The sequence below is a fragment of the Pavona decussata genome, unplaced genomic scaffold (assembly GCF_977016875.1).
Source record: "Pavona decussata unplaced genomic scaffold, jaPavDecu1.1 SCAFFOLD_161, whole genome shotgun sequence".
Taxonomy (NCBI): domain Eukaryota; kingdom Metazoa; phylum Cnidaria; class Anthozoa; order Scleractinia; family Agariciidae; genus Pavona; species Pavona decussata.
The window spans coordinates 1,762,433-1,818,668 of NW_028145572.1; the positions used below are offsets into that span (position 1 = coordinate 1,762,433).

The 56,236-nt window shown below is 39.3% G+C and overlaps 2 protein-coding genes across 5 annotated transcripts; one reads left to right on the forward strand and one right to left on the reverse strand.

The window, feature by feature from the left end:
• Window positions 1-751: 751 nt before the first annotated feature.
• On the forward strand, window positions 752-10,614 carry LOC146464685 (uncharacterized). 2 transcript variants are annotated; one of them, XM_085129642.1, is made up of 8 exons: window positions 818-878; window positions 3,562-3,644; window positions 3,768-3,858; window positions 4,691-4,820; window positions 5,308-5,692; window positions 6,252-6,457; window positions 6,999-7,403; window positions 8,562-10,614. In XM_085129642.1, the coding sequence occupies exons 3-8, from the start codon at window positions 3,811-3,813 to the stop codon at window positions 8,840-8,842; spliced, it is 1,455 nt and encodes a 484-aa protein (XP_084985768.1). In that variant the 5' UTR covers window positions 818-878; window positions 3,562-3,644; window positions 3,768-3,810; the 3' UTR covers window positions 8,843-10,614. The 2 variants fall into 2 exon arrangements, with proteins under 2 accessions (XP_084985766.1, XP_084985768.1); XM_085129640.1 differs by lacking the exon at window positions 3,562-3,644 and having other exon boundaries at window positions 752-878.
• Window positions 9,228-55,387, reverse strand: LOC146464686 (uncharacterized). 3 transcript variants are annotated; one of them, XM_085129638.1, is made up of 22 exons: window positions 55,098-55,387; window positions 52,729-52,862; window positions 50,721-50,798; window positions 49,802-49,889; window positions 49,148-49,245; window positions 48,009-48,111; window positions 47,334-47,457; window positions 46,914-46,972; window positions 46,403-46,515; window positions 45,598-45,671; window positions 42,154-42,252; window positions 40,818-40,932; window positions 39,892-39,996; window positions 35,211-35,262; window positions 26,511-26,608; window positions 25,176-25,421; window positions 24,700-24,823; window positions 20,331-20,492; window positions 18,436-18,507; window positions 17,036-17,185; window positions 13,273-16,453; window positions 9,228-12,536 (listed from the first exon to the last, which is right to left on the reverse strand). In XM_085129638.1, the coding sequence occupies exons 1-22, from the start codon at window positions 55,126-55,128 to the stop codon at window positions 11,990-11,992; spliced, it is 5,853 nt and encodes a 1,950-aa protein (XP_084985764.1). In that variant the 5' UTR covers window positions 55,129-55,387; the 3' UTR covers window positions 9,228-11,989. The 3 variants fall into 3 exon arrangements, with proteins under 3 accessions (XP_084985764.1, XP_084985763.1, XP_084985765.1); XM_085129637.1 differs by having other exon boundaries at window positions 13,273-16,534; window positions 55,098-55,386; XM_085129639.1 differs by lacking the exons at window positions 35,211-35,262; window positions 39,892-39,996; window positions 40,818-40,932; ... (9 more) ...; window positions 52,729-52,862; window positions 55,098-55,387 and adding an exon at window positions 28,912-29,104 and having other exon boundaries at window positions 13,273-16,534.
• Window positions 55,388-56,236: the final 849 nt, after the last annotated feature.

Genomic DNA, 56,236 nt, shown 5'->3' on the forward strand with positions numbered 1-56,236 from the left:
TCAAATTTCTATTTTTGTGTCTTTTAAATGAAGATGATAGTTATAGGATAAAAATTCGCATTGTTTTTATTAATCATGGCATATTTTCTTCAAGATACGAAAATGACATTTAAACGATCGGTGAAGTCAATACGAAATAGGCTTGAATTTGTTGTCCTTTGTTTACGAGGGACAAATGTAGACTGAAACGGAAATGAGGAATTATTGACTTGGTAAATTTCCGCAGTGGTATTAAAATAACTTTCAATATGACACGCAACCAACAACAGTCCGGAAAATCAACTTTGAATTCCTATTATCATAGTTTTGGGATAACTTGCATGTGTTAACCAAACCTTTGGTTGACACTGAACCATTGATGTCAGTTTTTATTTTTTTTTTCAACTGCTTGCGAATTTCCTCTTTGTTTTCACGAGGAAATGTTTCAAAAAGTAAGATATTAAATCATTTGAATTGTTAATTAAACGAGAAAGTTTCGCAGAAAGAAAGAAATTGTTATCTCCCAGGTAGAATAGGAAGTTTAATATCTTTTTGTTATTGTACATTTGCCGCGTTCACCTGCAAAACTGTTTTGTTAAGTAAGGCTCCTCCTTTACGTTATCGATCCAGTTAAATAGCAAACTGTCATAACAAAACAAAGACTTAAAAATTGTTTTTATAAAACAGGATAAAAACCTTGCTATTCATCGTTTTTTCCATTTTCATTCTCACTTATCGATCATTGTTAATCAAATTAATTGGCGTGGATTGCAGAGATGTTTTTACCCGAATATATACGGTCTCTGGTGCTGTATTTTGACTACTTAGATTATCTGTCAACTGGATCGAGACTCAAGACAGCGCTGACATTTTCGGGCGGGTAAGCTGAACGAAGAGAGGTGGGTTTTAAACTGGACAGAAGGTTCATTTTGCCTCTAATTGCTATTTCATTAGAAAGAGAGAGGGTATCTTTTTCTATTTCTTAACTGGAAACATTTGGAAATTCAATTTCAGTACTGATGAGGAAAATTCGATCAGCGTAGTTCCATTATATATAAACAATATCATTACGAAGGGAAAAGGTATCTTTTTCTATCTTTTAGCTGAAAACATTTCGAAATTACTGTTTGAATACTGGCACAGGGAGAATTTGATCAGTGTAGTGTTAAGATCAAGATCGATTAACAATTGAAACAGGGACAAGATGCAACAAGAAAACATCGCAATATACTCGCACTGAAACAAGAAAGACGATTTTTTGCGTTACTAACTTGAAACTAGTGTACGGACAATATTTCAAACATGAAAGGAAACTAAACTGAACATTCAGTAAAAATCAATTATGCTTTTTTAAATTCTGAGAAATATACGTGCAAGGGAAGCCACAAAAGTTTATCTCGTAATTTCTAAAAACAGTCGCAGAAACTGCAGACTTAATGTTGGGAACTAATATATTTGTATCGTAATTGCATGAGGTGGATCATGAGTAGAATTAAGGATTAATTTTCATGCGTGTTTTCTAAGTTTTGACAAACTACGTGACGACTTTGGGCTATTTGTGAGAACTCAAATGAAAAATACCTGTGACAATTAATCCTTAATTCTACGGCGACTCATCGCAGTTAGATGTTTATAACACAAAGGGCAAAATTTTCTTAACCCAACCACGGGGTGAGAATACTCACCTAACGAAACACGAAAACACGTTTCTCATGTACATTTAGTTACCGTGGTCAGAGTAAGATACAACTTAAATTCATGAACAAAACTAAATCTAATGATTTAAAGTTCAGGCGTGAATCGATTTGATTCCTACGTGGAATGGCGTAGCGGTACAAGTTTACCGACGTGCGTGTATTTTTAAGAAGAAGAGTTTTAAACCAATTTGAATTGCTTACTCAGTCTGTGAATCACATATCGATAAAATTAGCAAACGAAGAGTACATAGCGAAACTTGCAGAGTAATTTCTTCAACTAAATTTGACCTGTGTTTATCCTTCCATTAATAGTATGATGAGTGCGGTTGTGCCTTTGGGCAAACTTTGTTTTCTATACTTTATAGAAGCTGTAGTGGAGTGAAAGAGATTGCGGAAACTACCAGGCGCCTACTCCTGAAGAATTTTTTTGCTGTTTTATTAAGCATTCGATTGCCTTGCATTTTTTTGAACAAACAACTTACATTAAAGGTCAATCTCTCTGAAGCAGTCGCTGCGTTTGTTGTTGTGAATAAAATGAGGAAACCAACTAAAATGTGGACACGTGTGCTCGGCCAATCAGGAGCGATAGAAAGAAAATAAAAGCCTGGTTTACTCGTGCGACGCAGACGCAAACAGTAGCGAAGGCGTAACTGCAAGTGAAGTACGTGAAAACATTGAAGACAAGTGAAAAGAAAAGAAAAGCGACCTTTTCTTGCGCTTACATTTTCATATGCCTCACTTGTAAACATCGCTCACGTAGGCGCACGTGCAAGCTGGTGTAACCTATTCGCCACCTTGGAGAACCACTACAAATGCGCATGCGTGCACGGAATTCCTAGCAGGGGAACGAGCCTGAAACAGGCTACAGTTGCATTTGCGTTCGCGTTTGTGTCCAAAGTGTGAGACACATATTTTGGAACTATTCGGTTTATTTTTTATTCCGGTATAACCGAAATATGCGGAAATAGAACTTTCAAAAAGGATGGATATTCTTAGAACAGAATGTTGTTGACCGAGGTGACCTGGCAAACACTAACATATCTACGAACAAGCGATTGTCGAATCAACTTTACACTAGCCTCTAACTGCAAGTCTGCGAACCATTTCCCCAATATTTCGACCGGTTTTATGTACAAAAAATGCAAGGGTGGATTATTACAAACAATAATTTACGTTCTGGTTTCTCAAGGCTTTGTAAAACACAAGATGACCGAAAGCGTGAACGGAAGGCGGTGCACCGACGATTTTTCTGCCAAAAAACCTTCCTAAAGGAACGAACGTTCTACGTATTCCATTCCGAAAAAATCTGAGTAGAATTAACCCACGAAAAAATGCCCTCTATCTCAAGTAATGAGCAATCAGTAATTTTTTTCCTGTATTTTACAAAAGAGAAACTAGTTCCAGGCCGACAAAATAATCCAAATCAATGTACATCACAACTTTGAGGAAACAAAGGAATTTTGCATTTCAGTCTTAATTAGAGTTAAACCAATTTATCGGTGTAATGACAATTTCAGTGAATATAATTAAGTTTTTTTAGTAGTTTGATTCACAGGTGATTTGACAGTTTTCTGCTTTTCGAGCCAATTTATTTGACTTAATGAAAGAACCGGCGCAACAAACACAAATACATTTTAGCAGCGGAAATGTTTTCCGAACTCCATGAATAAAATAATAAAAGGACCCTTTTAAAATGTTTACAATATAACTACACCTTGTATGAATGTAATCATTAACTTTCTGGGTTTTCCTCCCATTAATTGACACTAGTTTTAACTTGCTGTCAATAGCGGCTGTAATATACTGTCAGTGCGTGAAGATTTGTATTTATTTATCAGTTCGGACGTCTGTGAACTGCCCGGCAGCAATTCGCAAACACTTTTAGTTTCACAGATCAAGCTCTTGGACTTCACAGAAGCATGAGTGACAAGGAATCAGGACACGTATGAATTACCGTGTTCAGTGGGCGTAAGTATACTAACACTCCCCGTGCCTTGGAAACAACTGTTCAATGAAAACGTCGCTGTCGGCTAAAGTATTGTGAATTTTCAGACAAACACGACTCAAACGTAACATTTTCTTTCCTTCCAGGAAATAATAATTGCTTTCATTTTAGCAAAACTCTGCGCCGTAAATGGACAACGCGAAGAGGAATCTGCCTTGGAAGTTCATCATTTTTGAGGTTCGTATATACAGAAAATTGTTATATTGTCCACCTTTTTTTGAAACGCAAACATCCTGAGACGTGTGAAATTGGTAACAGGACAATTGTATTAATAACTCGAATGATTGGAGACCGAATTGGTCTCCACTCAGTCCTATTACCATTTTTATTCCCATTATTAATCATAACAATAACAAAATTGTCGAATCTTATTGGCTATCAGGAGACATGATGCATTCATAGGGCAGCATGCGCGTCATGCTTTAGTAATTGGACAAAAATAAAACTAGTTAGAAAGTCAACGTCATTTGTTCTTGGATTGAAATTGCAGTGGTCTTGATAATTAGTAACAGGAAGTTGTGTCGTCCAATTCAGTCTGTAGTCAAACTCGTCATAAAATATATCGAACTCCTGCTGCTAGGTCGTCCAATTTTGTTATTGCAATCACTCGTATTCCCATTATTTGTAAAACTAATTTAATTATCAAATCACCGAGGTCAGTTATTCTTAAGCCATCTAAGACAATTAATCTATATTACATGAAGTGGGATGGGAGAGGAATACAAAGCACGTGACCGGATAAGTGTTGTGTTGTCTTTAAACCCACGTTTAATCCACTCGTTTTATCCTCTAGTTTATGTACTAAGAGAACACAACAGTAATTATCCCTTATGAAATTATATGATAATGTAAAATTATTCACATCAATTAAATGTGTAAATTCTTATTTTACCCATTGTCTTGCTATGACAATTCAATATAATTAATTAACCGAACGTATGGAGTCCCAAAAGTTTTAAAACATGCTGTGAAACGTCAGTAGTCAGGTTTTGACATAAGTTCTTCGCAGGTTCTGTTTTTGGGGCCATGGACGCACGCATGGTATTCTGGGGCTGATCACTATTGGCCTTTGAATGAGATCGGAAATTCGCGTGTGTATGATTACATGGGGAGCAAGATGTGGACAGGGAAAATAAAAGGTAATGGAATGTTTTGTACAGAAATCATTCGTGTCGACCTCTCCATTACGATGTATCCTACTTGTTACCGCTAAAAAATGTCTGCAATGTGATATAGTCAGGCAAACGTAAGGATCGAGTGATAACTTGAAGTAATTTTTACTAATAGAGAAATTTAGGATCGCGTTGAGATTCACGTTTCTGAATTCTTGATAAAAATTAGTACACAAATGAGAATATTGTAAAAAAAATTCTGAACTTTGATGCTAACAAAAAATTACTCGAGTTTGCGGCAAATATAGGACAACATGATCACGTGGTAATTTCTGCCGTTTGCGTGCCGTAAACGTAATTCTAAATGTCCTAAATCTCTTTAATTCTATTTTTACTGTCATTCTCTACTTGACAATTGGGTTAGCAACATCGAGAACTTTGTATCGCTTTCATTTTGTGATTCAATCTCACAGTAAACACTTTCAACGCTTACTGAAGAAAATTTTATTCACAGGAGACGCTGAGATCACGTGGTATCCACCTCAACTCGCCCTAGATCTCCACGGTGAAGTTGCGTGGGTAAATCTGGGTTTGAGATACAACTCTTGTTATATTGATGTAGAATACTGCAAAAAGACTGGGCTCACTATTGCATTTTGGGTAGCCTTTCATGAAGCTAACACAATGCAAGGATTGATAGAATTTGGAAGCGGTGATTGCGGGCTCAGCATCATTCGCACAAATGACAATGAAATAAATGCCACCTTAAGAAGCGTGGGACTGGGGAGCATTTGGAGCTTGGAAAGTGTAAATGCGAGTCTTGGTGAGGGCACGTGGCATCACGTGACGCTGACTTGGAATTCCACCGGAGAAGTTCATCTCTTCATTAATGGTACAAGGTACTACACTTATATCTAGCTTTCCCATGGTTACTGTTAGTGAGCCTTAGTCAATAGGGAATTTTCGTGCGTCTTTGGTCCGTGATACATTCTTAAACTGAGTACCTGATGCCTCCGGCGCTAGGTCATGAATTCATGGTTTGAAGTCAGTGCAATCGTGAATGTTTTTTTCAAGTTTTTTATCGCAACTGCTTAACTTGCTAACTTCATTGCGATGGACCGTGATCCAGAATAATTGTCACCGCAGGTCGCAGAACATAAAATTCTAAATATAAGCCTCTACAAAAGCTTATATGAGACCTTCAAACGAATATAAGTCCTGGGCTGATATTAGGACTTTTGCGTTATACGATAAACGTTCCAAAGGCAATGTTCATACACATATTGTTCAGTAGACTTTTATTTACATGATAAAAAAACAGAAATAGTTCTGTAATTCAAACCTGAAAACAAACTTTAAAAAGCAAAAACTCGTACGAGGCCACCAAGGATAATACGTCAAACCCTAATCAGAACATCATTTATCAATTCTGATCTGTCGTTGGATTGTTGTTCATAGGTTGGAAGATGCACACCAAGAAGTCACTTCTAACGTTTCTTGTTCTGATGCAAACTGCACTTGCAATTGGTCAATGAAAGTAGGGACCATGACGCAGTTGAACTCCATTGTCCAATCATATTCGTCCGTTAAGCTTGCAAGATTGGTCCTGTGGCGTTATGCTCTCACTAATGACACAATTCTTCGTGTATCAAATGACGTGAATGGTAAGGGTTGTACAGCGGTCTCTTGTAATTTCTTTCCCGTAATGCGATGGTTCGACAGCAAAATCTAAGCACTAGTTAATTTTGTCTGTACCTGTACAGTATAAGAAAAACGACAATAGTTTTGATTTTAAAAGGGTTTCGACAGCTCTTCTGTCATCTTCAGAATTAAATCGTAAGTACAACGTTGACTTTATAATAAATACATACAGATGCTAATGAAAAAAAAACTGTAACAGTGTACTTATTATAAATTCAGCTTTGTACTTTACGATTTAAATCTGAAGATGACAGAAGAGCTGTCGAAACATGTCTTTTAAAATCAAAACTGTTGTCTTTTTTCTAAACTTTTAACTTGCTTGTTGCTATATATCCAGACCTTTTATCAGTACAGTAACTTTCAGTGCTCCATCATTTATTTCCCTCCAAATAGCTGCGAAATGTTCGTTGGAGAAAATATTAAGGTTAAGTGTCAAAAATTAAAAAATTGAGTTGTTCCCAATATAATTTTCCCATATACATAAAATTATAGTTTTTTTTGCAGGATTATATTTCTTAAGAAAGGGTTGCTATGGCAGTTCTAAGATAGCCAATTTGCAATTCTGTTACAACATCCACCCTGAATGGAAAAAAACATGGTACGAGGCCAAAAAGACCTGCAATAAATATTTCGAAAGTCTCGTCAGTATTGGAAGCCAAGAAGAGTACGATTTCCTGGAAGAGGCGTTTAGAAAGAAAGACGTCTCCTCGTGCTTGCATATTGGATTGCGAAACAACACTGGGAACTTCCAGCCATCTTGGGTGGACGGAAATGTGTGGAGGTTTTCAAAGCTGAACTCAAGCTACAAACCGGAAGATACAGAGGAGTGTGTATATCGTGGTGTGGATGGACTGTGGTATTTCAGCAACTGCAGTGAAAAATGTGGTTTTGTCTGTAAGAAATACCGAGGTAAGGAATGTATTTTACTTAGTTTAATTTTTGTTTTATTGTTTGAGACCGGCTTTGTCAGTTAATAAGCAACACATGTTGGGCAATTTAAAAACAAAACGAAACAACATACGAACGTCTCTCCCCGTCCAACGAAAGGCAAAAGAAATTTTATTGGCTGTTCATTGTTCATGAATCTCGCTTGTGACTGGCTGCTTCCGATAAGGTCTAAAACGCGCTGTACAATGCCATGCGCTGTGACCGGCAAGAGCCTCGCCGATTTCAGTACAGATGTAGAAGGAAAGACTGTTTGATACAGTGTAAAACCAAACTTAATGTAACACCAAAATACAGTTGAACCAGAGTGAGGGATATACTGTGCTGAGTGATAGCAATGTTCACATATTTACCGCCTTGTTAAGTTTTAACGTCACTACCTCCTTTACAGGCTCTGAAGAGCGGGGGCTTGAGAACGAGAATGAAGCACTAGCAAGGACTTATAGGAAGGAAGAAAATCAGCTCTCCGGTTTTCAATCCCATCCTTCCTTGCACTATCCCTATATTTTCTAGACAGTAAGGACTGGGGAGGAGGCAACTAATGTGACGTTGAGTAACATTCAAACATAAGCTTTGTCTCGCATCAGGTTTTAGGACCTAACGTTTGGAAAGCAGGGATGGTACAGTGGTAAGATCACACGCCTCCCACCAATGTGGCCAGGGTTCGATTCCCCATTTGGCGCCCTATCATAGTTTCATGTTCTCGTTTCACGTCCATGCTCCAAAAATTTTAACCGGTATTTCCGTTTCCCCCCTCTTCAAAAACCAACATTTCCAATCAACAAATCATTCCGGAATCCGAGCGAGTTTATCATCCGTTAGGCCGTCAAATCTAGCCGGCGAATGCAGACAGGTTTATCCTTATATTACGTCGGATATTCCCTAACCTCCCTTGCAGACGCTCTGTTGGCTCGTCACACAATCTTTTCTCCCAACGTTGGGGAGGAACGATCGCGTGACGAGCCAAAAGAGCGTCTGCGAAGGAGGCTAGATATTTCCCTGTGGCGTGAACAACGATCTGACATTCGTCTGCCTTCGCAGGCTTACTAATGATCAAGTTTTTTTCTAATAAATTATGACAAGACAAAGGCAACGTCTTGAAAGTTTGCTTTTGTTTCTTAGCTGGGCTGTTTAGAAACGCCGAATTCCACTGTCGGATTAGAAGACACGATCACCAACTGGTCAATCATCGTTTAGCAATCGGATGGGTACAGAACGAGCTGGCCTGTGCAATTGATTGCCTAATTTATGGCTCTGGCTGCAAATCTTACAACTATAAACAGAATCACGAACTGCCTTCAAATGGACAGAACATATGTGAGTTGAGCGGCTCAAATCAACACAAGCACCCGGCGAGTCTGATCCATAGCATTGGCTATCAGTACTGCGAGAGAGTTTCTTAAAGAGTTCTCAATTTTCGGGATTTCTCGTAGTTCGTCTGAAAGTCGTCGACATCGATCGAGAGTTCGCACACAAATTTACCATTCAGTGAACAAGAACGATGACAGACAGGTACACCACACCCAAAAACTTGGCTGTAAGGGAAAGGTAATGAGTATTAAGCTAATCCAGGATCAACCTTCACTTTGAATTTGAAAGTTTGACTTTTCTGCAAACTCCTTTTGTCTCACACTTTGACTTGGTACATTTTCAAACTGTGACAACACAGTAGGGGAGACTGAAGACCTTTAATAAATCCTGGAGTATGTATCTACTGGTATTTGGCTTCCGAACAACCTCGCCTGATGGTGAGGATATTACAGTTGTCAAGGGAGCTTCTCAAACACGTTCTTGGAAAAAAACAATTTACTTTAATTTTAGAAATTGTTCATTAATTTGATATTTGATATAAATAGTTAACATTTGTTAGATAAGTTGTTAATAGGCCATTTGAACCACGTTCCTCTGAATTTCAATGTTTCGTTTTCATTCAAAAATTAACAAACTTTTTAAAAAGGCTACATTGCTGGACAAAAGCCTTGGGACACACTCTACTCTTTCGAAAATCCCCGAGATACATACGTACGTACGTATGTTATTGAAACACACTCGTTCCCTTCTCTCCTTTGCAATGCCGAGCCAATGTACGGAGTTGGTTGCACTTCTTGATTTTTTCGCCGTAGGGGTGGGTGGTTTTAAAGACTTCACTCACTTTCCTCCCTCAAGCAATTAATTCCAATCGAGGACAAATAGAATCACCTTACAGGCGTCGTAAACTTTAAGTATTGTCCCAGAAGTTTGTCCAGGAAACCTTAAAATGGAAACTTCTGAGAGTCGTAATATTCTGACGTAAATGAAAGTCAAAGAGCCTATTAACAGCTAATCTATCAGGACACATATTATTTTAATTATTTTACTGACTCTTTCCTCTTTTAAATTAAGACGGAAATGTCACAGAGAAAACAATATATCCTTTACTAATGGAACCTTAGTTTCCCGTTACCAATCTGGACGAATGATTATCGATGATCCATGATGATGTGGGTATATGTACTGTCGAGGGACTATCGCCTGATAGCTAACTGTGAAAATATGAAGTTAATGAAGAAACATTCCTCGAGGCTTATAAATCATGTTTTAAGACAGTACCACTATTCAAGGAATGAATACATTGTACATGTTCTACTCTGCATTTTCCTTTGCACTCTCCTTGGACGCTGCCCTCGGAAAAGTCCTTTTCACGGACGAAAACTAAAACTTACACCATAATTTCGCCCAATCAGTCTCTGGAAAAGTCAAGGTTCCAGGTGTAGACATGTACATACATTATACATACAGTTGTGTTGTTTATCTTAACCTAACAACTTGCATAAGTATAAATCTGTCATAAAATAACCGAAATAACAAAATACAATACAAAATAACCGAAATTTCTTTTTGTGATAACAATAAAGGAACCTTGCCCTTAAGCAAGTCTGTTATCAAAAGATATATTTCTCCTTTAAATACACTTTAGACTTCGTTTATAAATTACATAACTCTGTACTTATTTCTAAGGAATTTATCTTCATAACTGTTCTCATAAAAAAGAACGAACAACATTGTGAGTAACTTACTCTTTGGTATGGAAACTTTTAACTAGTTTCTAATGAAACAGTTATAAAATATCGACAAGTGATCAGAATCATCCTGTTTTAGTCGACAGTATATGAAATAAATGCTTCATCAACACTCATCGCTAATTAAAACACAATAAATATAATGTATATCTATTATTAATACAACCACGGTCAGTGCCTCGTATCTGGGATTGTCGGGTGCGCACGCACAACAGTGGACAAAAATACCGCTGGATACCCATGCTCCAACCTCGTCCCCATGGTATTCGCCATATTGAAAATGGCGGTACGGAGAAGACGCTGCAGTATGACATGAAACATTTGATTTCGTCTTCGGTACACTTTTTCCGGGATCAAACATGGTAAACAGCCATATTCGATTCTGGAAAAATGTACTGAAGACGAAAATCAAGTGTTTCATGTCACAAAAGACTCCATGCCTCGTGGAGTAGTCCGCAGCGTTTACCAGGGTCTTCTTGAATACCGCGAAGACCTGGGGACGAGGTTTCCCAGGCACAGCCTCGAGCAAGCGGGCTTTTCGTTTGCACGTGCGCGCTTTGCTTATCCGGCCCAACTGCTAGTAAACCCAAAACGTGATTCATAAGATGGTCGTTGATTAGATTTTAGTCGTGGTGAAATAATAAGCTTAATTCGTTTCCCTTACTGTTGGTAATGGAGAAAACACTAAGATTCACGAATTCAGACTCTGTAGAGAAAAGTAACATGAGAACATCATTCTCCTCTTAAATAATCGTTTTGTTATACACGAAATAGCCGCGACTTTAGTGTTTACTCTCAACAACGCCTTATTAAAAGTGTAAGGCCACTGCTCCACTACGTAAGTTTGACCTCTGCCACAATACTCAAGAGTATCCTCAAAATTCTCAAAACTAAAACAAAGGGAAGACATAAATAACCTTACAACAACTGCACACATACTAACATACTAAACCGGTTGAACTGGTTTGCCCTGTCAAACACCCTCCCCTAATCATTGTTCCATGCGCAGGTCATTTAACAATTATCCTGCGAAATCGTGCGGAATATCGCCTGATACTTAGCCGACGAGGCGGCATGCCGAGTTGGCAAAAATCAGGAGATATTCCGCAAGTTTGAGTAGGATAACTATAGCTATATAGCTATGACAATCTACGTATAGTCACCTCTGCTTATCACTGACGCCTTCAGAACTGGAGAAAGTAATAGAAAGATGCACCAAGAAAGTTATATGGCCGATTTTTAAATCGGCAAAGGAAGTGCCTTTCCCAGGTAAACGCATCTAAGTTTGCGTGAAGACACTTAAGGTTTCAGAGATAAGCAGAGAGTCGATACGCGATATCAGCTTCAATTCAACTTGAGGCTTGCGCTGAAAATCCCTCGACCTTGATGTTTTGAATACTACGAAACTACAGTCCAATACTAAATTGGTTCAGGATATTTCGACTTGGGTATTACAAATTACCTATGGTTCTCAAGTTACGCTGTACTGCTTCAGCTTCGCTTCTTAAACAAGCCGCACATTTGGCACGTGACCTGTCCATCATCATCGTAGTCAACACCCACCTCGCCACGAGATGTTTTGATAGAGTCAGATAGAGCCCCTTTACCGTCAGTGGTCATATCAGGGTCTTGCTCACTCTTCCTTGTAAGTGTTGCATATTGTAGTTTATCATCAAACGACATGTTATCGTAACCTGAGAGCCTGTTTGCCATCTCAGTGATTTCTAGCTCTTCTGGAGTTGGTGGCTTCTTCGGGATATCCCGCGGGATTGAAGCTAAGAGTTCACAAAGGTCAATGTCACTCGAGTTCATGTCATCTTCCAGCCAACCGTCAGGACTTACCCGCGGCTCTTCGTCTTCTGAACCGTTCATCGTGTCAGATTTCTGCCGTCGACGTTTATTGGTCAATTTGTCGTCTGGTTCGCTGCTATCAACGTTTTCAAAAGTCACGTGTTTCTGTGACTTTCTTTTCTTTCCAGGCAGACTCGGTCTAAAGTCATCTGTTTCGTCTTTGGATGAGTCGCTGTTTGTTACATCCCTGTTAATGAAAAATTGAAAGGAGGTATGCGCATGATATATCAAGGGAGATCTACAGCAAGGATTGTACGAGACCGTTCATTTTTTATGAGGTGGGGGAGGCTACCAAAAAAAAAAAAAGATCTCAAAAGGAAAGGAGTGTGATGGTGCGATGGTTTTAGTTGTAAAAAATAAAATAAACAAAAGCAGGAGATGTGATTAAAAAACCATAAAGGGGCCACCAGAATGTCCTTTTGTAAATAATAATAATAATAATAATAATAATAATAATAATAATAATAATAATAATAATAATAATAATAATAATAATAATAATAATAATAATAATAATAATTCTATTTCATTTATTTATTTACTCATATGAGCTTGGAACCAGAGACTTCAAAAATGAAAGAAAAGAAAAAGACGTTAAATATTGCTAACAACTTAGGTCGTTAAGTAGGATACGTGCGCTGAAAATTTTGGCTTTAAAATATATCACTTGTTGTATTGTCTTCAAGAGCACGAGCAAGATGGAATTTGTTTTAAAAAATGTCTTCTACCCCCTATACAATAACGAGATCGGAACCTCGACTAAGGCACTGGAAAAAAAACCTGTTATTTTATATTATGCATAGTAGCTGTTCGATTAATCCTTTTGGGCCGTGATTTTCGATATTCTGTTGAGTGCCCAAACGACGACTTTTAACCACAGATTAGAATAATCCCATAGTGAATAACTTGTTGATTGCACTCACCTTTCATCCACCTCTGGTCTCGAGCTGATGCATCTCTCCATCAATATTTTCCTCACATCCAACTCATCCTTCACATCAGTTATTCTACCTTTTATCTGATCCAACTCGCCTTCCAGTCGCTGCCTGTACTCCATGAACTGGCATATTTCGCTTTCAAGGCGAGTGGTGTCCTGGAAGTGAGAAAGGAGGTTTCCTTTAAGCTGTCTTCTCTTTTCCTCCAGCTCATCTGGGCCTTTGGAGTTGCAGTGGCAGCAGAGAGTAAGCCCTTTCTCACACTCCTCCAGCTCATTTTGAAACTGTTCCTTCTCAGTCAAAAGTTTCGCTATCTCGTCCTCTTTAATTGCGAGTTCACACGAAAGCCTCGAAAGCTTGTTCTCTAAGTTGTCGTACAAGAGGCAAAGATCGGTGCCTCCGCTTCGACCATCGTTATTTGTCTCCCTTTCTCGTATTAATTCTTCCTTTAAACGAGAAAGCAAACTCGATAGCTTCACGCGTTCCGCTTTGCTAAGTCGAGGTAACACAGCACTGCTCTTGGAGGTGTCCATAAAAACATCGGCACCGAACTCACTTTTAAGCTCCATTGTACGTTCCACGCCAAATTGTTCGCCATTTACTTTGCCAGAATGCTGTGCGCCATAAGGTACTCGACTTAATAAGTCCTTAATCGCAAGCACTTTAGCTTTCAAGTCTTCGTGTAGACGTAGAATCTCAGTTTTGTTCTCTCTCATAATGCTTACATCTGAAGGATTCAAAAAGCCTTCTTTATCGGGAAGAAGGCGGAAAGGAAATGGAGATTTCCACGAAAAGATTTCGCTGATTTCACTGCTCACTTCGCTGCTTGACTCCTCGGTCTGCGTGGAGGTGCCATTTGAGTCAATAGAAGATGGCCCTACTCGAAAGCGCTGTACACTCGTATCGTCCAAACCGAGACAAACCAATATCTTATCAACGTGTAAGTTCAAATCTCTCTGCAGTGTCAACACGCCATTGACAAGACCAAGAATTTCCTGTTTTAAATGATCAACAACTCGACTTGCCTCCACAATCTTCTTTTCCAGTGATTCCTTTTTTTCTTTTAGCTCAGAAAATTCTGCCATTTCATTCCCTATCTCATATCGTATGTAAGCAGACTCCATTTCCAGGTCAGCTAGCCTCTTCTCCAAGCTGGCCTCGCTTTCTCTGTGAACCGCTATTTCTGATCGAAGATCATTTGCTTTCTCGCTGCAAAACGAGGCGTACGTCCTCACAGTGGTGGTTTCAGCCGACTTGAGGTTTATTTCTTGGAGCATACTCTCGTTTTGTGAACGACACGCCTGAAATGCTCTCTCCACAATTGACAAATTGGCTTCAAGAGTCTTCATATCTTGGATGAGCATCTCGTTCTTTTCAGTCATCCTAGAGTTTTCAAGTTGAAGCTCTTCAATAACAATCCGCAATTTCTTGTGCTCACTAATAAGTTTTTGTGTGTCCACTTCTGACTCTTCAGCCATTTCGTCGTTTTCTGCTTCTTCAGTAAAGGTACTGGCGTTAACAGGTTGAGCTGGAAGTTCGAAATTCACTTCACCAATCAACAAGGTTGATGCCGATGACTCGCTCCAGTCTCCTGACGCGAGTGGTTTATTTTCCTGAGTTTTGCTTGTCCGCAGTTTCTCAAGTTCCTCTTGCAACGAAGCAAGTTTCGCAACAACTTTTCCTTCTACCGCTGCAGTTCTTGCGAAATTTCTCTCCAGATCGGTTTTCTGTCTTATGGTTTCATCCAGCTCGCTTCTCAACTTACAAACTTCGCTGGATAGATCGACCGATTCGTTTCTCAGGTCCAAAATTTCCTGATCCTTTCTAAGCAAATCTCTTTCCAGTTTCAAAATGTTTTCTCTGAAAGATTTCAGTTCCAAAGAAAGGTTCGAGTTTTCCTTTCTCAATTTTTCTAGTCTATCAGCCGTCCTCCCGGAGGAAGAACGGGTCGATTTTTCCTCTTTACGGCCGCTCAATTTCTCTTTAATTCTGCAGTTTTCCAACTCCAACAACTGAGTTTTTTCTCGTAAATCAATTTCGGACTGTTTTGCGGCGAGTATTTCCCGCTGTGAGCGACGGAGACGTTCTTCGGCATCCTGGACACTTGTGCTTAGTTCCTTGTTACGAGATTCGGTCTCTTTTAACTTGTTTGTCAACGCTTTTAGGTCATCGCACATGGCACTCCGCACATTCATGTCCAGACCCTTCACGGTCGAGTACTGCTGCTCTGCTTCTCGAAGCTTCGACTCCAGCTCAAAGATTTTTTCTCCAAGTTCTCGACTTCGCGTTTGAGCCTTTGTTAGCTTCTTTGTCATCTCTTTACAAAGTTCGGCACGGAGCCTGCGTTCGTATTCTTTAACACTCAAAATTTTAACTTGCTGTTCTTTCAGTTTAACCTCCAAATCAATTATTTTTCTTTCTAAGACTTTCTTCTGGTCTTCTGAAAACTCCACGTTTCTATCTTTCTCATTTTGCGCTGAGCTTGAAACGCCACCCAATTCTATTGATTTTTCTTCTAGTTGGAATAATTTTAAGTGCAGTTCTTTGTTCTCTGCAATTAAGCTTTCCAACTGCTTTGTTATTTTGCTGCTTTCATGCAATTCCGAACTCGTGTAGGAGGCAAGTTTCAGTTCACTATGTTCAAACTTATCTTCGAGCTGGCTAATTTTCAGCCGAAGTTTTGCATTCTGCTCTTCCACATCTTCCGCGTTTTTTCTTTCTTCCGAGAGCTGTCCTCGCAGCCTTCTTTCGTTTTCTTGAAGTACAGTTATCGCTTTCTCTTTTGCCTGAAGTTCATCCTCGAGCTCATCCACGCGCGTGAACAATTCACACGCTTCAAACTCCTTCTCTTCCACTTTGTCTTGTAAATCAATAACGTCAGCATTTTCTAATATGGTATAGCTGTTTAATTTCTTCTCGCTCCTTTCTAGCTTTCTCTCACACTCGAGAAGTTTGAGAGTAAGCTCGCTTTTCTCATTCTCCACCTGTTCGCAACGTTTTCTTAACTCTTCGTTCTTCTCGTACAGCCGTTTGTTTTCCCCTTCAAGCTCTTCCATGGTGTTTTCCAGGTGTACTGCCAGCTTCTCCCGGCTGTTAGCGCTGTCACTCGAGCTCTCTAGTACCACCCCTTCGTCAACTGAGGTCAGGCGTCCTTCTAGATTTCTTGCTCCTGACAAGGGTGAAGAAGGAACAAAGTCTTCGCTAGATTGACTTGAACAATCGAATTGAACAGGTGTCACACTTTTAAATCCTGAAAGAACAAAAATTGACCGACTGAAGGGTGTGCTTATAAGCACGGAATGATAACGCTGATCTTGTCTCAGGCATTTTCTCTTTAGAGCAAACTGACCCTAAAGGACCCTAAACAGGACCCTAAAGACCAACCATGGTAAAACCAGGGCCTTAACAGCATTATGCATCTCAAGGTGTACTTTCTCATAGCCGTACACTTTTAGTGACGGATTCGCAACATCGTGTGAGGTGGTGAAAATAAATAAGGAGGTGGGGTTTGGTTGGACGGGGGAGGGAACCCGGATCCCCTTTTTAGATTCGCCACTTTCAACGACTTTTTCTCGAGGTTCAAATTCAGTCCACACTGGATGGATACACTAGACAATTGTAGTACACAATTTTCTTTACTGGAACATCGGGTGCACTGAACTTTCTATACAGGAATACAACGCACACGAAACAATTACACGGAAACAGTTTAAACTCAACTGAGCAAACCAAATACAAATGTAAGCAATACCTGAATAATCAAATCGCTGGACTGCAAGGGTCTTCAGCCGGGACTCCATATCAGCTTTGTCCAGTAACAAGAGGCAGTTCAGAAGCGCTTTATCCATAAGCACGTGACATAGCGATTGCTCTAACTTCAGCGGGTCGAACACTTCACTGTCTGTGTAGAAAATACACAGCAAAACTTCATCAGCAACGTAATTTAATGTAATATCAATAAGCATGAAAGCATTTACTGACAGAAAAAGAAAGGTTCGGCAAAAGTTTTGACTAAATTGAATTCAGCACACAAGGACTTTGACTATCTGATCATTTTACGAAGCCTTATCACAAGCGAAGAATTTTTGTACTTAGAAATATTTTAAGATCAGCTTTGTAGAACTTTGCATCACAGGGAGGACTAAAGCTTCCATTTTTTAACGTCGTCTATTTTTCTTGGTATCCATAGAACATTTCTTTTCCAAGTGACGACTGAGTGGCAGTAAAATACATGTATGGCGCGCGAAAATGTTTTCCCTCAGAATCTTACCTTTTTTAGGGACGCGTTCACTTTGTTTATTTCGTGTTTAAGAAAAGAGACATAAACAGTAAGAAAGTAAAAACCACATGTGAGAACTCGTTTTTTATATAAGTGACACGACACACGGGGTCGTGTGTAAGTTAATGGTCTTCAAAAAAGTTGACATTTGTGATCAGCTTCAATTTTAGTAGGGCTTTTATTTTACCGAGCGAAACGAACTGATCGCATGTTATTAATTTTCGAATTAGCCAGACAAAACATGTGTTCCGCTGATTGAGTAGCTACGTGGTGACAGTGTAAGAGATCTCAGGTTGAGAATTACCTGCCTTTTAACTTAGCGCTCGCTCAGCTGATAATATGCCCATCCTCTTACAATGAACACGTAGTGATGAGACTTGATGAGACTTGGCAAATTTGGGGAATTCCTATCGAACGGTTGGCAAATCGGGTAAATGTTGAAAGGATTCAAAGAGACAGGTAGACTGCATGTAAATGATCCCCTGACATGAAATGTCTTGATGCTTAAATAAATTCTTTTAACTGGTATCTTGTGTAATATGGAAGACAGTGAGAACAACATGCATTTTGATACTTGGAAATATCGCAAAAGCCGCCGGGTAAACCGGAGAACAATACAAAGGGACATTATAAACGAAGAACAGAGACAATAAAATTCCTAAAGAAGGGAAAGCGTGTGGAAGATTTGCTGTTAGCATTTTCGTCTTGCATTTAGAAGCTATCCATTGGAAATAAACTGTTCCAACGAAACAGAAGCCAGCGGCTTTGTTAACACTTCTCGCTGTGAACATGTAATCATCTTTTCAATGTGGAGATCAAACAAAAAAATAAACAGACAAATTGCGTGTTAAACAAAGAACCCTCCCTCATACCTGAAGAGGAATTTTGGAACTCGACAAGGTGCTTTAGATGCTCATACAGACGCTTTTTGTACTCTTGTAAACCTGAAAGAAATAAAAATCATGACATTTGTAAGTCATTAAATAACAAACCAGTTTTAAATTACCAAAGAACTGATTACAACGTAAATCAAGACACAGCCTCGGGTAACAAAAGCAAGACACAGCCTCGGGCAACAAAAGCGTCTGGCCTGCAATACACAGGGATACCAACATGTGACACCTAGAGCACAAATTGTCTTCTGTCGTGAGGTAACTGTGGCGTCAAAGGAAAACGGGTGCCATCTTCTTATGCTTCAAAACGACTTCTAAAAATTCAACGATCTAATCAGGCGATTTTCCTTAAGGTCGAATCCGGCTCTTTAAATACACTTTAGTGTCATTTATCAGTTTTAAACATTCATTAGTCATTGCCATCGGTTGGGGATTAAAGGCTTGCACTTGTTTAAGTGCTCATGAGAGGTAATTACAAGTTACTGATAAACATGGTGTGGTAAGATAACGGCCAGGTGGCAACTGGGATATGCTGCAAGGAAGATGATTTTTGTTTCTCTGCCGGTGTTTATGACCCGATATATGCGAACAAGGAATGGAAAATTACGCTTTGTCAGCATATCTAACGAGAATTTTAGGGGAGAAATCCGCTCTCGTAGCCATTCTAACCAATAGAAACAGCGGGAAATTAGAACAGGCAACTATATCACGTGACTGCTACTTGTGCTACAACATAAGCTCCTAAAAAAAACGTTTCGCGCATAATGTTAATAACATGGACTTTTTTCATGTTTGGGTTGTAGTAAATAAATAAATAAATAAATAAATAAATAAATAAATAAATAAATAAGTAAATAAATAAATAAATAAATAAATGTAAAGGAATCAGGGATGATTAAATCGACAGGAGGCTGACTATATCATGCACCAATTTGCAGAGCTCCTTGGATGATTTTGTTGTATAGTTTGTTGGTACGATGATCAATACCTGATTTCTCCCAAAAAGCCAGCGGTACATGCACAACGGCACAAACGAATCGAAGACTGGGGATAACAATATTCAATTTTGAATGATATCAATATTCTTGGGCATTGAACTAACAAGTAATGAGAAATTCTGTAACTTGCGTGACATCTCCAGTGCGGCTCACAGTAAACTGTTCCAGATGATTTGAAAACAGAGAAAATTTGCTATTTTAAACCTTTTGATGAGTGCATTTTTGTGGCTGTGTAAAAAGAGGACTAGACATATATTAAATAAAGGATTTATATTTTTGAACATTGAATGGCGGTAAAGGAGGATGCAACTTTGTGCTATTTTATTAAAACCACATTTTTGTCATAAAAAAGACAATATATGGCGAACAAAAGACTAATTAATTTGGAAGTGACTGCCGTTCAATCCTTTTGCAGAAGTGCGAAGCCAGGTATATTTTTGAGTTGTTTCACATTTTGTTGAAATAGGCCAGGAATATCGAAACCTTTGTCTTGGAAATAAGTTTGAGACACTCGAGGACACCGTATTTATACCCCATAAACAATGATAATAAATTTAAAAAAAAAAAACATAAATAAATAAATAAAAATAAATAATTATTAACACATTGTCGACCCTTTCTAACGCAGTAACCAGATTGTACCTACACCAGCCTGGAATGATTGGGACCGAAACTTGAAGGTGTTATTATTGGGGACATTCGTGCGGAGCTTGTCTTCTTTTGCGTTACTATCTTGATAAAGACATCTCGTTGACACGGAAACATTCTTTGCGCTTGTATCTAGTGTGCAAAAGGTTCGGCTGTATTACGGATAAACCAGAGTTACCTCTCTACTAGCGAGTGGAATGTTTGTCACAAACATTGAAGAAAACTAACCTTTTTCATTTTCGTCGAACTTGGTGTCTAACAAACCAGAGAGGAATCCTAAAGCGGCTGAGTCCGTTGTTCGCTTCAATCTGCTAAGCGTTTCCCTGACACGAAACAGTTTACGCTCGTATGACGACTCAGCGTTCGGCGTGCTGTGTAGCGTTCCGTGTCCTGACAAAAAAAGAACATGCGATATCATAAGGTATTAGTAAATAAAGCCAGATGTTTACTGTAGAGCTGATAACTTGACTTGCTAACAGGTGTTTTCGTTACTTAAAATTGAACAGCACGTGCCATCGTTTACCGGCTGCTCGGCTGTGTTAAGTATTTCAGCTGCGGTGTACAAGCAGTTAATGAACAACAACAAATCGTATAAACCTGAGTGACTTAGAATTGTTTACCTTTGCATGACTGAAAAGCTAAAATTCACAGTGAACGAAAACTGTTCACATCCATGTATGTTCCTTAGAAATCGTTTATCTTACGTGTTCTTTTATCATGCAAACCCTAAACACATACACAAGGGTTTCCCTGTTATCTAGCTTAACTTTTTTACCGTCTACGAATAGCAAACATTTCTCTGTAAGAACAGGACTGGTGTAAAATAAACAGCGCTTCGGCAAGAGACAACTCGACAGAAATCCTTTGAATGGTTACTCTGTGGGATTTTATCTACGAAATTTAAAGCTACGAACGCGTCGTGCGACAAGATAATTAGCACCACAGGAAATTAAGAGCTCAGCACCGGAACATCACTTGAATGGTCACATTTAAAGATTGCCTTGTGTTTAGACAAAGAGCAGTGACCTTCTAAAGAAATGTGAACACTATATTCTATGACTAGTACTTGATTGAAAATAATGATAAAAGAAGTGAGCAACAAGAAGACAAATATACAGTAGTTCATGCTAAATTCACAAATATCCATGCTCTCATAAATCTCCGCCAAAAACCCGCGCCCAGCTCGCAATTAAGGGCCTTGATTCACACACAGCAGGGACTCAGACATATCCCCGCCTCTTGCCCCCTGCATCGAGTGCCCACAATTCGGGTCTTTCTTTAACATCCGGTTACTCTCTCCTGGCACTTCCTTGTTTCATTGTAATACACATTTGTGGCGAACTCATTAAACCAAAGTTAACTAAGCTACGCCACGGTTTGTGCCTTCTCACATCAAACAGGAAAAAACCAGGTAAAAAACAAGTTTGGTGGGCGATATATGTTTATCTATTACTGATCATTCTTGAGGGATGAAGGATATATTGGAAATTGAGTTTACGGACAATGAAGAACTATCCACATAATTATAGGGATAAGCCAGTTTTAATATGAATAGTTTAGGTAAAAATTACCAACTTGGTATAAGGGATAAAAGTCCTCTAGGCCTCCTACTAACAGAGCAAAAGGATACACCTCTCGTTCCACCACCCTCCCATCCCATCCGTCCACGCACGAAAAACCCGCGAACGACACGGAATACTAACTCTGCTCTTCGATTTCTTGTGCTCAATTCCTCAAGGGCCAGCACGGCCACAGAACAAAACGTTCCACATCAAAAATCACAGAGAAAAAGAACATAAATCATGGAGAAGATACAGGCGTGTATTAAAGAAGAGAAAGATAGAAATCTTTCTTTCCTGACCATCATAGGAAATGGGAGACCACTAGGGCTAACGTTCAATAGGAATTTCACGGGTTTATTATAGCACTCTAGCGTAAATTCAGAGTTAATTCTTTGATACATCAAAAAAGAAAGGCCCTCTGGAAGAAAAACGCCGCACCACCTATCATCTGACTAATTGCAAATGGCGCTTGCAGCCCGTATGTTGTAGAAAAAATATGGAAAAGTCTGAGTCTTCGGCGTAAGGGAATCGAAACCTTGACCTTTCGCAAACCGATTCTACGCTCTAACCACTGAGCTACTGGGAGACTCTGAGCTGAGGCCATTTATTAAATTAGGCTGATATCTGACACGCGTCCATTGCTAACGCTCAGTAGGAATTTCACGGGTTCACTTTAGCACTCTAACATACAGCTGTTTCGACAAAGGTTGTCCAAAAGAAAAATAAAACAAAACAAAACCAAACGTAAAAGCTTACGCGACAATGCTGAAAGGTAGTCTGGGAAATACCCAATAAATTTCAATAAAAGCTCAGAATCTATATTGCCCGCCATCTCAAGGCTTCGTTGTACGGTCAATGTATTATAAATTCTGAGCTTTTATTGACATTTATTGGGTATTTCCATCATTTGTGTCATTAGTGCTAGCGGCATAAATTGCATTTATATGGAGTAAAGTTGGTAACAAGGGTCAATCGCCTATCCGAACTACTTTGGATGAGTCAACACTTCGTTACAAAACGCTATACGAATTGTTGACACGAGGAACTCAACTAAAGTTGTCCCTGTTGGCTGGGTGATGGTGACCCAGCTAGCCGAGACATAAACATAAACACTTTGGCTTACCTAACCGGAACAACTCAGTCTGGGTGTGACGTCCGTGGCGTAAGTCCGGTTTAGCTTTAAAACGAGTGTTGTGGCTAATACTATCATCAAGAAGATTAACAATGACCACAAAAGAAACAAATCCAAAGACAAGAGGGATACTGAGGTTATGAATAATTAGGCAGGCCACTGAATAATTAAGTAGGGTTAACTTTGACTCGGTCAACACCGACAACTTTTTCTCATATAAACGCTCGGTAAACGTTGGAGGGTAACCTACCTAACCGGGTCAACTGCCCTCCATATAAACAGCCCCATAGTTCAGAGCCTAGTAGTATGTAGGATGTTTGTCCCATGAACCTAGTTTAATGGCCTTAGCCCCCACGAGTGCACAGTGGTAGAGCATCCGAACTAGTAATCGGAAGGTCTTAGGTTTGAACCTGGTTTAATGGCCTTAGCTCCCACGCGACTCCTGTAGCTCAGTGGTAGGGCATCCAAACTAGTTATCGGAAGGTCTTAGGTTCGACTCCTCAGTAGGATTTCCGAGTATGCCTGAGTCCCTCACTGAATAATACATCATTCTCAGTCCCTTAGTCGATCAAAGCACGATTAACCTAACACGGGATTGGCATGAACTTTGATGGAAGTTTAATTGCTTATCAACAAACATTTTTCAAAAGATTTCGGCCATCAGTTTTGACCCAGACTTTTCTTTACCTCCAGCTTAAAATAAGCTTTTAAACTCATTTCTAACGGGCGAGATAAAAATAACGGTTAACCGAATGTAAATAGTGGATTGGCGTTAACTGGCTTTTGAACAACGAGGTAAAAATGATAAACTTCATGACTGGATTAGCTTGGAGAAGGAAGGAGGGAGGGGAGGGGGTGACTCATGGTAGTGAGGGCCTCGTTCCCAGGATGTCTTTTCACCGATCTTGGGAACGAGGTTGCTTATTCGATGGAAGATGATTAAAATCGATTTTGATGTCCCTATAGGACTCTCTTTGTTTTTCAGCAATACTCACAAAGCAGGCAAAAGGGAATCAAGTTTTCTTTTCATGCCGCGTGGTTTAGAATGTTGGCTGCACGTCAGTTATTTTATAATCCGTTTACAGCTTGTTCTTGGCAAGAAAAACACCGCAAAAACTCGTTCAGTTTGCAATAACAAATTAAGATTGCTTGTTTTAGTTCTTTGCTTTACTAATCATAAGCCGTAAAGAAAACAGTCATCTTACTAAATCCATTTAAATACCAGAGCCGGCAGATCAACCCACACGCCAGTGGAAGTAAGACAAGTATACATTTACAACACGTCCGCCGACCCATGTTTATAAAGGCGAATCAGTTGAGAGTTTCTGAGAGACACATTGTATGTAATTACATGACAATAATTAAAGTATTTGGAAGAGGCGTTCTGCATGTAATTAGCGAGCGTGGATGCGTCATAAAAATAAGTCATCAACAGCGATTGTTAATGAGGATTAGTACGTAGCTCTATTTGAGTAGATTCTGGCACGTGCTAGAAACCATTGTTAAATTCAAAACAACCTTCTAAAATTACTGAAGCCAGTATTGGATTTCGGATGGTCAAAATGGAGAGGAGGAGGATAAACAAAAATGGCCGAAAGTAAAACTTGATTTGTAATAATCTGAAGCAGTCACCAGTTTGTACACAACGTAATCTATAACCTTCCGAAACGGAATTGTTTTACCATTTATTTCAGACTTCTATTACGAAATAACTTTACATTTTTTATGCTTTAAGTGCACGGTTTCTTACCATAGACTAGAATCCTTTAAAGAGTGTTTTTAGAAGGTGGGTGTCGTCACACAATTGTTGGGATAAAAACTTAAGAAGAAAGACTTCCTAAGCCACTCTTCCTTCTCCGCCCTACAAGGGGGTATGGGGGTATGGGATCTAAGCCTTCCTTACCTTGAGCCGAAAATCTGCCAGGCCCGTCTGAAGCCTTGTCTTGAGCTTCAAGCTTTTTCTTTGCTGGTTTTTTGCCGTTGTCGTCATCCGAAAGCGTACTCTTCGCGAAGAAGTACTCTGTTAACTGGCGAAAACAGAAAAGGATGAAGTGAATTTTTTTTGGATATCCAAAACGCTGTGAAAAGGAGCGGAACGGTATGAAATTTACATGAATAATTAGGCCATTAAAGCGCTTTTCAGTAACTGTTTACATCATCATTGAACTAAATAAAGTCTCGAGTTAAAATGTACAAAATGTCGTTCTATACGATAACTTTCAAACCGGGCTTGTTTTACGAAGATTAAGTTTTACACCCTATTCAGGAGAGTAGATGGCCATATAAAAAGTGGGAATGGTCTATAATCAAATTATGTGCTAGAGAAGTCTTGATACAACAGTGTATTGAAAATGAAATTCGACTGGGAAGCCACTGTACCTCTAAAAGTGTTTCCGCGCTGTGTAAAAGTAGATCTTTGTCGGTCAGACTGTACAACTTGCTGCTAGTCAGACCCTGGGCCATTCCAGTTGGACCAAGTCGTAGCAGGTCTTCCAGACCATAAAACAGCTCCATGGAGACCAGCTCTGCGAGCAATACTGCCTTGGTTTGATTCTTGAGAGTCTCATCCCCCAAAGTCACTGAAAAATGACTCTTCTCCGTAGGATCATGGGATATCGGGTTTGTCTACAGCCAGAAATTGAAGTGCACACTTGACTCAAATTTCATAATCAAAACAAAACAAAAAAAACAAACAAAAAACAAACAACAAAAAGTAAACAAGCTTCTTCAAACTTTAACTTTAACGTGATGGAACCACGCTACACGTACGCGACGAATCAAGTTGAGTATCTGAAGAAAAGGCAGTTCTTGTCTAGTTTTCTTCCTAATAGATAAATAATAAGTTAAGCATTTAGCCAGGAGGATCTCAGTGGGTTTCAGTCTCTCGTGGATACTCGATCTTGGAGAAAGCGTTGTGAAATGAACCTGATATGCTTAAATTTTCAAGGAAACAGGGCGTACCTCAATGTCTTCCTCCTTATCCTACTGCAACCCATACACAGGGATCTCTCCAGGGAGTGACCCAGTACTTAATATATTTGAGAATTAATCTGTGGCACCAACTCACCCCGTTGAGCAGGAACGCAAGTCAAGTATTCGTCCGACATCTTAAGTGCAATTCTAGTCAGGCCAGTGAGTACAGGGTAGGTGCATGAGGATTGGGCGGATGGGGGGGGGGGGGGGAGGGGGTGTGAGGTTGACACAGGTGAGATAACGAGACAATGTTGATTTCCCATCGCTCGAATCTGTAGCAGTAATTCAGTCAAATAGAAAATTCTAGTGAGTGTCATATGACCTTGTCTTCGTGTTTTCTAAAACTGGACATGGTGACCGTAAGGTTAATATTGATGTCCGAAAGGAGTCCTCAAGACCCCCTATAAGATTGACCTCCAAAGCATATCCCTTGCGCTGGGTAAGCCAGGAACACCGCATGATATATAGAAGTACCTTACCTCAAAGGCTTATTATTTTGCATTAAAGCAGACTGAGACTGCTTTGGCGCTGTTGTCTGCGGTAAGTACTGATATAAACAGGTTTGCTATTTTAAAAGTGAATCCGGCGTCTTATCTGTTTATTGTTGACAGGACTGATACTCTTGTTTTCATAACCTCGTTTGATCATCTTTGATTTGTGCGCGTCTTCTTCGTGAAAAAATGCGAAGAATGCAACAAACGCAAACCGGGGTCCACAGGTTAATAAGTTAAACGTGTTTACCTGTTGCTTCGATCCATGTCGAGACCGTTCGTCTCTTTCGGCCTCCAGTGCCATAATATAACTTTCGTATTCGGACTTTTGTCTTCGCCACTCTCGTTCTGAAAGATAAAAGGAGTTATTAATAAACGTATCTACAAGGTTGCTACATTTTATCTTGCGCTGAATTTTCTCCTCTCCCCGTTTGGTTTCAATGGTAATTTTTTATCCACTATTGTTCCGTGGAGGGATCCAACATTGAACCAGGGATGGGTGAGACGTGACATAAAGTCGGAAAATAATAACTTGGTTAGTAAAATCATTAGACCATCAGTAGAAGACTTACTCAAAGGGGAAAGATTTTCTGACCTTCGCAAGAGCAACTGACGACCATTTTAGATAAGAAATTTCAATTCAGAGTAGAAAATATTAAGCAAGCAGTGCGTTGTTTGAAGACGTCTACGAATTATTTTGCGTTTAAAAGCTTAGTGGCTGACGTTAGTCAATTCAACCAAAGGTCAAAATTTTAACACGATTTACTCCTTTCCCTATCTTGATTTTGAGCCGAGTTCCTTATTCCGGTCTAATATTGTATCGTCATGTTAAAATTTGCGTAACTTTACTTATGTATGTTGACTAGAATTGCCAAATTGTTGCGACACTCTCCCTGGCCCTCTCTTCAGTGCTAGCGCTATGGTTTGTGTCAATAAAATTATTTACGTAAACTTAAATGGAGAAGCTAAAGCCACACAAATACATAGATGCAATGTAACTTAAGTCAAAACTCAGCCGGCAGGAATTATAAGATCTAAAATCACAGTCCATAACGATACCTTGTGTACAAGTCTTTCCGAGTGCTCTGACAAATCAACGCTCGCAAGGTAGACATTAAAGTAAACAATACAGTAATTTCTTTAAAGAATAAATGTAAGCCTTTTTTTCCACCCCCACGTCTACAAAGTATCAAATTCTGGAGGCGGCGGTTTCCAAGGTTTCCTCAAATGGAGTCGTTATTATATCATTGTCATTATCAAAAAAAGATGACAGAGACAATCTGGAGCGCGGAGGCGTGATCATTTTGTGATAGCGTGATACTTACGTCTCCCGCTTCTACAGACATAACTGCAGTGCAGAAGGTCAAGTACAAACACATCACACGATACAAATGCAGTCAGCACATGCACATGGGCCCAACGCTAGTCTGTTCCCGGCGTTTAGATAGTGAGGAGCAGTACAAGGAAAATTGCAATACGTCCGAATAATAAAGGCGAGGAAAAATATTGCAAGCTGAAAAGAAAAAAAAAAAAAAAAAAAAAAAAAAGAAAGAGAGAGAAAAACTGCGTACAGACTTCTCTTTCCACTCTCCTCGCCTTTATTTAATATTTGCTCGCATATCGCGTTTGTCTTCGCGCGGCTCCTCATCAATATCCTCGCGCCCCGACAGGCTGAACACAACCGGCTCATATAGAACTTGGGGAATGGCTCAGTCATCGCTTCGGAGGGAAGTTAACGCTGAACAAATTTTACTTCGAGGGAGACTGGTCATAAAAAAAAATGACCACAAACGAGGTCACAAAGCACTTTATAGCTCTTTGTGATTTACTCTTAACAAAATGATGACTTTTGACAATATTCATGGCATGGCGTTATGGCAATATTCATGGATGCTTATATAAGGTTCAAAAGTGAGGACTGTAAAGTTGCCTGTTTTGGGGATTTGGTTCGGTCGAAGGTTGCTCATGATAATTAATGTTGTAATCTGTACATTCTGCGCTAAAAATAGCAAAATTAAAACTGAAGCTTCAAAAATAAATCGACCAATGCGGCCATTTAAAATTAATATTTTTACATAGTCTGGCAGTGGATTTGAAAACGGGGCTACCATGAAACAAATCCAAGACTGGGACCTCTGGATTAAAGAGCAGCGCCCTACAAACTTTACTACATGTAGGCACACTGTCTCCCGTTTCCCTGAAATGAGCCGAGGCGTTCTCAAGATCCCAAAACTCCCCGACAGTCGCCACGCAAGCACGCAAATATTAATGTATTAGCTGTGCTTAAAGGGTCGTTTGTAACGTTCGCAGGATGAGCAAGGAATTTGACCTTTACTGTATAGAGCTGCTTGAGAATCTGTTCGTTACATTCCGGAGAGGGGGGGGGGGGGGCAGGGGAGGTGGGGACAAGTAGGATATATATTTATACTGAATGTACGCGTAACTCTAAAGGTTTGACTGAAAAGAGGAACAAACAGTTTGGTCTTAAATCCCCCCCCCCCCCCCCCCTCCCAATCCCCACCAAAATTTCAGGGCCAACCTTTCGGACCCAAAATTAGCGGTGAAATATTTCTTTACGTCGCGGACCTGTCTAACATGGATACCGCTGAAGAATCGGTTGCTAGTTCGTGTTTCAAAACGCGCTGTCATACCTTTCGCTGCGTGTTCTTGAGTATAACTTTGCCCAGCTGTCTCACATCTACTCCTTTGAAAACTTTTACGAGAAACATCTTCGTTTCTCCGAAGACGGAACGGTGCAGATTGAAAAAAGGTGCGCTGTTTACGGTCCATAAGCGCATTTCTTTTCGTCCTCTTAACGGCTTTTGAAGCAGTTGTACTATACATGTGCTTCACACAACAGCCGCCAGAAAGTGTTAGTAAACCAAGCCTGCCTGAGGAAATACGCAGAGATAAGCTAAGCCGTTAATGGTCTTGTATGTGTTAAGAAATTCACAGCCCCCAAAAAATCGGATTCGAGTGTCTTAGAGTCTTAGTTGGTCACCAAAGGTCCCAACAGGAATTTGCTTTGAAACGATTGACCTTTTCTTTAAGAATAAAAGAAACTAGCTTTGCTGCGTTTGCATAGATTGTAGAAAGAATGTTAATTATGAAGAAGAATTCAATCGGACGTACTCAAACTTTACTTCCCAATTGGATCATGGTTTTTGCGTGATTCATACAGGATGATAACAGCTAAGAGGATTTATCAGCTTTCCGTGAACTGATTTGCTTGAAAAGTGTGCAGACCCAACTCATGAATATTTTCCGAGAGGTGACAGCTTTCAAGCATGGAAACGGCATGAGTTGGACGCACCATATGCTGGGAAAACACAAGGTAAGAACTGTTTTTAGCTGAGAAAAGACAGAGGGACGCATAGTCTTTTGTTATGACAAGTTTGTTGACTATGTGGGATGTGAAAGTCACGCTGATATCTCGATTGAGCGTTCACTGATGTTCATGTAACGCAAAATGTTCTCAGCACGCGATTTTAATTTCTGGGTCTTTCATAAGGATAAATCTTCTAATACAATTGCCTTATTACTTGTTATTCTCTTATTTGTTGTAGTACTTGTTGTAAAGCTTGAGAGTTCGCCGCTCACTTTGAAAAAGATGATTTGCATAGCAATGCGTGCAAGCCGTGCGCTGATAATGGCCAGGGCATCGCTAGTCAGCGTCAGTTAGGCTGAGTAAGGCTTATGATAAGTGGAATGCATGGCTTTCAAGATTGTTTAAAACAATTTCGGAGTAAAGGGTGTTTAAACGGGTCACAGTCGTTAATTAGGTGATTGAGTCGTTGCATCCATCAACTGGCCTTCAGTAACTCTTTGCTCAATAAGTGAATAAGCTTGAAACTGGAAAAAAGCTCACCAACCAACAGCAAAACAGGCAAGTACTGCTCAGTAGCATTTGTTTGAATGATCGCACTTTAGGATTTCATCCACAGACTCGAAAATTTGACCCGCCTTGTAGAGCATAACAAACAGCACCACAATTTACGAGTCACCCACAAATTTGAACTACAGAGCATAGTAGGCAGATCCAAAGGAAAGTACTGCTGAAGAGGATTCATATACATGTCATACTATAGAATTTCATCTACAGACTCTAAATATAGAACACACGACTCAAGGGTTTTATTCTGGGACAGTTTAAGGCCAGGGTCGCAATACAGAAACCCCTAAGTACTAAAGTAAAACTTAAGGTAAATATGAACTGTATAAAGCACTAAGTTTTCTTTAAACCCTGATCGAAGTAGCACTGATGAATACAACTGGACAGGATCAAGGAATATGCAGGTTATATCCCAATTCATTTGCCAAGACAAGATCAAAAATATTGTTTGGTAGTTATGAGCTAAGATGTCATAGATTGATTTCATATAAATTATTAACTCTTACTTGAAACCGATAACCACGGCTAACGAACATTAGCGTGCCCTAAGCCCTTTTAAGGGCGTATGGTCTTTGAATTTTTTTTAAAATTTTGTGGTGAGGAGCTTATTTTTTATCTCTTCAACAACGAGTGGATACAGTGTCTTTGAACCGCAAAGTAAAAATTAATCTATTGCGCTTTCAAAAGAGAGGAAATACGTGGCTCTTAAAGTAAAGGAAGGAAACATATAAATCGCAGTGCGGTTGTAGGTTTTAATGCAGCATAACTATGTTGAGGAAATCCTCAACGCCTCTGTGGTTTGGCTGTTGCAAGACAATCGCGCGACTGACCGGTGTCCGCAATTGGCTATACTTATAGTTTTTTAACTTCCCGATAAAAAAACTCGAAAAATTCTTGAAATATGCGTTTTTGAACAGCTGCCATTTTAAAGAAGATTTCTCTACGCAATGAAGACTTCACTTCTGATAAGGCGTACTGAAGAAATTCGAAGAAAACTGAAAACGTTGGAGAGATTGACGAAACACTGAGAAAAACAAAACAAAAACAAAAAACAATATTGCTATTTGTTTCTGGACTTCGGACATAATTAGCTATGGTAGCTATAGGTGAACTGAACGTGACATGAGAAAAAAGGTGGACTAACGGGTTTAATGCCGAGTACATTCATCACATATCAGAGCCAGGTATAATCCGGCACACGCGATCAAGTCATTAACTCAACTCACCGAACTCAGGCTTTAGTTATGCTTTCCGAATCCCTAGTGACGAGCTTCTGCATTCTCATAAGAAACATAATGGGAAAGAAACGCATAGGTAATGAGAATTACCACTTTGACCACATGTAAGATCCTGTGGATCGCATATTGGCAGCAGAATGGTTAGTTGTAATTTAGATATTTCATGTAGACCACTAACATGAAAATGTCTACTGTTAGCATCAATGATATAATACTCATGATCTTCTGTGTGATCCGTTCCTATCCATGGAATGAAGGTTATTGTTTCATTATCTTATAATCTTCCGCCACACCCTAAGCTGTCCAAAAATTTCAAGTATTTTGTCGAATCCGAAGATCCACAACGCTCAATCGTTTTATTAAATTCAATCCTTTGTACGATACTAAACCGCATTATGACAAGAAAAAACCATTTGTGGAGCGACTCAAGTCTGCAGCAGTGTGATTCAGTTCAGCTGTTGGGATTCCCAGTGTAAATCCGTGACTAAGGTCACACAATTCTCTACCCAGGCCCTTGAGGTCTTTGTTCTATTGTTTGCTGCTCGAGGGTGCATTTCACACCTTGGGCACACATTTTAGCTTATTTCCTCAAGAAACGTAGGATAATAAATGATTTTCTAGAGCGCATATTACATCTGTTTATGTTCGTGTGCGCTTTATAAATTAACCTAAACAACGAAAAATACCGAAAATAATACAACTAAAATAAATGAACTATTAAAAAAAATACTCCATAGATCTATTTGTTTACAAATAAACAAACACTCCACAGTTAAGCAAAAGCTTGTTTATAGAAGTGCATTTGGAGCTCTGCTTTTAAATGCCTCAATTCTGTCAACGTTTCTCATTCCACTGGGAAGCTTATTCCAAAGCTTAGGGGCGGCAGACTGAAGTGCCCGCTCTTCTAGTGACACACTTCCACCGCTACATTGAAAGACTGTTTCTACATATTGTTTTGCAAGAGACAATAAATCAGTTAAATATTTTTGTCATAAGCCATGAAGGCAATAAATCCTAAATCAAACGCGACAAGAGATTGGTAACCAACGTAGAGTGTTTAAACAAAAACTCGCGTGGACTGCAGCTTGTAACAAGTCGGGCAGAAATGTTCTGTACACGCTGTAACTAAGCAAGATGAGTACCAGGGAAGGCCATATGACCCCCCGGGGGATACTCCTAGGAATTTCAGTAGGGGTGTGCCGCCCGGTTCTCCAAATCCTGACCCTATTTCAGACCAAAATATGCCATTTTCCACACCCGTTTTCAGAACTGGCCTCTAAAATCTATGACCGTTCTCAGCCTTTGTTGTAGCGTAATCAAGCTTTGCATCATTGCCGAAGTCAACAATTAGTAAAATTCACTGACCTGGAAATCCAGCTCGAATGATATATTTTAGATCCTTCTCTTTCTTTACTATTCATTTGGAGTTGAAAAGACAAATACGTTTATACCTTCTCGTGATTTCCTTGAAAACCATACCCGATTTAAAACCATAATGGTCAAAATCTATGCCCGTTTTCAGACCAAAATGGCTAAAGTCCCATACCCTTTGGGGCATTCGTTACATACTTATATGGCTGATACAGGGGAGTACCACTGGTAATGATAACCTGAACCGACAATTCTGTAGTCTGGCGACACAGATATTTTCTAATAATTTCTGCGTATATTACAAAGAACTGCGAATCTTATTTCTGTGACTAAGCATATTGAGATTAGATTCGAATCACGCCCCAAGATTCGTGATAGGACTGACTGATAGGCTTATTACGGTCTTTTTTCTGTCTAATTTCAAGGGGAATTGCAAAATTCCACCAAGTATACAATTAATTGGATAAAAATAATTCTACTTCGAACAAAAGTGAAGAAGAATTTTGGGGAAAAAGGGCGTGATTACAAGGATAGATTGTGGATTACAATTAATTAAATCTGATTTCGCAGTACAGTGGATTAAAGCTGATCATCAGAATTGGCATTTTGATACAGCTTTGAGTTTCTTTCGGCCGCCAGTTTGTCTCTTTAGTTTACATTATTTGCTTTCATCACTTCAGTCTTGCGATAAACGCAGGCGTCTGGCCATACTTTGCTAAATACTATACGTCATCATGAACACTGCTTCTTAACTGACTGAAATATAGCACATGGAGTATTCATATTTTGGTCTGTTATAGGGTTTTGGGGATCTAGAGTTTTGAGGAGTAGATTGACCAGAGAAGTACACATGCACCTCCAGATTAAGAGGGTTAAACGACCTTAAAAAAAGCACCACTTGAAAATGTGAATTTGCGTTCTTTCAACTTCTTCGCGATTATTCCACTTCGTTAAAACTTGTACAACGTGGTAGAACTATCTAGCAACTTAATATGTTGGAAAAGTGCTCAAGTTATCAAACAAACAAACAAACAAACAAACAAAATGAATGAAAAAATAAAATAATAAGAAAAATTCAGCGTCGTGTGCGTTCCGTTTTGCAAAAATTCTCGTAGCCGGCTTCATTAAGGTCCTCATCGATGATGACGTTGATATCCATATTGTGACGTGTCGTCCATGATTTATTTTGTGACATCACCGCACTAAGTAGTGCCCAGGCTGTAACCGAGTGATCAACACTCCATGTACTGCGCAGCGAGAGTCGCTTGATACGCTTACAGTGGAAAAACACTAAAAAACTTGGGATTTCCAAAATTGCTTTCAATGAGGAAAGAATCTTCGAGAGCACATCGTAAAATATGCGGGCGAGTATCGAGTTTCTGAGGAAACCCCAGTAACAATTATTTAGATATTTTAACACCGATGTCGCCCCATACTTCGTACCAGGCCAGAGGAAATGGCCAGATTATGAATAGTGCCCATGGATATTCATAGACACTCGGTCATGGATGAAACGAAAGTAATTAACAAGTCAGTGACAAGTTAATAAGAGATGAAATTAACCGTAATTAACCGCGAAATGAAGAACGACATGCTGGGTCAAGACAACTAAGATAAATTGAACGGTACTTGCTTTCTAGAGAATACTATTTAACATAACAAAGTGGGATTTAATTATGAAACAAACAGCTACAAAGAACGCCGAGGAAGGCTTTGGCAAGAATATTACAAGCGACATAAGAACCGCAGGCGATGACATCCTAGCCACAAACAGGGAGATAGGAAGCTAAGGTATGACACCCGGTTGACCTACAATACTATTTTTAATTCTTGCAAGCTGTGGTTTAGTAACATTCTTCCTTTAATAGTTAAGGTCAAGAGAAATTCAACCTGACAGCGGGAGCATTCGATAAACCATGTACCAAGATAAAAGAGTGTATTTTGCTACCCACAAGATCGTTGAAGCGCTAGCGGTCGTCAAGCTTTGCACAGTGCAGTCTAACACCGCTGAGTGAAGCGGTGTGTTGTGTTTATTTTTTAAGCAACACTACACACAAAAGCTCCCGGCGTGGGTTATAAACGATGTTTGCATAAAACAACATTTAACCCTATCTTATTTTCTGTTGTTCCTTTCTTCAGCGCGTCGGCACCGTAAATTACAAATTTAATACAAAATGCAAGGAATAAACGACCCCTTGGGTTCGTGAATACGGTCCCCGTGCGACCAAACCGCAACATATTCAAATCAGATTAACAAATAATGCACTTTAAACCCCCATTCAAAAACGTAATTGCGCCTTCAAGGAACAAATAGCCGAAATACTCGGCTGGTGAAATATTCAAACGCATTCACATCGAAGCTACGACTCTGATTTTGCGACAAACCTTGGAAGCATTAACCACATTATGAGCCAGTGTATGTTGCAGCAAATTCAAATCGTTTACCTACCTTTTCTTTCTAAAGTTTCACTGAGCTGTTTGGCCATTTTCTCAAAGTCAATCTGCAAGGAAGAACCGTAATGATGTTACACAAACACATCATAACAGAACAAGTTTTCAACATTGTTGTTTCTGCGGTGTGTGCAACAGAAAGGTTGCAACAGTACACCATATGTTTTTACAGATAATAAAAATGCAGGCCACTTGCACTTGACGCCTAGCTGTCAAAAATATTTGCAATTCGGGTTTGCAATCCGCTTGTTTTGATAAACATAGAAAGGTCAGTTGGTCAGTCTTATGGCGGAAAACAGTGGAGGAATTTAACTTACAAGGAAGACATCGATAGATTTGGAGGCTACCCAGTAGCTAGCAACTTACTCTTGGGAAGTTTGCAGGAATCTAGCAAGTGTTTTTTTGCCGTCGGTGACAAACCAACACATTCTTGAATCTTCCGCTTTAGGAACGTAAAAAAAGAGACCGGTGATTTGATCTGATGAAAACACATTCCATCAGGTAGTCGTCAGTTGAGTGCGGAGCTCAAAACATTGGGGACGACAGATGAAGCACATGCATTTAATAAAGTAAATGATTACTTCTCACAAATGAATAAATTTTAACTAGGCGACGATCAAACAATGTAACTGCTAACAACGTCGATTTATGCATACCTCGTTTGTGCATAACAGGGATTTTTTTCTCTGGTTTGGCAAAACACCCCTTTGAAGCCACATTTACAGAGATTTTGCGATTTTTTCCATACCGGCAAAAATAACTCTATGCAAACTTGAATACCCTCTTTTAAATTCTAATACTAGAATTATAATAAATTACGCGTGCAGTTAATTTCGTAAACAATACACTTACAGCTGCACTTACTAAAAGACTTTGACAGAAATTACCTCTCGCTCGATCTCTCCGAAAGGTCTGATATAGTTTCCGTCGGACGAGGCGACTGTATCAGTACCACCTGTAATATTTATATTCTAGAAGCTAAACTTTGCGCACAACTTAAAGTATGGCCCCAAATTTTGCTTGTCTTAGAACAAATTACGAGAAGCTATTTTTAAGTACTTAATTCTCTGGCGCACACGTTACATATATCACTGAGCATTTATCAAATAGTTCGAACCGGCTTTTCTCAATCTTCAGCAAAAGGGTCAAAGGCTGAATTAAAATAAAATCGATTTGCTCGGTATTTCTATCGAGGACTCTGCATAATGAAACATTAACTCTTAATTAGCTAAGATTTTCTTGTGTTACCATGACAGTAAATCTTAGATGCCACGACTACCTTGAGTGCAAAAAATAAAATAACAGACAAAAATAACCAATCACTCTCAACCATTGAATAGAGCTGGAGAAACTGATTGGACGACCCTCTGGTAGCAACTATTTAATACTAAGGAAAATGCAAAAAGAAAGTATTTGTACGAAAAAAGAGGTTTCATTTTTTTAAATTAATTTAGTTAATGAATAGTCGATCCGTATGCATCACAACATTTCCAATGTATGAAGAACAACTATGCTATGAACACTGGTAACCTCCAGAGACCTGTCACTTGTAGCCTAGTTATTGTTTTTCCACTATATAACTTTGTATTTCTTTGGTAAGCATAACTGAGAGATTACAACTGGATCTAGATGCATTCCACAAACCGGCATACAAGACAACCTCCTGGGTGACAACGGGACTGCTTCGGTAAAATAAATACGGTGGTCAAATAAACATTTTGCTCGCAGCTTATCAATTGGTTGGTAGCTCGTGTCCTATCGGGAGATAATACGAGTAAGAACAGTGGGAACACATGGAGCCTGTACACTTTATATTTATAAGATAATGAAAAATGATTTACCTGTGTTTCAGATTTTTTTTCGTCGTGCAGGAAGGGTATTTATATCACAGCGAAGACAATTTTCTTTGAATTTCAAAATGTCATCGTTTCATCCGGTCGGAAACTGGAGTCTGTTTAAAACGTCTGGAGTTTTTTTTTTAACACAATTAAAACTATAGTTATTGCTCATTCAAAAAACATGTCTGAGTAGCTGACGATTTACAAAGGAAACCGTAATGTAACCACAAAGTGTTTGTACAGGGCGTGGAGAGCCAAAGCATTCTTTATCGATAAATCTGTTTGAAAACAAAAGGGATATTCGTAGGCCAATATTGTCGCAGGAAAGCAATATATGATTTTCACTGTGTAGCTCGAATACCAAATTTGCCAAATTAATTGTGAAAAACTAAAGAGCCTTTGCACTGCAATTTTATCTCCTTTGTATCTTATTTTTACCGGGTGTTGATTGTTGGATTTTTTTCAGTGAAAAGTTTAAAAAAGACAATTTGTATTTTCGCAAATTTTTATGGCTTGGAGCAATAATCTCATTTTGGCTAAGTATTGATTGTTGTTTTGTTCGCGATAAACAATGTAGTGAAAAATTCAAATAAAAACAATAGTTTTGCAATTTTTTAAGGCTAGCTTGTGCAAGCTCCGTCGTTTGGGAAGGAGCAGAGGACTTACTGGGAAGATAAGAGCTATTAAAACTGCCCTGGAACGCCGAAAAACGGTGCGTCAATTTCCATGCCAAATCACGTTCGTGACTTCCATTATCAGTTGCTATCATTTTTATTTCTTTTTTAAACGATCGTTTGTCATGATAAACGTTTCCCTGTAGGCTATACTTGGAAAGGCAAATGGTCAAAAGTTATCAGCACTGATTCTCAGATATGAACTACACGTACGTTGATTAAGCTCCTACTGACTCCGTACGTCAAATAAAAGCTTTGAATTGTCCTTCAGGAATACGTTTATCATTATTTGGCTATTTTTGGCTTTTTTTGCACGCTTCAGCTATTCTTGTGTCAATACAATAGAGAGAAACATATACATCAACGGATGAAAGAGAAAAAATCATTGGAAATGTTGGTTATATAAGCTACTAGTATTCATGTTTCTGTTAAATAAATGTATATGAAATACAGTCGACTCCCGATAACTCGAACCTTCAAGGGAAATTGAAAAACGTTCGAGTTATCGAGGGTGAAATTATACAGAAAATGACCTGAAGGGAAAGGAAAATTGGTTCAAGTTAGCGCGAGGTTCGAGTTAGCGAGGGTTCGAGTTATTGGGAGTCGACTGTAGCTGCATTATAATTATATGAATTCGAACTGAAAGATTTTCTAGATGAAAGACGATCGAAGGGCATTACCTTTCATATATTTTATATTCATTTTTTCATCGTCTTGAGAACTACAGCAGCAACATTACAGAGGTCATGGGTTCGAATCCCTTTCAAGCCGAAAGCAACAATATGTTGGGTACATAAGTGCAATGGTCTTTCATCATTCATGTTACTGGCACGCGATAAACATCGTATACAATCAATTAATTAGTTGTAGAGTTTAAAGGGCAGTGTCACCTATTTTAGTATCACTTTGAATGGCCAAAAACCATATTTAAATCGACGGAATCGCTAAAATAACAGTTCAGTTTTATTCAAAATAATCCTACTAGTTAGTGCACATACAGAAACTAGTATTAATTACGTTTGGATGTGGTTTTCGGGTAGGATAAAATGGATTGCAACTTGAAAAAAAGTTCTTTCTGTGTTTTTTAGAGAAGTCGCTAAAAACTGATTATAGTTAGTTCGTCCTTGGAGAAATATCTTCCCAGTGCTCCAAGAGCAATTTCATCAGAGTTAGCAAAACGGTTCTTTGTCATATGTTCAGTGAGTAGTTTTGCCGATTAGAAAACAGCAAAATCGTCGTGACATTGCCTCGTTAATATTCCAAAAGAATGATACATGTTTAGCTTGACAAATCATCAGTCACGTACGGTACTTTAGTGTCGCCAAAAAGTCATTAAGTTTATATCATGCATGACACAAATACATGTCAATGGGTTTTTGGTGCAAGATAAATTAAATAGACAATGCAGATCAGGCAATTTTATTGTATGTGAAGACTATGAACCGGTAGCTGCAAAATTTTATTGCGAATCCAAAGGGGAAACATTGCCTGCATAAAAATAATTTTAATGTTGTTTTATATAAAGGGATTTACTATCAGTGGACTAAACTTTAAATGAAATACCAAATTACAAAATAATTTCCAAAAGAATAATATATAATTAACTTGACAAATTATCTGTCATGTACGGTGATACTTCAGCGTCGCCATAAAGTCATTAAGTTTCTAATATGAGTATAGATATATGTTAATGGCCATGGAACAAAAAAGAGATGACAATAGGCCTTATCACGGTTTTAGACGCCATTTTGACGGGTAGGCAAACAAGCTTGAAATAACAGTGTTTGTATGGAAATCCGATGTCAAATAATTTTTATAAAACATCGCTTCTGAAAAATTCATGAATTGGAAACTTTTGGCACTAGGAAAAGGATTATAAGAACAAAATTGGAGGGATGTAGCTGTGACAAAAAGCGTTCAGTCGTTTTTTGAACTTTCCATACATTTCCCTGTATTTTTCCCGCAAACTATTTTTAGTAGCAGTTCACGGCTGGTTCGCTATACAGACAAATGTATGGAAAGTTCAAAACACGACTGGACGCTTTCAAAATGGCGTCGAAAACCGTGATAAGGCCTATTAATTCGCCTTATAGCTAAGACAGAATGGCCGCCATTTACCTGTGATTTTTACATGACGCATTTTCTGTTGAGTTAGTTTGTAACTTACCTCCACGTTAATTTGTGCCACGTTATGAACTTTCATGGCTCGCAGACCAAACTTCAGGCTACAAAGAGTCTCGTTGACATCGCGAAAAGAAGGAGAAACACAGACCTAACGAAGAAAGACGCATGCAACTTTGATGTTACCGCTAAAATATAATTTAACATATTTTCCCATTCTTATTTTCTTGCTTTATTCCACTTTCCAGTGTCTGTTGCTTTCTATGTTTTGGATAAATAGACTAGCTTGCTATCAAGAATCTGGTTGGCCAGCGTAGTTGCTAGACGTTTCCTGGTGTCTTAGGCCTGGACATGGACCCTACCTTCGCGCCGTGACGTCACAGAATAACACTCGCTCCGGTCCCTGACTTCGCGTGGACACCGAGATGAGCGAGATACTAGAGAGATTAAGAATTACGTTTACGGGAAACGGCAAACGTGAGATTCGCGTTTATGTTTCCTTGAAAAAAATTACGAGAGCAGTGCAAAATAATTTTGAACTTTGATGCTAATTCAAACTGACTACTCAGAAACTGAAAACAGCGAGTGGCAAATGAAGGATGTACATGGTCACGTGGTCATTGGCGCTGTTTGCCGTAAATGTAATCATAATTCTCTCGCCTGTTTCTGACGAGTCGCACGCCAGGCAGGGACGACAAGGCGAGAGATGATTGGCAATGTTTACTATATGTGCTGTTAAGATAGTACGTAGCGAAAAGATGCTTTGTTTAAAATAACACGATTTATACTAAAACAGTTACCTACTCACTCTCGATTCCTACATGATAGTCATAATTCGGACTGCGTCTACATCCGAATATCACGCGATAAAAGTCTCGAGCTGATATCCAGTTGTTAATTAATCAGTGGTGGGGTTAGCAGAAATTTTAAGATGGATCATCCAGAATAACACCAATCTAAACGTTCACTTACAATTAAGCTGGTTCTTGAGTTTCCGTCGAGTCCGTCTTTTAGCAACCTGGTTAAAGTTGAATTTCTGTACGGTATATGCCGTCTGTTTCCTTCAGCTAATGCCTGAATTACATTCCTGAAAAAGATTGATCTTTCGTCAGAACGATTCAAGTTGAAGGCGAGAACATATTTTCACTTAGCGCTTCCTGCCTTTTATCATTCGAGAGAGTAAAGAATGAAAACAATTCTTCTTTTCGTTCTTTTTTGTTGACAAAATTGCTTTTTCTTAAGTCTGCCCTTTATAACTCTAACAGTGTCGTCTAGAAAATCATAACTGAGGTCATGCTATAGATAACTGTTATCAGACAAGCAATATGATTTTATAGAGTTGCGTTTCATTAGCAGGTTTAACAGATAGTATATACAGTATATATATAAAAAGATCCCAAATTGCATTTTGGAAGTTGCTGGAAAGAGACCATACACTGAACTAAATAAAGTACTTTTCGTTAGAGTATTCAACCTTTTTCGCCAGCTATTTTCAACGTTTTTATGTTCTGAAATATCGTTGTAGGGTCACAAGGAAAGACCGAGTTCCTTTGAGAAGAATTGCTCTTTTGATCACTAAGTTGAGTTATGTCTATTGCTATAAGTTTGCTGAGTACACAAGATAACTTGTATTTTTTTAGCCTTGATAATCCCGCCACAGATAACATTTATATGGATTACAATTTACAAGGTATAGAAATTCCGTGGGAATTTAATTTGGTGTTTGCCGTATGTTTGTTTCTCGCTGGTTGCGCTTTCAATATATTGGTGGCTGATATCGTCAAACTTTGGCTCTTCCATAGCGATCAGGCGTTGTGTTAAACCAACTTAAACAAATCAGAAACATTCAGATACTGTGACGATTAAAAAAGAAAAAAAAGAAAAAGAAAACATAACAAGACGGAAAAGTTCCCCAGTCGCGTAAAACAACACGGAACGTGCCGCCACGTATGATTATAATAGTGAAAGAATCAGCCGATAATTTTTTTAGTAAATCTAAAACCGCGAATTCGTCTGTTTGGCATATCAATGATACATGAACAAATGTTATTAAGTTGTGAATAATTGAACCAAACGGAAGGGTTATTAGTAATTAATTTTGCCTTGAAAGGCCATTGCCCGTTGTTTGTGACATTTCCTCTCAGTTCAAATTTTTTGTCCCTCTAATTTCAAATGAATTTAGCGGGAGTCGCAAGTAACGCTTTACTTGGGCTCTTTTAACCGTAGGGTGACTCCAATTAATTGATCCTTACGTTATTTATGGCAAGCAAAAGATCAATGCTGAGCCGTAATACAGCTGTGTACATACCCAAGCTCCAGAAGAGAGGAATTGATACTCTGAGCTTCCTGCAGTCGTTCACCCTCAGCCTTTGTTTTTTTGACCCGCTCGCTTCCCGCCAAATCACATCTGCGCGAGGAAAAGACAAGTGGCTAGTCAACCAGAGTGAACTGATGAAATTTTCAGGAATTCTAGCAAATCAAACGTGTCTTCTCGATCGGGTGTATCGAGTTCAAATGATCACAAAATCTAGAGTAATAAAACTCGTCACTGTCAGTGAGCTTAAAAAAAATAATACAATCGTGATCAATTTCCGAGAACAGCAGCGTCACAGCTACTATCACACCTCCAGCAGAGGGATGGATATTGTACAAGTACAAGAGGTATTGATTTGAGAAAATTTTATATTAACAAATGTAGTGACGCACCAGGAAATCGATGCTTATTGATAAAGCGGTATTTTGTCTACTACACCTACATTTTTTTAAAGACGAGACTTATGGGCGAACTGATAAACTGATGATTGATACAGATATAGGATCATCGTCGTGATAATTGAATGGGCATCACTCACTTTTGGCGCCAAAATACGCAATAATATTTTTTTTCAAGACTAATATATCGTCCTAGAAGTAACTGGCGGCTTCTCAGAAGAGCATAGACCTTGTATGTATGGGCCAATGATAAGTCATATCTCAAATCCTTTATTTAAAATCTCTTTGTCCGCCTAACGCTAAGTTCAAAACAAGACGCTAAATAAATACTTTCAAAGAAAAAACTGATTTGAAACTTCTAACTTTGAGGACAGCATTAAAAATAAAAACTCCCCTTGAATATTGAAAAGTATATGTATATATTTTTCGAGAGACCGTAGAAAAGTTACTTCTACACACTTACACAAATCAAAGTTACAATGTATTTTTCAGGTTAAATTAAAAGAAAGAATTAAACAACTTCAAATTATTTCGTGTTTAGAGAATACAGCGTCGCAAAACCTACATGCAATTACCAATGACATCGATTAGTAATCAATAACTTTTTGATCCGTTTGTGGCCGCTTGTATAATTAGTGATGGTGGTCATATAATATCAGATTATCATGCAGTGGTAATCGATGAACACTGATTAGACGGTGGCGCCCTTCTTGATTCATCACTCATCAATCGAACTCAGTGATTAAATATCATTCCTTATCCATGCTATATATTCCTTGCTTTCAGCCATTTTGAAATTTTGCGGCTTCTCACGATATTTTTGCTGGCAACTTCCCAATTTTTACGCGGGATGCCCTGAGGGGGCATACCGTGTCTTAAAACGGGTCGATTTCTTTTTTTTTTTCTTCGTCGTATACACAAATCGGTACATTAATTTATTACGCGGGATGCCCTGAGGGGGCATACCGTGTCTTAAAACGGGTCGATTTCTTTTTTTTTTTCTTCGTCGTATACACAAATCGGTACATTAATTTATTACGCGGGATGCCCTGAAGGGGCATACCGTGTCTAAAAACGGGTCGATTTCTTTTTTTTTTTCTTCGTCGTATACACAAATCGGTACATTAATTTATTCATTAAACTCTCCCCTCTCCTACTCGGGATGTATTGTTTTGATTGTCTTCAACAAAAGCAGGCCAATCAAAATCCATTCTTGTCGCTTATATTGCGAGGGAGGGGACCCACTCACCCCTACCTGTGTGACGTCAATGCATCATTTGATATATTTATTAAAGACGGATTAAGTCGCGCCATATTGTTTTAACATGTTCTGGACTCAAGTGTGCCGTTTTCAAAGGGAAATTTCACCATTTTGAAGCGGCAAATCGAAAGAATAACTTCTAAGAAGCACCCGACACGTAAAACGGTGGAAATTGGTGAGTTCTTAGTGAAGGAATCGTGCTTTGTTCGACAGTCTTAGACCACGACGCGAGACTGAAAAGAGGTCATTGAGAAGCTTACGTTATCGTAATGGAATTTGACAAATTTCCGCTGATAGTCTGAGTCGCGTAACACACGGAAAACAACGTAACGCGATCGTCGTGACTCAAACTATTCCATTAGCAAGGATAGTTTTATCAATCGGCGAAGCATACAGTTGGAATAAATGAATCAGCCCCAGCATCTCGCGTAATGCCAGTAAAGCAGGCATCTTGTTCATTAAACTCTCCCCTCTCCTACTCGGGATGTATTGTTTTGATTGTCTTCAACAAAAGCAGGCCAATCAAAATCCATTCTTGTCGCTTATATTGCGAGGGAGGGGACCCACTCACCCCTACCTGTGTGACGTCAATGCATCATTTGATATATTTATTAAAGACGGATTAAGTCGCGCCATATTGTTTTAACATGTTCTGGACTCAAGTGTGCCGTTTTCAAAGGGAAATTTCACCATTTTGAAGCCGTAAATCGAAAGAATAACTTCTAAGAAGCACCCGACACGTAAAACGGTGGAAATTGGTGAGTTCTTAGTGAAGGAATCGTGCTTTGTTTGACAGTCTTAGACCACGACGCGAGACTGAAAAGAGGTCATTGAGAAGCTTACGTTATCGTAATGGAATTCCACAAATTTCCGCTGATAGTCTGAGTCGCGTAACACACGGAAAACAACGTAACGCGATCGTCGTGACTCAAACTATTCCATTAGCAAGGATAGTTTTATCAATCGGCGAAGCATACAGTTGGAATAAATGAATCAGCCCCAGCATCTCGCGTAATGCCAGTATAGCAGGCATCTTGTTCATTAAACTCTCCCCTCTCCTACTCGGGATGTATTGTTTTGATTGTCTTCAACAAAAGCAGGCCAATCAAAATCCATTCTTGTCGCTTATATTGCGAGGGAGGGGACCCACTCACCCCTACCTGTGTGACGTCAATGCATCATTTGATATATTTATTAAAGACGGATTAAGTCGCGCCATATTGTTTTAACATGTTCTGGACTCAAGTGTGCCGTTTTCAAAGGGAAATTTCACCATTTTGAAGCCGTAAATCGAAAGAATAACTTCTAAGAAGCACCCGACACGTAAAACGGTGGAAATTGGTGAGTTCTTAGTGAAGGAATCGTGCTTTGTTTGACAGTCTTAGACCACGACGCGAGACTGAAAAGAGGTCATTGAGAAGCTTACGTTATCGTAATGGAATTCCACAAATTTCCGCTGATAGTCTGAGTCGCGTAACACACGGAAAACAACGTAACGCGATCGTCGTGACTCAAACTATTCCATTAGCAAGGATAGTTTTATCAATCGGCGAAGCATACAGTTGGAATAAATGAATCAGCCCCAGCATCTCGCGTAATGCCAGTATAGCAGGCATCTTGTTAGGCAGACATCCAGCTGAAAATAACTGAGATATCACATTGTTATTGTTATTTGTCCAACGGTTGAATGATTCAAGGTTGTAAACAAAAGGCAATCAAACAGTTGAAGAGCTAGAGTCAGTCAACGTGGTTAGCTAAAAATAACCAACAAAAACGTACACATAAAGTTTTCCTCTCACTGCGGCCAGACCACGAGTTTGAGACGTTATCCTTTGCAACATTTCTTCGTCTTCCTAAATAATTGTCGTAAAGGTGAAATAGAAAGTTAACAAATAAAACAAATAGAAACAAACAGTGGTCCGGTATTAAAGGGGAAGTATCATGGGGTTTTTGATATCTTTGGTTAAAAATGATGAAATAAGACCTTCAATCAGCTGCCAAATAATTCTAGAATGACAAGAGGAAAGAAATCAACTCAATTCTTGAAAGGAACAACTCGTGATCTGTTCTAGCGCATTTTGGAAACAAAAATGCGAGAACTTGAAAAACATTAGCCTAACATTTTTCAAGTTTCAATCAATACCGACCTACTCTGTCTCTGGCCGGAGGCACTAATCGACAGTTTATTGCACTGGGGTGATAATTTGTAACAAACTTAACAATTATTTCGTTGTTTCTGCTGACAGACAAACATTTTTGGGTTTTGAAATGACAGCAAATTTACATGATACTTCCCCTTTAAGAGTGTGTCTATTTTCTCTTCTCCTCTCCTCTCCTCTTCTGTCCTCTACTCTCCCCTCCCCCTCCTCCGTTCCCCTCCAGCTCTCCTCTCCTCTCTTCATTGTACTCCTCTTCTCTCCCCTCCCCTCCCCTCTCCTCCACTTTCCCACCTCTCCTCCAACCTCCCTCTCCTCTTCCCTTCCCTTGTCTAGTCTACCCTTTTATCAAGAGATAACGAGGCTTTTATCAAAGTAATCTTCACTTATAGGTACAGAGAGAAAGGCAACCAATCAATGTGGCTTACATCGTAATGGTAAGGACCAAAGGCTTCCATGGAGCCGCTATCGCTTGAATACTCAGCGTCGGAAGTGCCGGACATGTAATAAGACTCGTAACTGCTGAATGAGTCTGTTATGCCTACAAACCAACAATGAGACATAGTATGACGCAAATATAAATTACTAAATGGGCCTGTCACGCCTACAAATCAATAGCAAGACCAACAGATGGCATAAGCCATGAGTTTCTCGAAGAACGGAGTCCGTTGCCTACAACTGAAGAGCGGATGGAAGTAATCGAGAAATAAATGATTATTTGATTGGGTCAAGCAGAAAGAGAGCTTAACCTCCTTTTGAATAACCTAATTTAAAGTCGGTGGAATGAGTGAGTAACTGCATGACTTTAACTAACACGTGATTTATTCATTCATAAACGTTAATATTGTTAACGCAAACAAAAACGAGGCGAGACGAAACAATAAAGTGGAAATTCACTCATGAAACAACATACAAAAAGGCACAGAAAATATCACAAACCTCCATATCTGCGAGGAACACTGAGTCTCTCGATCTTGAGGAGACATACAGCATGAGACCTGAAACAACAGAGCAATTCATATGGGATACATATGATGTGATAGGAATGTCTCCACTGTGAAGTCCATTGTACAGTCCACTGTACAGTCTTGGGGACAACTCACTTTTAATTTAGGGACACCCCGTTGTTACGGACGGGTATTGAAGTCCCACGAAAAGAATTGCTAAAAATAACTCCCGCTGTTCCGGAAACTCCGCTTCTACATCACGGACATCAAGGGACGCCGCCAGTCTGACACGAAAGTTTACTGTTGAATGCAGTATTCCTATTGCGGCGGTTTTATAGCCTTTTGCCGGCTTGAACCACTGCTTTTTTTTTAAAGCCGTGAGTTTTTAAGTTCAATATGACTTTACACCAACCTGCTGGACTGCCTGTTCATTTTAGTTTCAGCAATGGCCAGTTTCTTTTTGCCAGATTTCAATAATCTACCAATCTCTTCTGGAGACTTCACATAGTATTCAGATAGGTTCTCTACGTAAACACCTTAGAAAGAGAAACAAAGATTAACTGTACTGTAAGAAGTGGTCCTCCCCAATAGATAGCACGATTCATTAATTTGTTATCAGTTGCGCCGGTTTAGGTAGCCTTAAAAGATCCATGAATCAAAGTTTTGAATAAAACAGATATACGCACAATGCAGGAGCCCATCCTGCGCAATGTTCGTGAGAATGGCGACGTGGGATTGTACGAACATTTATTATGTTTTTAGCTTGGGATTCAGTTGGCTGCCAAAACGCCCTGTAAACAATTTTCCCGTGACAATCAGTTTCTGGCTACTAAATTAAGAAAAAAGAAATTGGCGTAATCTACAATAACTAGTAGCTTTCTCATTACTTAGTTAAACTTTGGGCTGTGATTTCTCACGGGGCATTGCCATATAAAAGCGATGTGGTTAATTATCATCGGATTGTGAAAACTGCGGATTTTTACTACTACGTTTTACGTTGTTTGGGTTGCCACGCGCTCAAGGCTTGTTTGTAGACTGCCCTTAACCAGTGATTTTATGAATTTATTTTGCAAATCAATTACCATACCTTTTTTGGGGTGCTCCCTTAAAAAGACTTCCGGCCCTGATTTCTCAGAACCAAGCAGATCGTAAACTCTTTCCTGGTAAATCTGTAGGTAAGAACACGTCACCTGCAAGGATCGAAAATACATCTTCAAAACAGTGTATCGGTGCACTTTAGAATTCTTAAAGTACTGGTTTGCAACAGCGTACATCATCAAAGGAATAAAGACAACGAAGCCGAAACCGACTTCAGTCTCATAACAATGATAGCGATGTGTTCCACGGAGTCACTAGGGGAACTACCATGACACGTGACTGGCCATTTACATATGGACTCTCTACCCTGGCTGCAAGAGGTTTTATCATTTTCCTTTTTTTCTGCAGGTATTGATGCCACCCCAAAACTACAGCTAAAGCGCCATCGAAGAACTAATTTGTGGTTGAGAAGAACCAAAGGCGCCTTACTCTTCTTATATAATTCCTTCCCGTTCCCGACTCAATGAAGCAGGCTATTACTCAATGGGCTTCCAGAGTAGACGAGGATGGTTTTTCCGTCCCTTCCCACTCCGAGTATTCACGATGGAGGAAAGACTTGTAGTCAGCAAAGCATCCGTGCATGTGTAGTCCGCTCCACGCGTTCAGATTGTGGCCACAGGGAACGCCCTGAAACAATGTTTTCTCGCCGAAGAGAACAAAAATGGAAGGTGGTCTTCTCTAATTTTCACCTTGGCTTCAATTTTCCCCAAGCATAACTAACTTGTCTTCCTTTGCTGTCCAAAATCTTCGTTTACGTCTGGAACAGGCTAATCATTGTGTTAAGTTAATTTAGGCATCCTTTATTACCAACAGCAGACAGGATAAAGGTCTCAGATACTTATTTTGTTTCCGGCGATCTAATAAACCAAGGTTGGTATTCCGGGAGAATGTCAAGGGCTGTTAGCTCTCAAATGCACTTAAAATAATTTCTGTTACATTTAGCAATTCAGTGCTACGCGGCTCAGACACTCTGTAAACACTAGGTCATAGTACCGTGTCGGCTGAATGTAAACTGAATTGACCGGCTCCAGTGTCAACGCTTAAACCATGGTAATAAATTTAAAGCTATAGGTTGCATTTTGAGTTATGTTACCATTCTGTCTGTGTACGGCTAAGGTTAGCACTTACCACGTACGAGTGGGCAGCGTCTTTGCTGATGAGAGCAAAGACATGAGACACCACGCTGGTGGTTAATCCATCTGAAGCCATCAGAGTATGTGTTTTACCTGCAATTTTAAATGCACAGGACAAAAGGATTAAAAAGCGAAGCTATTTTAACCGTAGATTAATCTTTGTTACACCTGTAATTGTAAGCTTTCCGAGTAAATACAGAGGATAAAAATCAGGTAAGCCACTTTGCAACGTTTAAAAAGGAAAGAAAGAATATTTCACTTGTTTACTGCCCATTACAGTCAAACTTTCCGTTAGTATACTATATATACAAGGAGCCCTTTGCAGCTAACTGTCACATGGTACAAAATCCACCATGCTGGACAGCAAGCTACGCACTGGGACATCTATCAAGTTTGACTGGATGAAGTCGCTTTGTGTTGGATGTTCCAGTGCGCAACTTGCTCTCTTTGCAGCATGGCGGATTCTGTACCATGTGAGCGTCAGCTGCAAATGGCCTATTCGTCCCCCTTCAAGAGGTTCCTGCTTATGGGTGGTCATATGTATTGTTTGCTTGTGGGAGGAACCACGTCTGAGTGCTTACGAGAGCCCGAGCTTGTTTAGCTGCATCAAGATTTAAAACAGAACGGCTGAACAAAAACTTTTTTCTACCTGCTCCTGTTTGTCCGTAGGCCATCAAGATGCTGTTAAGGCCTGTCATGGAAGCTTCAACCAGCGGTTTACCAACCACCTGGTACACCTAACAACATAGGAAAACGTGTCGATATTCAGTTAAGAACGTTCATTCATCAGATCTTTTAGCCGGAAAGTGCTGCACCCCATCGTCTTGGGATTATTTCTCGGCGTTGTGGCGCCAAATGACTGCGGTATACTTTCACTTTGCACCATTACAATTAACTTGTGGAACCTGCTCTATGGATTAATTGTTCAAGACATAATGTATCGAAACATGTGCCAGCATAATAATGGCGGTACACAATCAGTCGCTTGCTTAGGACAGAAAAATAAACAGAACAGGGTTGAGGGAAATCTCTTGAATGATAGACGTACGTCGTTGCGCAAGTCAGGTTTTGGTTTGGTAAGGCCAAGGGCCCCTTTTCTGGAACCATAGGCCTACATGATAACTTACCGAGCCCTAAAACTATTTTACGCGAACAATATTTCACATCAGCGATTTAGTATTGAAGCCAGATAATTTTAGGCAACATATTGGCAAGTTTGAACTAAAAATAATACCAATCAATGAAAAAGAGATTTTGAAAAAATACCGTCGGTATTGGGCCCGTTAAGTTATTGGGACTTGCCGCGAGAAACGGCCCCCAGGTTTTTAAAGACAACTGACAAAATCAATCACTGCAAAATAGTTTCAGGAGAAGACTCTTTGTACTGTTAAGTTTAAAAGTAACTTAGTTCGTGTCTGAAACATTCTGATTAGCCTCGCTCGAATGTTAGATTGGTTTTTCGTCTGATACATGTGTAAAAAACAATTAATACGAACATGTCTCTCAGTGACATTAAAAAACAATCAATGAGACTCATTTTCAGAGCGTCATTTGTAAGTATAGGTTACCTCTTCGTTTGTGGCATCAGGAGGCAACACCTGATCAAACTGAAAAATCTTCTCTTTCTTTCCATCCACAACACGAACCTTGTAAAAATAGAACTTGTTTTAACAAGGAAATATTATGGACCCGGAATTACAGTACAACCAAGAGGTTAAGGAAGTATAATGGCTTAAGGGTCCCATGATCTCGTTAGCAATAAATGACCCCAATTCAACGAACTTCAGCTATAAAAATAAAACAACTTTTAACAAGATAATATTTGGGGAATAAACGGATCTTGTTTTCAAAGTAAAAGATTAAGGAAGTAAGAAGGATTAATTACGAATTCCATAAATCTCATTATAAGAACCAGGCTCTATTCATGGGCACAATTTTAATTCAAGAGAAAAACGGCTTCCTGTATCTACTAGAGTTTCAACTCAGTCTTCCAAAACCGGCTCCAATGCTTTTGTATTCACAAAGAGATCTGCTTGGTATTGGCTATAGCGCTTCCATTTTTTTGGCACAAAGCGACTCAAAGGCCAAGACTGAAACCTCACTATTGTTGATCGGTTGTCTCCCCTTATGATAAGACGACTGGATTGAGAGAGATTATGGATCAAAGTGTTTTGTCTCAAGCGCTAGACAAAGGTTTAAAACATCGACCTTCCGATTTCAAACTTAAGTTCGACGGCCTTAAAACACGAGACCAGACGGCGAGGTCTGTTAATGCGGATGTGGCTACAAAAATACGGTACCGCGGTAATACGGTACAAAAATAGCATTTTGAATTGGCGACAGCTAAATTTACAACCACTACGGTATATTGATGATTGAACCTATTTAGGGCAAACGTTCAGCGAAGACAAATATTACCCTTATTTGTCGTAACCCATTTGCGGGTAGACGGTAAATATATTCATGCCCTTGGGATTTTTGGGAGAAAATCTCAGAAAAATCATGGCTGAATCAACCACCTCCCCTGTTTCTTACAAGCACCGTAAAGTTCATTGCGACCCTTGTTACTTTCGGTTTCAACTGCCATTTTCTATCGCTGACTTTGTTGGGGGCTTTATATTTTCGGGCAACCAGAACGTTCACTCAGCTGTAATTATGACGAATGGCTAACTCTGGAAACGTCAGCACTCAAATTACTTTACGATGACCAAATTACCTTACAAACAGTCTCAAACCAAACATTCATTTCCACTCCCGACTGGCGTAGCATCACAGGATTTTTAGACGTTGACCCCGTTATCCATTTACTATCCTTGTAGACCGATTCATTTCAGTGAAGAAAACGGTGAGAATGAGAAAACTGCGCCGTTTTTTTCCTTTAAAATGTTTTATTATAGCGTTCATCGATCAAACAATAGTATTTGCTTTTTATTAGTAATCGTAGTGCACACACATTGCAAAAATAAATTAATAAATAACAACAACAACAACGAAAAGAAAGTATAAAGGCCCGTTTAAACGGTTTCAATATATTCAACAAGCGTTCAACCCAGTTGTTGAACCAAATGTCGGGGGTGTTCGTTCAATATTGTTGAAAGTGTAAAAAATGTTGAAGGCTTGTTGAAAGCTAGCCTGATACTCAGGTTTGTTCAAAGCGCGTTGAATCTTGAAAATTTTAAATTGGTTTAAATTTTCATTCAACATCCATACAACATTTCTTTTGCTCTCGAAAGTATTGAATGGTGTTGAAGCCGTTTGAACACTCTGTTCAACACTATTTGTCCAACATTTGGCCAACATTCGTTCAATTTTTGTTGAACGAATGTTGGCCAAATGTTGAAACCGCTTATAAGGGCCTTAACGCGCCGCGGGCACGTTTCTGTCGCGCGTTCGTATCTGGGGTGTTACAAGACATAACTTGTATCTGTCATCTCTAACCAATTTTCTTAAAAAAAAAAAAAAAAAAGAAAATAATCAAGCTACTTTTGTAGTAGTCAAATTCGGGATTTGCTAATAGCAGCCAAATGCTAGGTACTTTTAGTTTCACCGAGTAACTGGAAGCCCCTCACTACTCACCTGGGTAAGGTCTACATTCTCCACAATTACTGCTCCTTTTCCCTCGACGCTTCTGACGTCTTCTTGAACCAAGGGACGAATCCTGACGTATACTTGAACTCTACTCAATGCAGGATCCTCAAACACGTCAGGACCTGAATGAGGACAGTTCATTACTCATTAGTATCATACAATGTCTACCACACTTCTGAAAGTAACACAGGCCACCCACGTCCGGTTCACTTGGAATTGGGGAACAGTTCAAAGTCTATTTTATCAATTTATGTAGTTCACATGTCATCTGACCTGAATAGCGTCAAGTTTGATCAACGCCAAATCTAGAAATCTTCAATTTACAGGGTTTGAATGTTTTAGAAATTGATTCATAGCAGGAGGGTAATGGGCTCCTGTTCATGCATAGGAAAATCGTTTGCCATCGGATTCCCATGCGCAAAGACTGTTATTTGCGCCATGCCGTTCAGTGCCCCATGCATGCTTTTGCTAGAACGCCTTTTAAACTATCAAATTTACCTTACAGACAGCAAGTTCTACACCAGAGAAGTATGCTAACACATTTTTTCGCCTGATTTTCTTTATTTCTATCTCCTTCAATCGATTCAAATTATATAAATCCCATACTAATCTTTATGTAACAGCTCCGTACGTAATACTGGCTCTTCCCCCTGCCTCCTCCCCGTAGGGAGGCCTCCGATTTAGCTACTCACTGAACCCAACTAGACCTTGTTTTTGTTGATTTAATTCAACAGGAAGGATCTGATATGGCTAAGCGAACCTGCGGTCACTTGGCTGTCATAGAGGAAAAACCCACATTGGTCAACATTGAGTTAGGCAAACTTCTTCATTATAAATATGATTAATTCAAGTTATAGCACCCACGAGCATTGAAGTACGATCTCTAAAAATATTTGACCACCCACATCTTTCAAAAATCCGGATTTTAGAAAGCTCTTTTTTCAGTTCTGTCTCCAATAGCGCTGTGAATCTTTCGTTATCTTGCAAAACACACCAGCTTAAGGGACAATCCGGCAAGTCAGTTTATTTGGAGTGCCGGTACGCCTACATAATGATGACATTTTTGATAATAGATTACAATTGTTATTACAGGTCAGACAGACAAGTTCGGAGGAATTTTTTTTGACTGATTTATGAGTTGAATATAAACAAACGTTCCCTAGCTCAATCAAAATGACAGAAATCAGTAATAATTCTCTGTACTATCAAAGAACCAGCCAGGCTCCTGTCAATACACATGTACTGAGCTGTCGGTGATATAAGCGAATTTTATGTCTCATTGCACTGTTTCCTGTTCTGAGAAAAGCCGGCGATAAAATAAACGATGAGAAGGTGAAAATGTCAAGAATGTTGGTGCTGACAGAAGTCTGTTTAGAATTGGACGCGACGACGAGTTATCGAAACTCGAAAATTGGAAAATTAGTAGCTCATGTCGGGGGTCAGTTGACATAATCATATACAGTGAAACATTGTCAAACTAAGAAAAAATTAAATGTCTCATTTAAATAATTAGCGTGCTTGTTTCTTAAAGGAAAGGTAAACTATCAAGGCGTCGTTTGAGAACACCATGCATAACAAACAAATAGCTGCCATGTTGAGTGTCCTTTTATGTACAGTTTGTTTTTGGCCCGATCAGTTTTCAATGTAACATATTTTTACAAAAGCTACCATTTAAGGAAGAGCCGCAATGTTCGAAATATGACAACAGATACACCTCATGTAGCTATCTGGATAACCTTTCAGTTGCCGAGGCAGTCATATGGGATGATATGCAATTCATGAAAATAGTATTCTGTTTTTAAGAAACGTGGAAAAGACGTTCCTAGGCAGATTCAAATCTTCTGATTCATAGACAGCAAGACTAACCCCATGGCTTACAAAGGCAATTTCCCGCTGTTAGTATGTTTTGAAAACAATATTTGAAAACAGAAATTTAGAGAATTGAATATATTTTGAATAATTATAATTATTCCTTGACAAATCAAAATATTTTTGCATTTTTTTTGAACATCAGACTAGTTGAAAACACTCCTAAACAAAATACTTTAAAAGAAAAAGTGCCAGATCGTTTTCTGCAAATTGTCGATCTTGGAGAATGAGAAACAGAAACATTTCGTACACTGAGAAAGGAATGCTTGGCACCAAGAAAAAAAAAATTCTGTTTCAGGTGCAAGTAAATAATGGCAGTTGACCGACGGACCGTTGAACGGTAAATTCGAACATTTCCAGCACACATAAAATTAGATTAACTTTAAACTTTTCTTTACCAGATTTGCGTCGCTGATGCCGTGTTTATGAAATTCACATGAAGAGCGCGATCACATGAGAAGAATAACAGCATGAATGAATGAGCCTACCTTGAGAGCTCAAACTTCCTTGGCCCCTCATGATGCTTGATATTTTTTTTTTACTTAATCAGTTTCTTCTCGACTATGAGCTTCAAAGCACCGGCGTCCAGTTGTATCTACATCCTTGTTCAAAATTGAATCGGGTTGTAAACGTCCCTATGAACAATAAATTCGCTTAGGAAAACCTTAAGACCGTGGCAGAAAGACGGTCCTTCGCACTTGCCCAAACACGGGATGAAATGATAGTCGTATCAGTCTTTATGATGGTGCGAACATTTGGGGTGCAAAGGCTATGACGCTACTGGGAGGAAATAAAACATCTTTTCTCATCCCATTGGCTAATCGACACTCGGTATGCTTATGTCTCCTTAACTGACACATTACTGAGATAGCCGGATCGAAGCTCTGAAACAGCCGGGATGCCAGATTACAACTGGCAGATCCAGTTGAGTGGCAGAATTCACTTGATTTCTTTAGAAGTACAAAAGGACCGAAAGCAGCGGTTTCGAATTTCATTTTCCTGACACTGAGCCCTCACAGAAATATGTACTGGCATGAGACTAATGACAAAAATATATTTATTCCACCTGCTGATCTTCTTTGGTTAAAACGGAAAGAATCCAAAATACGTGATTAAATCCATTTCTCCGACCAAAACGTGACATCTATCGGTTGTTTATTTTTCCTTGGTGCGATAAGGCTTTCAGCTCTCATGCCGATCTCAGACAGCCGTGCTTGAAGACAGCAGGGAGAAACTTTTTTGACCCCTCTGTCTTCTTCTCCTTTATTCTTCTCATTCTACAAGGAGGACCTTAGATAACAAGGACTGGAACCAGATTTCAGAGCCCAGCGGTTTTCGCGAAAGCATGGGTTTGGTGGGGGTGCCCATTCTCGCGGGCCCACAAACCTGGTTCTAGTCCTTGTTATTTAAGGATTTTCATTCTGCAAGGGGACAGTACTTACTTATCTGAGACTTTTATCTCAGGAGTCATTGAATTGTTTATATAGACTTCTTATTTTAAGATCTGAGTGCAGTTATAATTTTAGGGCGGCTGTTTTGATTCAGTGTTGGTACCGTGAATGGGCAAATTGCATTCCCAGTAGGCTCCAGGGACTACGGCTTGCTTCATCTCCACAAAGCACATAAA

Excerpts from the sequence above, each read along its gene's own strand:
- LOC146464685 (XM_085129640.1), top strand. The coding sequence starts at position 3,811 with ATGGACAACGCGAAGAGGAATCTGCCTTGGAAGTTCATCATTTTTGAG. Across the intron at positions 3,859-4,690 it reads GGAAGTTCATCATTTTTGAG|GTTCTGTTTTTGGGGCCATG; the intron begins GTTCGTATATAC and ends AGTTCTTCGCAG. Across the intron at positions 7,404-8,561 it reads TGTCTGTAAGAAATACCGAG|CTGGGCTGTTTAGAAACGCC; the intron begins GTAAGGAATGTA and ends TTTGTTTCTTAG.
- LOC146464686 (XM_085129637.1), bottom strand. The coding sequence starts at position 55,128 with ATGAGGGGCCAAGGAAGTTTGAGCTCTCAAG. Across the intron at positions 24,824-25,175 it reads GCGCGGAAACACTTTTAGAG|TTAACAGAGTACTTCTTCGC; the intron begins GTACAGTGGCTT and ends TGTTTTCGCCAG. Across the intron at positions 20,493-24,699 it reads TGGCAGATTTTCGGCTCAAG|GACACGGAACGCTACACAGC; the intron begins GTAAGGAAGGCT and ends TTTTTTTGTCAG.